At 42.4% G+C, this 72,089-nt stretch overlaps 1 protein-coding gene and 1 pseudogene across 1 annotated transcript; one reads left to right on the plus strand and one right to left on the minus strand.

The window, feature by feature from the left end:
• Positions 1 to 39,124: 39,124 nt before the first annotated feature.
• LOC149011268 (uncharacterized) lies at positions 39,125 to 43,541 on the minus strand (annotated as a pseudogene).
• LOC149011269 (cytochrome P450 78A5-like) lies at positions 43,526 to 45,904 on the plus strand. Its single transcript, XM_089162903.1, has 2 exons — positions 43,526 to 44,592; positions 44,722 to 45,904. Exons 1-2 carry the CDS (start codon positions 43,615 to 43,617, stop codon positions 45,319 to 45,321), a joined length of 1,578 nt encoding a protein of 525 aa, XP_089019029.1. The 5' UTR covers positions 43,526 to 43,614; the 3' UTR covers positions 45,322 to 45,904.
• The last annotated feature ends 26,185 nt before the right edge of the window (positions 45,905 to 72,089 follow it).

Genomic DNA, 72,089 nt, shown 5'->3' on the forward strand with positions numbered 1-72,089 from the left:
ACGTAAGGTTGCTTTGAAGAACAACCTCACTAGCTCCGGGTATACCGGCGGATCCTCGGTGAAGAGATGAGTCCTTTGCAATGTGTCGAATCTCTGCCGAATCCTAAAGGCTACGAGCTGGCGTAAGTGAAGTAGACGTCCCATCTCGATATTGCGATGGCGAAGTAGGCCTCGTACGGGAACTCGGCATCGAGGTGTGTCAAACATGTCTGGTCTCCTAACCTCCTGTCTAGGCTCTGAAGGAACTTGACCTCTGCCCCTAAGAGCACCTACAATGCGACCACGACCTCTACCTCGTCCTCGCCCTCCCCTCTGCATAGTGGATATCTGTGAAAGAGACAAGAGACAATTCCAGTTAGTGCTACCATAAGATTTGGGCCAAAAGGGTATTTTCGTAATTTTTCGGAAAATTTCAAATTTGGGGGAAATTTGATTTGAACATACTAGCATGTGCGCTATACTTGGAATTTCATGTTTATGAAGTTCGTTTGATGAAAATCGATCGAAAACTTGGATTAAAGCGAAAAATTCAGCAAGAAGGAAATTTGGGGATTTTGCAATTTAGGTCAAAATTGGATTTTTGAAAAGTTGAAATTGGTTAAATCAAATTGTATGGACCTATCTACATTGTCATCTTGAGCATGTAGCATTTGATCTCGTGCGAAAATTTCAAGCGGTTTGAGAGAAAACAAGATTTTTCTAAAGATATCGATTTCGGTATAAAAACATTGCGAGATGAACACCAATATGTTAAAACTTGTTGTCTATGCATGGCATTGTGTTTAAAACCTAGGGAATATGTTTCTAGGCATTCCTAAGCATGATTTATAGCATTGGATACAAGTAAAGCATGGTTTTAATTGAAATGCAAGCATGAGAAGATGAAAATGGAAGAAAGAATGAGAGATTTACCTTGTTTGTGAAGATTGTGTGTTGTGGTGTTGTTGTTGAAGCACCAAATCACCTCAAGAACACTTGTGAGAACTCTTGGAGACTTTCCCTAGAGCTCTCTCACCTTTGGAAGAAGTTAGAATGAGGTTGGAATGTGAAAATGAGGCTTATAATGCGAATTTTCGCATTCATTGGTCGACTCATTGGTCGATTTGGGTCGATCGACCAATCACTCGACCAATGGTCACGAGACCTCATTTGCTGTTGAATTTTTGGAAAATGTGATTTTTGCCTTATGGATTATTGTTTGATGACTATATGGATATATTTAAGCATGATTTAAGTTTTCAAATCATTTGGACTTGTGGTTTTATGTTGAAACTTGAAATTCGGTATTTTGATGTTCTCGGTTTTGCGAGAATGGTTACTCTGAGAAGTGGGCGTGGTGAATCCAGTGGTCAAGGAGGTGGTGAAATACCTCAGGGAGGTGGTGAAATACCTCAGGGAGGTGGTGAAATACCTCATGGAGGTGGTGAGATACCAAATGTTGATCAGGGTACTCATGAGATACCTGGTGCCCCGAATGTTGAAAGTTTCCGAGATATTGCCAATATTATGGGCAATATGATGCGGCGACAAGCGGCTCGGTTCAACCGAGATGTTGGTGGGTTTCATGACTCTGCATAATGAGACCCGGGCTGGTGCTAATGTGAATCCTCATGCCGCGATCCTGAATGCGGGAGGTTTAGTTGGAACTCCTCATACTACTTTGATGGAGAGTTTTACGAAGATGCAAGTACCCACTTTCACTTTGGAGTTACCAAGGACCCCTTGTTCCCTAACAAGTGGCTTCGTGAGTTGGAGAAGGCTTTCCGACATCTGCAATGCTCGGAAGCTCGGAAGATTCTGTTTGTTCTTTGAGCGAAGAAGTTGCAACAAGAAGGCGATGCATGGTGGATCTCCACACGGCTGTTTTGGAAGGTTTGCATGCGGGAGTTGTAACTTGGGAGTTGTTTAAAGAGGCTTTTTGTATGAACTACTTTCCCGAGGCGGTGAAAGATGCGAAGGAAGCTGAGTTCATGATTCTTACTCAAGGAACTGTATCGTGTTGGAGTACCAACGAAGTTCGAGGAGCTTCATTTCTTTGATCCAGATTCTCCGAAGGATGACCTCGCCAAAGCAAAGAAGTTCTTCAAAGGACTGCGCCCTGCCATTAAAGCTTACCTCACGATCCAGCCTATAGTGAGCTATGCTCAAGTGGTGCGAGAACTCGAAGAAGTTGGAAGAAACGAGAGAAGGAAAGTGCTCGTGTGCAAAAGCCACAGCGATCAAGGAATTCTGGTTTGGTGGATCGTAATGACCGTCGTTTTGTGAGACCTACACCCTACCCCACTCCTACCTTTCGGGCTAAGAGTGTAGGTCGGAACACGGGTTTTCAGCAGCCCGGCCAATTTAGACGGTATGGCGGAAACCGACCACCAGGCAAGTGCAAGTGCAAGTGCAAGTGGAAGGCCTTTTGTTCGGGAAGCCCTCTATTGCAGCCACCCTGTTGGATCCAGCAATCCTGTTTGCTTCTCTTGCAAGCAAGCTGGTCATTTCGCTCGTGCTGTCCGAAGCGGCACCCTTGACTCTTTGCCCGGTGGTGAAGAGTGCTCCTGCTCCTCCCTCTGGTAGAGTTTTTAGTATTTCCGGTCTTGAGTAGGATCCAAGCCATGAAGTGATTACAGGTACATTGTTAGTTGCTTCTATTTCTACATTTGTCTTATTTGATACGGGTGCATCTCATTCGTTCATGTCATCTGCATTCATCAAGAAGACTAACCTAATCCACGAGAAGTTGTCTAGTTGTTTATTGATTAGTACACCTACTGGTCTGTTGTGAAACTAGATAAGGGGTTATCTAAATGTCCTGTGTTGATTGGTGAGAAGAACTTGGAAGCCAATTTTGTAATTCTTGACATGAAGGATTTCGATATTATTTTGGGAATCGATTGGTTGACAGCCCACAAAGTTGTGTTCCTTTGTTCCTCAAAGAAGATTCAGTTCCATATTTGTGGAAGTTCGGTCTTAGAATTTCGGGGTGAAAAGAGAAGGGTTTGTAAGAAGGTCTTTATGCCCTTGCGATGCAAGTCTATGCCCTAGTGGATGATGCTTCATCCGAAGGCAAGGGTAAAGTGGAGAAAAGAGTCGATGAAGTCGAGTTGTCTGCGACTTTGTTGATGTCTTCCACGATGATCTATCGGGAGTGCCTCCAGAGACGGGGATGTCGAGTTTTCTATTGATCTCGTCCCTGGTGCCGCTCCGGTATCTAAAGCTCCGTATAGGATGGCTCCTACTGAGTTGAAAGAGTTGCAAAATCAGTTGAATGAGCTCATTGATAGAGGTTTCGTACAGCCTAGTGTGTCACCTTGGGGAGCTCCGGTCTTGTTTGTCAAGAAGAAAGATGGTAGTATGCGCTTGTGCATCGACTACCGTGAGTTGAATAAGTTGACTATCAAGAATAGATACCCGCTGCCCAGAATTGATGATCTCTTCGATCAGTTGAAGGGTGCAGTTGTGTTCTCAAAGATTGACTTAAGGTCCGGATATCACCAATTGAAAGTAAAGTCTAGTGATATCTTCAAGACAGCTTTCCGAACGCGGTATGGTCACTATGAGTTTAGAGTCATGCCCTTCGGATTGACCAGTGCTCCTGCGGTGTTCATGGACCTCATGAACCGAGTATTTCATGATGTGCTTGATAAGTTTGTGATTGTTTTCATTGATGACATCTTGATCTATTCGAAGAGCGAAGAAGAGCATGCGAGTCATCTAAGTTTCACTTTGCAAAGGTTGCGAGAAAAGAAGTTGTTCGCTAAGTTTAGCAAGTGTGATTTCTGGCTTAAGAGAGTGGTATTCCTTGGTCATGTAGTTTCAGCCGAAGGTATTCGTGTCGATCCTGAAAAGGTCCAAGCTGTGGCTGATTGGGAAAGACCGAAGTCGGTAACGGAAATAAGAAGTTTTCTTGGATTGGCGGGTTACTACCGAAGGTTTATTGAGAACTTTTCTCGGTTGGCTGCTCCTATGACTAAGTTGACCAGGAAAGAAGAAAGTTTGTTTGGTCTGACGCTTGTGAGAAGAATTTCCAAGAGTTAAAAGATAGATTGACAAGTGCCCGGTTTTGACTATACGATAGTTCCGGTGGTATGACAGTTTATACCAATGCGTCAAAGATTGGTTTGGGTTGTGTACTGATGCAACATGGCAAGGTCGTAGCCTATGCTTCTCGGCAATTGAAGGATTATGAGCGGAATTACCCCACTCATGATCTAGAACTTGCCGCCGTTGTCTTTGCTTTGAAGATTTGGAGACATTACCTTTACGGTGAGAAGATTGCCATTTTCACGGATCATAAGAGTTTGAAATACTTCTTTACCCAAAAGGAGTTGAACATGAGACAAAGGAGATGGTTGGAACTAGTCTCCGATTATGATTGTGATATTCAGTATCACCACTGGGAAAGCAAACGTTGTTGCTTGATGCTCTTAGTAGGAAGAACCAGAAGAAGACTTTGGATTTGAATGCTTTGAGTTTACCATTGTGGTCTTCTATTGAGAGTTTTGATTTGGAAATCATCCACGAGAATTCTGATTTTATTCTTTACGCCATGACGGCAAGATCTGGTCTTAGAGATAAGATTGTTGCTCTGCAGAGTTCTGATCAAGAGCTTTTGATCAAAGTTGAGAAGATTTCTTCGAATCCTGAGTCGGACCCCGACTTTGGTATATCCATGGATGGTGCTTTGTTGTTTAGAGGAAGACTGTGTGTGCCTGCAAATGAAGAAGTTAAGAAAGAAATATTGAAGGAAGCACACCGGTCGGTCTTTACTATACACCGGGAAGCACCAAGATGTACAAGGACTTGAAGGAACATTTTTGGTGGATTGGTGCGAAGGCGGATGTTGATGATTTTGTTGCCAAGTGTGAGACTTGCCAACGTGTGAAAGTCGTTCGACAACCTCCATCTGGATTACTTCAGCCTCTTCCTATTCCTAGTTGGAAGTGGGAGGATATCTCCATGGACTTTGTGACTAGCTTGCCTGGGACAAGTAAAGGCAATGACACTTGTGTGGGTGATTGTTGATAGGTTGACCAAATCAGCCCACTTCATTCCTATGAAGATCACTCATACTCTGGATAAGCTAGCAAGGCTTTATGTGGATAATGTGGTTCGTCTGCATGGTGTGCCATTGAGTATTGTTTCGAATCGTGATCCTAGGTTCACCTCAAGGTTTTGGAATAGTTTGCAGAAGGCCTTGGGAACCCAATTGAACTTGAGTACAGATCATCATCCACAGTCTGATGGACAATTTGAGCGGACAATTCAGACATTGGAAGACATGCTCGAGATCTTGTGTGGTGGATATGGGTGGTAATTGGGATGAACACCTAGCTTTGGTTGAGTTTGCCTATAACAACGGTTATCAAGCAACAATAGGCATGGCTCCATTCAAGGCTTTGTATGGCAGTACTTGTAGGACACCTTTGTCTTTGGTGAGGCAGGTGAAAGAAAAGTCTTAGGTCCTGAAATGATTGAAGCTACGAGTGCTATGGTAGATATGATAAGAGAAAGGATTAAGTCTGCCCGATCCAAGACAGAAATCTTATCTTTGATAAGAGAAGGACCGATTTGGAATTTCAAGTTGGAGAGAAAGTATTCTACGAAGGTTTCACCAATGAAGGGTGTGATGAGATTCAATGTTAAGGGAAAGCTTAGCCCTCGTTACATTGGACCTTTCGAGATTTTGGAAAAGGTTGGACCTGTTGTGTATCGATTAGCATTACCTCCGCCTCTTGCTGGTGTTCACAATGTGTTTCATATTTCGATGCTCCGAAAATACATAGAGAATCCGGAACACATTTTGCAGCAAGCACCTGAAGGACTTAGTGCTGATTTGACCTACGATGAAGAACCGGCCGAAATCTTGGATAGGAAGGACAAGCAGCTGCGGAATCACACCATCCCTTTGATGAAGATTCGGTGGAAGAACCATACCCCTGAAGAAGCTTCTTGGGAAAAGGAAGAAGACATGAAGGAGAAGTTTCCTTACCTCTTTGGAAGCACAGGTACGCTTTCAATTTCGAGCACGAAATTTCTTTAAGGGGGGGAGAATGTAAAACCCAGCCCTAACCTTGACCCGGAAACCTTGTTATTTGTAGGTCCGATGACCCGGAGTAAAGTAAGAAGTAAGCTTTGGGCCATCCCAGTGGAGGACTTGGTGTCTGGCTTTGAATCCATGAGAGTTGATGATGAAGTTCTATTTATGGAAACTGAATCTTGATGAAGATCGGATTAGTTGATGGACTTGGAGTGCTCTCTATCTTGGTTTGAAGGCATTTCTACCTATTAGGTAAGTCACTTGACTTGTGTGCAAAACCCCTTTAGGATTGGATTTGATCGGGCCTTCAATTCCCTGTTTTGGACTTCTTTGTCGGCATTGGTCGACTGATTGGTCGACTGGGCCAGTCGACCAATCCAGTCGACCAATGAGTGTTGTCTTTGGCAATTAGGTTTTTCTTGCTCTATTTAAGTCCAATCTCGAGTCCACTTCGTATTTTCTGCCTCCAAACTCTATGGAACGAACCAAAGACCTCTGCAAGTCATCTCCCTTGCATCCTTGGTGTTTTCTTGACGGATCTTCGTCGAAACTCTTCCTTTTGCATCAAAAGGTATGTCTACTCTCTCTTCTTCTCCTCCATCTTTGTATTTTCTTTCCTTTTTGAGTTGAGACAGTCGAGGAGATGCTGCATCCTCTGTTGCAAACATCTCTGGACTTGTTCTCATGATCATTGCAAGCTTTTGAAGGAATCATGATCAAACCATGATCAAACCATGATCTAATCTTGTTAAACTTCTGATTTGAATTCTGATCTCCTTGGATCTTCTATTTTGATCATGTTGGTAGTTAATTACTGTGTTTTCTTTTCATAATCCATGATCTATCAATCTATTGTTGTTCTCTTCTACCATGCTATGTGTTCTTCATGAATCATGGTAGTTACATATATGGTAGGTTTTATTTCCTTATTTAGATTTATGCTTCTAAGCCTATTTCCTTGAAGATCTAAGTATGTTTTCATGATACCTTTACCTGAAGCAATGATCCATCCTCCTATTGTTCTTGTCTTTGATTTCTATTTCGAATTCATCAAGATCCATGGTTGATCTAATTATGGTAACTTTTTGTTTCCTAATTTGGATCTTGATGTCTTGATTTGATTAGTGTTTTGAGGTCCCCTATATGTTAGAATACTACTGATGTAGTTTACCCCTTGATTAGTACCCTTTTGAACCACCAAATTCGGATTTCATATCTTAAAACTCTGTTTTTTTAGGCTATCGTATCGCATTGGTCGATTGATTGGTCGATTGGACCCGATCGACCAATCCACTCGACCAATGAGTTCAGCAACTCCAGAATTGGTCTGTGTTGGATGTTTTGGTATCTTTTCTGTTAGGGATCTTTCCTAATATGTTGTATATACTTGTTTAGGACCTTCTTCTCAAGTTTGCCGAGATTTTACTTGACTTCTTAGGATTCCTTTGCGAGTTATAAAAGGTAAGGATGGTTATTTCCTTAATTACATAGAGAGCATGAATCTAGTTTCTATATTTGAATATCATTGACATGTTTCCTAAATTAGATTCTTACAATGATATACTACTGTTGCATAACTTTGATTATAGTAGCATTACTTATTCATATTAAATTGATTCATGTATGATTTACTTACCAATTATATACAAGTGATTGTAATTATTGATTTCTTTCCATATATGAAGTTACCATATATGTGATGATATGAATTGATGCATGTGTATGCTTAAGTATGGTTTGGAAAGGAGAGGTGTCCTTTTGACACTTCTGTCCTTGGACTACTACGGGAATATTATGGGATGTTTCCGGAGATGCCCTCTGGACACCTTCCTAAACTGTTGGATGACATATCTAGGATTGTCTAGTAGTGTTTGGCTAGGATGTCCTATTATGTCAGACCCTAATCGGAGGGGTATTGAGACCGAACGACCCGTGGTAGCAATGGTGATTCATGGGCGCTCAAGACCGGTAACCAACTCGTGAGAGGACAGGAATCACATTGTGGGGGCCATTTATTGGTAGGGTTGCATATGGTTAGACTTGGGCACACGGGCGCTTAAGACCGGTAACCAACCCGTGAGAGGACGTGAGAGCTTCCCGTTTACCATATGTGGATGATCAATAGGGTTGATGAGTCCGTAGTCAGGGACTATGAGGACTCTAGTGTGAAGGATACCGGAAAGGATCGTCGGGGACGAGGAATGGACGTATCTGGATCTGACTTGATGTAACTAAGTAGAAGACTTGCATTTGGCTAGGTTTTACCCTGACATGCGCCAGTACTTATACCAAATGGTTGTGAGAGAGTGTGTTGACTTAACCCCCTGCCATGGTTTGTCCTGAGGGATGAAGGACCCATTACCAATCGGCTGCTCAAGACCGGTGAAATGATCCGTGAGAGAATCCAAGATATCTTAAATGGTTGAGGATGTGAGCGGACCTTCCTAAAGAAGTACGGTGCTATGACTTAAAGCGTGTCTGCCAATAGAGACCAGCATACATAGAGTTAGATTCATTCATTCATTCTTGTCTCATATCATATTGCATTTATGTTTGTTCGGAATCCTGCCATTTATGTTATTATGGATTTTAAGCGCTTCTTACCGAGTTTCTTTGAAACTCATTCCTTTATTGTACAATGTTTGTTAGACTATCCTCCAGTCTTGAATACTATGACGGTCCCTATGAAGAAGCGCAAGGCGAGGAGGCATATCTCCGGGGAAGGTGATTGCGGTTACCACAATTACACTTGAAGATCCCGCGAGTGGTTATGCTCCGTACGATGCTTAGTCCGACCATTGAGTGGAAGCGTCCTTGTGCTATTTATGAGATTTACACTTATAAGGATGTTGTCTATAAAGTGGAGAACAATTTAGTTACCCATTGTACTTGCTACTGGGATTAGATTTTGTCTAGTTTATTCTCTTTAGAGCTACTTTTCCGCTGGTTGTAGAGTGGGATTTTTGCCTCACTTTACTTATCTATTTGACACTCTGATTATATCTATCATTCTGATTTATTTATGATTCATTCTTTCCTTATTGGATCTATGGTTTATCTTCCGCACTTTTATTATGATTGTTCATGATTATGTTATTGTTTATGTGGGAGGTTGATCACTCGATACCTGATCTTCGGGCTGTGGATCACACTCTCAGGTATGCCAGATAGGGTACCGGCTGGGAGGACGTGACACAGCCCCCAAGTTATCTTAAAACCGGCTGAAATCACTGTCTTGTCAGATCTTTTCTGAATTTTCAAATATAACTTTTTAACTTCCTTAACGTTACCGCTGCTTGATCACTGATTTCGTCTTTTTTCCATGCATTACCATCATATTGTTCCCTTGCCCTTTCACACATCATCTTCATTCTTTTCAACTGTTGTTTTTCATACGTTAGCCGATTGATCCCACGCGTCGGTTACGAAAGGTAATGACCATTGATTTTGGACCATCGTGTATTTCCCCCTCCTTTCAAGAAATCCTCTCTCATTCTTTATATATATCTGTCAACTGTCGCCTTTTCCTTTCCGTACTCTGTTCTTCTTCGCGAACATCAAACATACCTATCTGCTATCTCCTTTATTACTTCTTTTCAGATTTTACCTTTCCAGTTTTCTTCTTCTTCCTTTCTTGTCTCCGCCATGGATCCTGCTTCCAATCCTTCAGTACCCAGTACCTCTTCCCAACCTGATATACCTCCAAGCAGCGAGCAAATGAAAAACGTGTCTGGTGCTTCTTCCTCCTCTCGGCATAATCCTTCAGACTGGAAACCGGTCCCGTATGCTCATGATGAAGCCATCCTTCTTTATACTCCTGTCAACATGTCCAGAGAAAAAATGGACCCAAAGCATGCTGGTCCTGAGTGGTATCCCATTAAAATAAAGAAATCCCACTTGGATTCTTATTTGGAAAGTTACCATTTTCCTTCTGATGCTAGAGTATGGGTTCCTGACTCCTCCGACCGTCCTTACTCAGTTGATGCTGGTGTTATCACCATCTACCTTGATCACCTTGATTCAGGTTTTAGAATCCCCCTGATTCCCGTAGTTCAATCTTTATTGGACTATTATCATGTCTGTCCTTCTCAACTTACTCCAAATAGTTGGAGACTGGTTTACTGTTTTTTTGCGTTTATTCTCCAGATGAATCGTGTCCCGTCTGTTGACCTCTTCAGAAATTATTACACCTTGAAAGTATCCCGCGAACGCGGATACCTTCACTTTGCCAGAAGAACCTGCATTTTGGGTGAACTGGGAAGAGAATCCAAAATTTTCATTGACTCTTCCATTCCCCATGACAACAAGCAATGGCGGGAAAAATACTTCTTCTGCGACATTCCAAATCCAAACTTCCGGTCTCGATGGTGTCTTCATTCCTTGGAATCCTTATCTCCTCTAAAAGTACGTCATGTGCTTACTGAATATGACCGAATAACCTGGAGTATGATTCCGACTGGAACTCCCATAGATGCGGCCAAGTTGAAGACAGATGCAGGTCTCATTAGTCACGGCCTTTTTCCAGGTAAAGATAATAACTGTTGTATACCTTTCTATCTTTTTGTAATCCTTACTCATTATCATATATTTTTGCCATCAGAAGTAATTGCTCGTCCCATCCTTAATGTTGCTGATCTACGGAGAAGTGTTTCAAAGGAAAAGAAATCTGATTCTAGGGTTATTAAACCCTCCAAGAAAAGAAAACACATTGCCCGTCATCCTTCAAAAAGAAAAACTGCTAAGAGAGATTCCCCTGATCAAGAGAAAACTACCCCGGCTCCAGAAAGTGCCATCAAAGAAGATGCTGATGTGCAAATTGTGAAAACAGTTGCAAGTGAAACCCCTGGTCCCAAGATGAGGACCTCCAGAACCTCCAATACATTGAGATGTAGACTTAGGTCTACAGGTCCAGTTTCTGACCAGGGCCCGTCTGGCTCAAAGAAGAAGAAGAAAAGAAGAAAAGAAATTCATACTGCCCCCACAGAAGTTCCCACTGTTGAAAATAGTCCACGTGAAGAAATTCCTCATGATACTTCCGTCTTCCCAGAAAAAATGGTTGAGGACGAAGGTCAAGGTAAGGATTTATTTGACTATTCTTCTGACCATCTGAAGAAAATTGCTGAAGACATATTAACACATGCTGCAAGTGGTATTATTGAAGAAATAGCTGATCAATTATGTGATGAAAATGTTGATGTTCCTGTCTCTCCCTTGGATGTTGTTGCCGAGGATCGTGTGAATGAAATTTCCGTTTTACCTTTATCCATCCCTGTGTTGGATGTTGCTGTCCCAGATACTGATGTTGTTGCTGCCCCAGATATTGATGTTGTTGCTGCCCCAGATACTGATGTTCCCCCTCCTGAGAAAAGTGATCAAGATGTTCCTCCTTTGGAGGAAAATAACCAAAATGTTTCCCATGAAATTCATGAAGTAGCTCTCCCAGAGAATAATCTTGTCCCACCTAAAGCTCTCATGGTAATTGACCCTTATGACGGTCATGAAAACCAAGAAAATATCATCATGCAAACTGGTTCAAATGATGCTGCAGTAAATGTTAATCCTGAGAATATTCTTGAGATAGCCGATCTCCAACCACACCCGACCAGGTTGATGATACCATGATCAATGCTGATTCCGGGAATCCTTTCCACCCTGAGTGGTTTTTAAAAGAAAATCATACGGCCAGCCGTAATTGGGAGGCTGCTAGAGAATGGGGTACAAAAGGCAGAATCCCTCGTGACAAGAGGAATACTGCACGGATGTCTGATTCTGACCTTTATTCTCATGGGTGGGGGTAAGAATTAGACCTTTTTCCCTTTCTTTTATTTAGAATTAATTTACTATTGATCTGATTACTTATATTATCTTTAATATATATATATATATATATATATATATATATATATATATATATATATATATATATATTGATTGATCAACAGATGTTTTGGGGCTGCCTTCAATGCATTTTCTGAAGTATTGGAGAGAGAAAAAACTTTGTCTCAGGAAAATGATGAACTGATCAAAAAGAACTTCGAATTGGTTAATGAGGTACAAGATCTTCGAAGAAAATTGGGATCTCCAGAGAGAAAATTAATAGCAGCTGAGTTCAGAGAAATAGATTTGATGAATGATCTTGATAGTTTGCATACTGATTATGAAATTTGCTCTGACCATTGTGCTGAATTGCGCGGAAGAAGTTTCTATGTTGAGAGAAGCCGTTTTGAATCATAGGAATGAGCTTTTTCAACTTAAAATGTTAAAGGATGATGCCCTTGACAGGGCCAAAATTGCCACAGGTGAAAGAGAAGATTTTAAAGGAAAGCTAACCAGAGCATTGGTCTGGTCACAAAGTATTGAGAAGGAAAAGAATGAACTCCAGGAAAAGTTTAATGAGATTGAAAAGCTAAATACACCTTTAGAGTTGGCTCAAGAATATCATGTGAAAGCTTTCAGTTCAATTCTGCTGGAGAAGTCTGCTTTGGAGGATAAGAGTAATGGTTTGGAGTTAAGACTCGATGAGATAACAGCAGAAAAGGATAATCTCGATGCTTCCTTTAATTTGGTTTCTAAAGAGAAAGAAAACCTTCATGCTCTCCTGGATGAAACTTTAAAATTCAAAACTTTGCTGCATGAAGACTTAGAGGCAGAGAGGAAACAGTTTGAAATTGAAAAGAGAAGAATACAAAGTGAAAACCAGATAGTTTTAAATTCGGTTACCTCCTCAATGAAGGAAGTTGGAGATAATCCAACTTTCCTAGGGTTTTGCAAGAATATGGTAAAGGATTGCTCTGACCAAATTTTTTCAGAGATCCTTAAGACTCATCCTGGTTTAGATTTCAAGTTGTTATCCCCAGAATTTCTCCCTTCTAGAACCTTTTTTGATCTTAGGAATTTGAAGCATCCCAGTTCTAATTGCTCATCAGAAGATGATTCTGATAATGATATGAGTGATTCCTCCAGCTCTGGCCCAGATCATTCTGCCAGTAGGAGATGAAGATATTGCTGCTAATGATGCTGTTGATGTTGATCCATCTGGTAATGCTACAGATGTTGATCCATCTACAAAATCACACATATGAAGAAAACACTCTTTTTGCTTTATGAACTTACCTTTTTCTTTCTTGCCTACCTCTTTTGCATATGAGGTTTTTTAACTTGTTCAACTTTTATATGAATGAAATTTTCTTCCTTCCTTCTATTGTTATTATTTTTATATTATATATATATTTTTTTAGTTTCGACATAATAGTATCTTTCGTAATGTTAACTATCATCTTTTAACCAATTCATAATTGATTAGATGTATATATCTTTATCAAACTTTAATTGGCTTGATCAAACTTTGTAAATTGACCCTGAAATACTTCGATGAAAAAGTATTTGAAAGGAACTTTAATACCTGATCAGATACCTTGGGATGTTGATTTAATACCTGATCTGATCTTTGAACTTCAATTAATAGTCCTCGGTGTAACCTGATCCTTGAGATATTTTACTGATTAATTCCGTCGTACTCGATCCGAATGCTGCCTTAGAAAGATGGCTACTGGAGCCTGACTTCGGAAAGTCGGGATCATTCCTCGGAAGGAACAATCCGGGATCATCCTCGCGAAAGGAATGATCCGTGATCAGCTTCGGAAAGCATGACCAGGCCTCGGAAGGCTGTCTACTTGAGCCTGACTTCGGAAAGTCGGGATCATTCCTCGGAAGGAACAATTCGGGATCACCCTCGCGAAAGGAATGATCTGTGATTAGCTTAGCATGACCTGGCTACCTGAGCCTGACTTACGTAAAGTCGGGATCATCCTCGGTACGGAATGATCCGTGATCAGCTTCGGAAAGCATGACCAGGCCTCGGAAGGTCGGGCTACTTGAGCCTAACTCACGAAGAGTCGAGATCACCCTCGGTACGGAATGATCCGTGATCAGCTTCGGAAAGCATGACCAGACCTCGGAAGGCTGGCTACTTGAGCCTAACTCACGAAGAGTCGGGATCACCCTCAGAAGGAATGATCCGGATCAGCTAGCATAATCACGCCTCGGAAGGCTGGCTACTTGAGCCTAACTCACGAAGAGTCGGGACCACCCTCGGCACGGGAATGATCCGTGATCGGCTCGGAAAGCATGACCAAGCCTCGGAAGGCTGACCACTTGGGCCTGACTTCGGAAAGTCGGGATCATCCTCAAAAAGAATGACCCTGGATCAGCATTGAAATGGCTTGATCAGAAGAAACTGGTTCGCATAAATGTCCTTTGGATTAATAATGAAGAAGAAACTTTGGATGACCACGTTTAATAAAATGCATTCTCCAAGAATACCAGAAAATTCTTTCTACTGATAATATTTCTTAAGGTGAACTACATTCCACGGTCGTTTCAAACAACTTCCATGAGAGTCCTTCAGCCAATATGTGTTTTTGCTCATAGTTTTTGTTACCACATATGGCCCTTCCCAGTTTGCATAAAGCTTTCCATAGTTCCTTGGATCTGATGCTGATTTTTTCCTCAAAACCAAATCTCCTACTCTGAAAGATTTATGTTTGATTCGAGCATTATAATACGCTGCTGTTCTCCTCTGATATTCCATATTACGGTATAACGCCTTTTCTCTGACTTCATCTAAAAATTCGAGGTTTGCCCGCAGTCCCTCTTCATTAGTTATTAGATCAAATCCCTCATATCTGTTTGATCCCACCATAACCTCCACTGGAGCCAATGCTTCTGACCCATACGCCAGTCTGAAAGGTGTTTCACCTGTTGGGGTCCTGACCGTAGTCCTATACGCCCATAGTACCTGAGGTAGTTCATCAATCCACAAACTATGCGCTTCATCCAGCCTCTTTTTTATCCCCTGCAAAAGTGTTCTGTTTGTTATCTCAATTTGGCCATTGCATTGAGGATATGCTACGGATGAGTGTTTGCACTCAATATGATAATCTGCACAGAATTCCTTGAATCTTTAACTGTCAAATTGCGGTCCATGATCAGTCAGTAGAATCTTTGGTAGGCCATATCTGAATATGACATGATTTCTGAAGAATTTTTCAATTTGACTCGTGGTAGTTGTTGCCAAGGCTTCTGCTTCTACCCATTTCGTAAAATAATCGATTGCAGCCACTACAAACTTTTTCCCTCCAGCTGCAACAGGAAAAGGTCCCAACAAATCCATACCCCACATAGCAAATGGGAGAGGATTAAGAATTGATGTTAATCGCTCGCTGGCTGGCTCTCGAATTGGTGCATGAATCGGCATTGATGACACCTTCTTACATACTCAATTGCCTCGATTGCATTCGTGGCCAATAAAATCCTTGTCTTAAAATTTTATACGCCAAAGCTTTCCCACCTAAGTGGTTTCCACAAATTCCTTCGTGAACCTCGGATAAGGCATAAAGAGCATCAGAGGGTCCCAAACATTTCAAAAGTGGCCCGTAAACTGTTCTTTTATATAATAACTCATTTTTTAGAATAAACCGGCAGCTCTTCTTTTCACAGTTTCGCCTTTTCCCTATCTTCGAGGAAGAATACCATCCTTCGGATATCGTATAATAGGATCCATCCAAGATATCTCTCGTCAATTTCCATTATCTCTCGGCTCCGAATATGCCGGAATATCTAGCTCCTCATAATATACAGCTTTGTGGAATAGAAATAGACTTTGCGGATGCCAATTTTGCCAGAGAATCTGCTTCATTATTTTGATTTCGAGATATCCTTGTGACTGAGAATTGTGCGAACCACTCCTTACATTGTGATAATTTTTCAAAATAGCTGACCATTCGATCATCTTTTGCTCCATACGCTCCCGTGACTTGACTGACCACCAGCTCAGAATCACTTTTTACTTCGATGCTTTGAACACAGAGAGATCTGGCTAGTCGTAACCCTGCAATAAGAGCTTCATACTCTGCTTCATTGTTCGAAGCATGAAAATTAAACTGTAGTGCATTTTGAATTACAAATCCAAATGGACTTTGTAAAATCACTCCCGCTCCTAATCCCTGCGAATGACTTGACCCATCTACATGTAAGGTCCACACAGAAGACACCTTACTAGAATCTTTTTCCTCCTCTGGTGATGAAATACTTTCAGCAATAAAATAGGCCAAAACTTGTGCCTTTATCGCAGTTCTAGGTTTATAATCTATATCATGTTCTACTGCCCATGATACCATTCTCCCCGCAAGATCAGGTTTATGCAGTATTTTCTTTAAAGGCCAGTTAGTAAGAACAATAATTGGATGAGCCTAAAAATAGGGTCGGAGCTTCCTGGCTGCTACTATTAAGGCGAAAGCATGTTTCTCAAATTCCAGATATCTAGATTCTGCATCTAACAATGTATGGCTTACAAAGTAGATAGGATTTTGAACAGTACCTTCCTCCCGGATTAACACCGCGCTTACCGCCGCCTTTGAAGAAGATAGATATATATGCAAGCTCTCTCCGGGCTTTGGTCGAGATAAAACTGGTGGACTGGTCAACCTCCTCTTCAGCTCTTCAAATGAATTCCCGAGTCCTCCTCTGACCATTTGAATTCATTGAGTGCATTTAGATTCTTCAAAGCCTTGAAGAATGGTGCACACTTATCTCCTGATCTGGATATAAATCTACTTAATGCTGCAACTCTTCCTGTTAAGCTTGGAATTTCTTTCATACTGCTGGGAGCCGTCATATTTAAGATAGCCCTAATTTTTTCTGGATTTGCTTCAATGCCCCTCTGTGTGACCATGAAACCTAGGAATTTACCAGATGAAACTCCACATGCACACTTCTCAGGATTGAGTCTCATTCCATTTCTCCTCAATACATCAAAGCACTCTCTTAAATCGACGAGATGATCAGATTTAAATTGACTTTTTACAAGAAGATCATCTACATAAACCTCCATATTTCTTCCAATCTGATTAGCGAACAGCTTGTTCATTGCCCTTTGGTATGTTGCACCAGCATTTTTTAACCCAAAAGGCATAACTTTATAACAATAGCTTTCCCGATTGGTCATGAATTCCATGTGAGGTTGATCCTCCTTCTTCATAAGAATTTGATTATAACCAGAATAAGCATCCATAAAACTCAACATTTGCTGACCTGATGTAGCATCGATTAGCTGATCAATTTGCGGCAAAGGATAGCAATCCTTGGGACATGCCTTGTTCAAATCAGTGTAATCTACACACATTCGCCATTTTCCATTATGCTTTTTCACCATTACCACATTTGCTAGCCACCTTGGACACTCGATTCGCTCAATGAACTCAGATCTTCTAAGTTTGTCCGCTTCAACCTTAATTGCATCATGTTTTCTGACAAGAAATTCCTTCGTCTCTGTTTCACTGGTTTGATAGATTTATCTATCCATAAACAATGCTCCGCCACCTCTCTGATTAAACCTGGCTTGTCTTGTGCCGACTGTGCAAAGACATCTGCGTTTTGTCAAGAAATTCTTTCAATTGTTCCTTGTCCCGACTGTTTCGATCAGCTCCTATCATGGTCCCTTTTTCTCGGATTCTCCAAACCAAAACAAATTTTTTCCAGCTTTTCTACCGGTTCACCTCTTTGAATTTTTTCCTCATCCCTGTTATCCGTAACTTCAACAGTAAAGGCGAGTGCCTTACCTTGTGCTTTCGAATCCTTCAAAAAAGTTGTATAGCTTTGCCTTGAAGTCTTCTGATCTGATTTGCATTCTCCAATGCCTCCTTCTGTTGGGAACTTGACCTTCAAATGTCTTGTCGAAATTATTGCACCAATAGTATTCAACGTTGGTCTCCCGAGAATTATATTGTATGCTGATAGACTTTTTATTAACAAAAATTTAGTAACTGTAGTTACCGTTTGTGGATGTGTTCCAAGTGTTATCGTTAGCTCCCAGGTCCCTCTACCGAAGTAGACTCTCCGAGAAAATCCAAATAGTCTTGTGCTGCAAGGTTTTATCTTGACCGTATCCAACTTCAATCGCTGAAAAGCTTCGTAAGACATGATGTCTACAGATGATCCTGTGTCTACCAGAACTCTATGATTCTATGTTTGCCACCTCGATGACCACCACAATGGCGTCATCGTGTGGTTCTTGAATTCCTTCCATTTCTTCCTCCGTGAAGACTATTTCCTTCATCATTTTAATTCTTCTAGGAATAACATGAGATTCGATAGTATTCACATACCTAGCATGCGCCTTAGATTTTGAAATTGAATTTAAGTCCAAACTTCCTAGGATGGTCATGACGGGGGACTGCTTCTGTTGAATCTGCCGATTTTCCTGCTGTTTAGTATTTTCCTCTGGAGAGTTGTACTGAAAATCTCCCTTGGCTTGTTCTTCTCTAGCTGGTGTTCAATTGTTCCACCTTCTCGGCTGATCAGCGGCATTTCTTCTGTTGCCCCCATTTCTCTTTTGAACATATTGGTCCAATCTTCCTTGATTGATTAGTCGTTCAATTTCATTTTTCAGAATTCTGCAGTCATCAGTATCATGACCATGATCTTTGTGATATCTACAGAACCTATTCGGATTCCTCTCATCCGCCTTTTCTATCATAGGTAATGGCCATTTCATAAATCCCTGATGTTGAATTCGCATCAGAATTTCCGATCTTCTTGCGTTAAGAGGAGTGTAGTTTTCTTGGAATGGTTTTGGGATGTCCCTTCTGTATTGACGATCAGGAATATTTCTTGAAGAGCTCCTGCTATTCCTTCGCTCTCTCTGATCTCTCTGATCAGATTTCACAACTCCATCATCTTTCCTTTTAACTCCCATCGCTATCGTTTCTTTTCTTGCTTGGAGAATGTCCTTCATATTTGCATACCGATTACAACGAGTCGTCAATTCTCGCTATATTCGTTGGCTTGTTCATGATCGGGAATTCCGGAAGATGCTCATCTCGTTAGGCCTCCGAACATAGCGTCATATGCCACCGCCTCATTCAAATTTTTAATTTGAATTGACTCCTGATTGAATCTCTTCATATAATTTCGAACTGATTCTCCCGATTTTTTACGGATTGCAGCTAAGTTATCAACAGTTTTGCTGCTTTTTATGCTACTTTGGAATCTTGACAAGAATACTTTCGTCAAATCCTTAAAATCCTTAACGGAATCTGGTAATAAGTCAAGAACCAGGTTGTTGCAGATCCTTTCAAGGAAGATGGAAATGAGCGACACTTTAAAATATCGAGTTACCTCGCTAGCATCATAACAGAGTTGAACCGAGCCGATGTTCCATTGGATCTGTGCTTCCATCATACATCGTGAATGTCGGAAGTTTAAAATTGCGCGGCAATGGTGCTGACATAATGTCTTTAGCAAATGGATTCTAGTTCATTATTTCCTCAGCTTTTTCTCCGCCATCTTTGTTCACCAGTCGCTGAATCTGATCATCGAGGACGCGAAATCTTTTACTGATTTCCGATCCATAGACTTCAGATCTGCAATCTCCTGATTTTCCTGTTTCTCTCTTATCTCTCCAATCCCCAATGCTTCTACTCTTTTTGCTCTAGATATGACTCAATTGATCATCTCTGGACGATTCTCGATCTTCAGTCTCTAGTGGAATATAGTTTGGATCCGCACTTTCTCCCGATCCTTCCTTCAGAAATGATCTCCTTCGGCTTCCTCCTGACTTTTGAATTTGAGAATTTGGGACAGAGGTCGCTTTTGCTTGAGAAAGAGTTCGAGATTTTCCAGCTAACAAGACCGGAATTCTTTCCTCAGGATGTACTCAGATCTGCTTGATGAAAGTCCTCATTAGATTTTGTGTTTCCAGTATTTGATGCTGCATGCTCTCAAACCGCTCAGCGATCAGATTTGGATCTAACTCTGGATGAGATGTCGCCAATGTATCTGCTAATTGTTTCTCTTGCCTTTCAAACTGATCAGTTGGACGAGGTGGAGAATGATCTTCCAAAGATTCTCCGCCTCGTCGAGTTTGCATCACTGGAATTTGCGGCATTGGAACCACTTCTCTCGTTCTTCTTTTTGGATTTACTCCCCTTGGCTCCCTCTGGCTTGTTTCCGCCATTTCTATCGGTAATTCCTCCTCTCGCTCAGGTGATTGAGCCATAGCTTCTGCTCTAGACTGATTTCCCACAGACGGCGCCAAATGTTGGTGCTATTTCTACCGATCGCCTTGAACCGTAATTTCTCGCACCGAACTCCTCAGATCTGATTCGATCTGGTTCGCTCTTCGATCAATCAACCTCTCACTCCTAAAAGAAACAGAATTACAGTATGAAACGGAGCCGATCGTCTTGATCGGCGTCTCGTCTCCGACGGTCTAGTCAGTATGGTGTCGATGGTGTTTACAGAGCTCTCTGGAGCTTCTAAAATGCTAGTAATGGAGTTCAATCAGAGTGAGCTTAGAGTTTTGGCTGATTCTGGAGACTTATCTTCTTACGGATCTTCCCTTGCTTTTATACTGGCTTTCCCGCTTATAATACTCTTTCAATCATGACCATCAGATCATCGCTCGTTTTTGGACGTCTTTGATCATCTTGCCTTTATCTCTCAATTGAACCCGGCTGAGGTTGGTTTGATCGGTATAAACCGATAATGGATATATTAGTTACAACAGTCCCGGCTTTCGGAAAGGGGGGGCAAGGAGCGCGCCGCGGGGGGCAGAGCCGTGCTCGGCGGAAGCGAGACCACTCCTCCGTGGGGGGGGGGGGGGCGGTGTCCGGGGCCGGCTCAAGTAGCCAGCCTTTCGAGGCACGGTCATGCTAGCTAATCAAGGATCATTCCTTCCGAGGGTAGTCCCGACTTTTCGTAAGTCAAGCTCAAGTAGCCAGCCTTCCGAGGCAGCCTTTCGATCATAGTCGCAGGAGCTGATCAAGGGGACTTCTCACAAGAAAGATTATATTGAAGATTCTAATCAAAGTTGCTAAGACTCTCTTCAACTATTATCTAAGGACATAAAGTTTCTGATCAGCTATTGAGGCTCTCATAAGCCATTTTCTCCTGAAGGCATCGATCAGCTATTAAGGCTTTTGTCAGTTGTTTTCTCAAAAAGCTTCATCAGCCACTCTTTCCTAAGAATACTTCATCAGCAACTTTTGCATGAAATTCCTAATCAGCTGATTAGCAAAGAAAAGGTTATGTAATTATACAATTTCTTCAAGGTCAATATCAACAGCAAGCATATGAACGGAAGATGATTGCATCAAAAGTTGTATCTTAAGGGAAAAAAGAAGTAGTTGATCAAAGGTACATCAACTAATCAAAGATACAGCAAGTGATCAGAAGTATAGTATGTGGTCATATGTGCAACAAGTTAATGATTGCTGCCCCCTCTATGTTCCTTTCATCCTCAAGATTCTCTACCGTCGCCCATTTTTTCTTTTCTAAAATGATTTGGGGGCTGAACATTTTCCAAATGCAAGAGAAGATCAAGATTGGATGAAAAAGCAATTTTCTCAACTGAAGGATGAATCCAGCGTTAGCGTTCAAATAATCCCTCATAACTGGAGATGAGCTCAAGTACTGAAGAATTCTCACAGCCAATACAAGATATGGAATAATTCAAAGTCATCTATCAGAAAAATTCAAACCTCTTGACCAGAGTCTCATACAAGTTTGACCTGATCAACAGGCTTGGGGGCTCATGTTGTGACTAAAATATCCACTACCGGTTTATACCAGTCTAACCAGGTTCAACCAGATTCAGCTGATGAGATGAATGAATTTAAGGGTCCACCCGAAGGGCTTAATCATAGCCATCCGATCTATACTTTCCATCTGACAGTCATCAGTGATAAGAGACAACGTATTAAAGTCTATAAATAGGGCCAATATGCTCATGAGAGGGAGGTCATTCGAATATTCACTCTCTTCTCGCTTATTTTCCATTAAAGCTCTCTGAGAGCTCTAAAAACCCTACCTCTAGTCAACTACTGACTAAATCGTCGGAGACGCGACACCGATCAAGATGATCGGCTCCGTTTCTGATCAGTTCATTGTTTCGCAGGAAGTGAGAGCTTGATTCAATCCAGTGAAGATCCATATCGGTTCAGATCTGCTTGATTTGGTGATAGATCCTCGGTCCAGAGATCCGGCAAAATATGCACCAACAGCGCCCAAGCGTTGATAGCCCAGTCAATTGATGCATCTGTGTCCAAGAGAATCGGGTCCAAAAGCTTCACTTTCCATTTTGGGACATAAATTTCCCCCTCAATTTTGTTTCTTTTAGAAGTAGCATCATCGGTCACCTCTCATCTCCTCTTGATGAGAGTAGCATCATCATGGGTGGACTCCTTGACTTCCACCATCTCTTTTCCTTTGGCAACATGATCCTGCTTGGTCCTCAGAAGCCCTTCAGGGAAGGAGTTACCCCCTTCGGGGCAGCAAATGATGAAGCCCCCTTCTGGGAACGAGTTACCCCCTTCGGGGCAGCAACAGATGAAGCCCCCTTTGGAGAAGGGGCACTCTCGAGAGCGTCCCTATTTTTCCCTTTCGGGGAACTCTCTCCTCAGCAGCGGCAAACTTTTGCTGAGCCAACGATCTAAGAGCATTATGATTAAACTTAGGAGGCACTGCAAGATCAGCAGGAGGTCAAAATTATCATAAGTACGATAAAGAAATACGGAACAAAGAAGATAAAAGCTTTGGGCGCTCACCATGGCTCATGCCCCAGTAGCGGAGAATCACTTCATACTCCATGGCATACCCATGTATTTCCAAACGCCAAGGGATGACTTTGATGGCCCAAACCGCTTCTTTCTCACGGTCGAAAGGAAAAGAAAGACGATTGGTCTGAGTGAAGGAGTCTGGGGTGCTCCATCCCATCGGGAATTTCAGATTTTGTCACATCCCGCCCTAATCCACCCAGGGGGTACCCTATCTGGATTACTTGGGGAATTGATTTACGGTCCCGCCGATCAAGTTTAGGAACGATCATATCCACTTAGCACAATAATATAATCAAAAGCAAGAACAAATCTTTGTATTCAAATAATTTAATAATAAAAGTTGAGAAAGGATCTCAGAAGGATCACAAAGAACATTAGAGTGCGGAAATGATACAAATAGGATAAATAGTAAAGTGTGAAAAGAAGGGGAAAACCCATCCTATAATAATAGCGGAAGGTAAATCGACTAAAAATAAGGGTTACAACCGGTTCCCAAAGTGGCAAGGGAACAAACTAAACTACGGTCTCAATGAATCAAATAAAAGGTTAAAAAGAGAATGAGACGATATCCCATCCCTAGCACACAAGTGCAAAATTAAACTGGTCCAGATGAGTCTCAACCTCAGACTATTAGTCTTCATCAACGTGTTCACCATAACCAGTGTTGTATGAGTCACCAACTTGGTCTTCAAAGTGTTGACCATTATTGTCAATAGTAGTAGTACCTGCAAATAAGTCTAACAAAAGATGTTGCAAAAAGGAGTGAGTTCAAAAGAACTCAGTAAGGCAGTTATTCCATAATAACACAGATACATGATACAAAGCATAGCATGATGCAATTATGATTCTAACTCTATGTATGCTGGTCTCTATGTAGACATGCTTTAAGTCATAGTGTTTGTGAAATTTTAAAAGTAACCGCAAGCGCACAGTATCGTGTAGCTAACGGGTCGATCTCAAGGAGATATGCCACTTATAATTCAACTTCTTAATAGTAATGCGAGAGTGGAATGATTCAATTTTTTTTGTTAACTAATTAACTAAACTAAATGATCCTAATCTATACGTCTAATGCAATCGAATTGAAATGAAAAATAAATTAAACACAATATATGCATAAATAAAAGACAAGAAAAAAAATGTGAACAATAAAAATAAAAAGGAAAAAAAATAAATAAAACCAGTTAGTATGTTAAAGCAGTCAGTAAAATTTAGTTCATAGCTAAAATGCAGATGCTGTAAAACCCAGCCCTAACCTTGACCCGGAAACCTTGTTATTTGTAGGTCCGATGACCCGAAGTAAAGTAAGAAGTCAGCTTTGGGCCATCCCAGTGGAGGACTTGGTGTCTGGCTTTGAATCCATGAAAGTTGATGATGAGGTTCTATTTTTGGAAACTGAATCCTGATGAAGATTTGATTAGTTGATGGACTTGGAGTGCTCTCTATCTTGGTTTGAAGGCATTTCTACCTATTAGGTAAGTCACTTGACTTGTGTGCAAAACCCCTTTAGGATTGGATTTGATCTGGACCTTCAATTCCCCTGTTTTGGTCTTCTTTGTCGGCATTGGTCGTTGATTGGTCGTTGGGCCAGTCGACCAATCCACTCGACCAATGAGTGCTGTCTTTGGCAATTAGGTTGTTCTTGCTCTATTTAAGTCCAATCTCGAGTCCACTTCGTATTTGCTGCCTCCAAACTCTCTGGAACAGAACAAAGACCTCTGCAAGTCATCTCTCTTGCATCCTTGGTGTTTTCTTGACGGATCTTCGTCGAAACTCTTCTTTTTGCATCAAAAGGTATGTCTACTCTCTCTCTTCTTCTCCTCCATCTTTGTTTTTCTTTCCTTTTTGAGTTGAGACAGTAGAAGAGATGCTGCATTCTCTGTTGCAAACATCTCTGAACATGTTCTCATGATCATCCTAAGGATTTGAGGCTAGAACAATGATCTTAACCATGATCATTGCAAGCTTTTGAAGGAATCATGATCAAACCATGATCTAATCTTTGTTAAACTTCTAATCTGAATTCCGATCTCTTTGGATCTTCTATGTTGATCATGTTAGTAGTTAATTACTGTGTTTTCCTTCCATGATCCATAATCTATAGATCTCTAGTGTTCTCTTCTACCTTACTATGTGTTCTTCATGATGCATGGTAGTTACATATATGGTAGGTTTTATTTCCTTATTTAGATTTATGCTTCTAAGCCTTGTTCCTTGAAGATCTAAGTATGTTTTCATGATACCTTTACCTGAAGCAATGATCCATCCTCCTATTGTTCTTGTCTTTGTTTTCTATTTCAAATTCATCAAGATCCATGGTTGATTTAATTATGGTAACTTTTTGTTTCCTAATTTGGATCTTGATATCTTGATTTGATTGGTGTTTTGAGGTCCCCTATATGTTAGAATACTACTGATGTAGTCTACCCCTTGATTAGTACCCTTTTGAACCACCAAATTCGGATTTCATATCTTAAAACTCTGATTTTATAGGCTACTGTCTGCATTGGTCGACTGGACCAGTCGACCAATCCACTCGACCAATGAGTACAGCAACTCCAGAATTGGTCTATGTTGGATGTTTTGGTATCTTTTCTGTTAGGGATCTTTCCTAATATGTTGTATATACTTGTTTAGGACCTTCTTCTCAAGTTTGCCGAGATCTTACTTGACTTCTTCGGATTCCTTTGCGAGTTATAAAAGGTAAGGATGGTTATTTCCTTAATTACATAGATAGCATGAATCTAGTTTCTATATTTGAATATCATAGATATGATTCCTAAATTAGATTCTTACAATGATATACTACTGTTGCATAACTTTGATTACAGTAGCATTACTTATTCATATTAAATTGATTCATGTATGATTTACTTACCAATGTTATAAAAGTGATTGTAATTATTGATTTCTCTCCATATATGAAGTTACCATATATGTGATGATATGAATTGATGCATTTGTATGCTTAAGTATGGTTTGGAAAGGAGAGGTGTCCATTTGACACTTCTGTTCTTGGACTACTATGGGAATATTATGGGATGTTTCCGGAGATGCCCTCTGGACACCTTCCTAAACTGTTGGATGACATATCTAGGATTGTCTAGTAGTGTTTGGCTAGGATGTCCTGTTATGTCAGACCCTAATCGGAGGGGTATTGAGACCGAACGACCCGTGGTAGCAATGGGGATTCATGGGCGCTCAAGACCGGTAACCAACCCGTGAGAGGACAGGAATCACATTGTGGGGGCCATTTATTGGTAGGGTTGCATATGGTTAGACTTGGGCTCACGGGCGCTTAAGACCGGTAACCAACCCGTGAGAGGACGTGAGAGCTTCCCGTTTACCATATGTGGATGATCAATAGGGTTGATGAGTCCGTAGTCAGGGACTATGAGGACTCTAGTGTGAAGGATACCGGAAAGGATCGTCGGGGACGAGGAATGGAAGTATCTCGGATCGACTTGATGTAACTAAGTAGAAGACTTGCATTTGGCTAGGTTTTACCCCGACATGCGCCAGGTACTTATACCAAATGGTTGTGAGAGAGTGTGTTGACTTAACCCCCTGCCATGGTTTGTCCTGAGGGATGAAGGACCCATTACCAATCGGCTGCTCAAGACCGGTGAAATGATCCGTGAGAGAATCCAAGATATCTTAAATGGTTGAGGATGTGAGTGGACCTTCCTAAAGAAGTACGGTGCTATGACTTAAAGCATGTCTGCCAATAGAGACCAGCATACATAGAGTTAGATTCATTCATTCATTGCTTGTCTCATATCATATTGCATTTATGTTTGTTCTGGAATCCTGCCATTTATGTTATTATGGATTTTTAATCGCCTTTACCGAGTTTCTTTGAAACTCATTCCTTTATTGTACAATGTTGTTAGACTATCCTGCAGTACTTGAGTACTATGACGGTCCCTATGAAGAAGCGCAAGGCGAAGAGGCATATCTCCAGGAAGGTGATTGCGGTTACCACAATTACTCTGAAGATCCCGCGAGTGGTTATGCTCCGTACGATGCTTAGTCCGACCATTGAGTGGAAGCGTCCTTGTGCCATTTATGAGATTTACACTTACAAGGATGTTGTCTATAAAGTGGAGAACAATTTAGTTACCCAATGTACTAGCTACTGGGATTAGATTTTATTTAGTTTATTCTCTTTAGAGCTACTTTTCCGCTGGTTGTAAAGTGGGATTTTTGCCTCACTTTACTTACCTGTTTGATACTCTGATTATATCTATTATTCTGATTCATTTATGATTCATTCTTTCTTTATTGGATCTATGATTTATCTTCCGCACTTTTATTATGATTGTTCATGATTATGTTATTGTTTATGTGGGAGGTTGATCACTCGATACCTGATCTTCGGGCTGTGGATCACACTCTCGGGTATGCCAGATAGGGTACCGGCTGGGAGGGCGTGACAGATGCAACACCACCCGTCACCAGAAGCAGAGGCACGACTGTAGGCTTGCTCCGATTATGTGGTCCAAGATGATGAATGAATAAGCAGAAAGTAAATGACAGAAAGTAAATAACAAAGTAATAAACAAAGCAATAAAAGGAAAAGGAAGCCTTAACCAAAGAGAGGCACGACTGTAGGCATCTCTGATCAAGGATCCAGGGGAAGGGAGAACACTAAATAATGCTGAAAGTAAATCCTAAATTAAGAATATGGAGGGGTAGATAGAAGCGAGAATGGAGGGAGGAGAGAAGATTAATAAAGAAGGTTACTTACTTGCAAATTGAACAAACGATTCGAATCTCAACCAACCCTAACAACCAGATCTAGATCTAGAATGATCTAAATCTGCAATTGCTAGACCCAGAGAAAAATGAATCTAAAAAAATTGAAACTTGAACTTGAATTGCATTAAATTAAAAGATTAAACCTAAACATTGAATCTAGAAATTTAAATCTCACAAATGCAAGCAAAGAAAACTAGAGAAAGCCTAAATAAACTGAAGAGAGAAGAAAGAATGCTTCTACTAAGCTCTAGAACATATTCTCCTTTGATGGAGTATCCTCTCCTTTTATAGAGTTTACATGAGATATGAAGCACCGCTGAATCTGAATAAAACTCAGGGGTTTCTATCGACTCAGCCAATTAGGGTTTTGACGTAGTAATCGCGCCAACTTAGAGAGATCAGATACATAATTCCACCGTTGGATTTGAGGTTTAAGTAGTCATGAAGCTCTCCTCCAAAACTCAGCATGATCGGACATCAAATGACCATTTGATGAAGGGTTTGATCGAAACTGGACAGAGGCATTCAAAAACGGGATTTTATCTCTTTTTCTTTCTGAATATAATTCTTTTTCCTCTTTTTCTTTCTTTAATTAAATCCAAGATAGGAGATAAGATATTGAGGTATGCAAGGACTCTTTTGCATTTGGACTCTCTCAATAATATCTCTGTAGATTTGATTTAAAATCGCAGCCGTAGATCAAATTTGCCTTCTTTATCTCTTCAATATTTCGGAGTTGGCCAATAATCACACATCTCTAGCCCATCATGCTCCAGATCAGGCCCATTTTTGCATTTGAGAATTTGAATGGACTTCTTGACGTGTAAAATAGCATGATTCAAGCCCAAAACTCCAAATATTTGCTTAAATCTTGAAAAGTCCTAAAATATGCAAAAACAACATAAAACCCAAGGTAACTCCACTCGAAGTGTATAAAATGCATGCTTTATGCCCTAAGATTTCACACATAAATGTGCTCATCACATAGCACCATACTTCTTTGGGTAGGTCCTCTCACACCCTCAACCATTTAAGATATCTTGGGTTCCCTCAAGCATTTAAGATATCTTGGGCAGCCGGTTGGTAATGGGTCCTGCATCCCTCTCGGACATTCCGTGGCTGGGGATTTGGTCACCACTCTCTCACATCACCATTTGGTATAAGTATTGGCGCATGTCACGGTGAAGCCTAGCCCAATGCAAGTCATCTTGTCACATCCACCCAGCCGGTACACTATCTGGCATACCCGGGATGTGATCCACAGCCCCGAACATCAATAGTTCAGGGACCACATCATCCACATCGACGAAAACACAATCATGAACAATCAATATTAAACTAACAATTGATAATCATAGAATTCAGAAATGAAATACCAAGAATAATCAGAGTACGGAAGTAAATATCATATCAGATAAATTAAGAAGGCAGTGGGCGGAATCCACTCCTTCAAATAAGCGGAAGTGAGGTCAAAAATAAATAAGTACAAGTCTCAAGTTATGAAATTTAATTTAAGGTTATTACAATTCCTCTGAGTTTAACTGTCACAAAAAGGGGGGTAGCTATACATAAGTCTCCTCCACAATAAATATCTTCTCTTTGATAGTGAAGACCTCAGAGACCCAATATGGCTGCTCCCATACTATCCCAGGGCTAACCCTAATACGCCGGAGGATCTGCTTGAGTACCGTCACCGAAGTCTTCATTGTAGCTAGCCTCCGGATAGTAGTATGAGGCATCCGGGTCCACCTTAGGGAACGTACCATCAGAGTAATCACCTGCAGAGTAGCCTAGCAAAATATTGCAACGAAAAAGGAATGAGTTCAAAAGAACTCAGCAAGGAAGTTATTCCACAATACATGAGCCACAAGATAATCATAAAATAATGCAGATGATATGAGACATATAATGCAATATGATTCTACTCTAAGTATGCTGGTCATCTATGGTAGACATGCTTTAAGTCATAGCACCATACTTCTTTAGGTAGTCTCAGTCACTCATCACCGGGGGGAATTGGGTCCTGCATCCCTCTCGGACAAATCCATGGTTGGGGGTTTCGGTCACCACTCTCTCACATCACCATTTGGTACAAGTAGTGGCGCATGTCAAGGTAAAGCCTAGCCCAATTCAAGTCATCTACTTAATCATATCATGTCAGTTCTAGATACGTCCATTCGTCCCCTCTCGGAATCCTTTCCGGTATCCTTCACACTAGAGTCGCGGATATTGCTCACCGGACTCATCAACCCTATTGGTCATCCACAAATGGTAGACGGGAAGCTCTCACGTCCCCCTCACGGATCATTTCACCGGTCTTGAGTGCCCGTGAGCCCAAGTCTAGCCATTTACAACCCTACCAATAAATGGCCCCTTTCGGGTAACCGTAATGCAATTTATGTCCTCTCACGGGGTGGTTATCGGTCTTGAGCGCCCACAAATCCACACTACTACCACGGGTCATTCAGTCTCAATGCCCTTCCGAATTGAGTCTGATATGATAGGGACATCCTAGCCATACATCTAGACAAGTCCTATGTATGTCATCCAATAACCCGGGAAAGCGTCGATGGACACCTTCGGAGAACATCCCATACTATTCCCTCCGATGTCCAAGGACAGAAGCACCAGTAGGGTACTCCTCAATCCCAAGTTATACTTAAGCAATCACATGCCCAAGTTCATCATATCAATTCACAAAATACAACATCATAATAAACATTTGATTCATGACATTGACATAAGTCATCATATATTGAAATTGATAAACATGATAAGACATTGAAATAAAATAATGTAAACACAAAGCTACTGTTGAAAGACATATGTAGCAAGTCTAACATGATAGGAATATGAAATAGAAACTATGCTCACTAGGTTAGGAACACCAAGTCAAAATTCCATGTCCTATGTAATTTTATCGATAACTATCCTTACCTTGAATTGGAGAAGAGAATGGTCCAAGATCACAAGCAAGTGGCCCAAATAGTCTTAAAACCCTAAACAATCATATATGAAAGGTTAGAGAAGAAATCAAAACAATCGGAGATCGAACGAATCAAAATTAGGCAAAAGTTGCTGACAGCAACTCGTTGGTCGATACATTTGGTCGATAGTATCGACCAACAAGCATCGACCAAGAAGATTTCGGACACCAAGCTGACTTTTTGGGTTTTGGCCCAGATTTGGTCTTCCGGGTCTTGGATCAATACGAAACTTGGGGGATAGTCTAACCACAACATAGGGACACTAATTATCAAGAATGTAACATAATCCAATGGTCCATTTAGAAATCCCCAAATTGATTCATCAAGGTCAAGAGTTGTTAAACATGGCATTAGCTATATCTTAATGCAAATTGGGGGAAAACATATGGGATATATAGGGAATCACTTAGAAGCAACATTGAACTCATATGCAAGGTGTAGATTAGGTTAATCATAGGCTTCATCTCAGTTTTGGTAAATAAAGCAAGTTGGTGAGCAATAAATCATGGAAATGTGTAGTTAATGATCATGAGGTGAATAAATCATAGTCATATCAGTGAAAACATCAATATATGAGGTATAGAAGGTTCATGGCAAGGTGTTTGCAAGGTTGCAGCACCTTGGCCATGGTCCCAACAGTAAAATAGAGAAAAGATGAGTGAGAAAGTGATTAGGAGAGAGAGTCATACCTTGAGAGTGGAACAAGAAAGTGGAAATGAGTGGTTGGCAATGATTAATGGAGTAGATGCTTCACCATTACCAAGAAGAAGTTCTTGAGAGGCTCTCCCACGTTCTCAGATGTTGAAAACGCTAGAATAGGGCTCCAGTCTCAAGGAATAAATAAATAGAAAAGAATATTCCAGAGAATCTTTAAACCTGGGTTCAGCAAACCTGTTGGTCGATCGACCAAAACATGTTTATGCAGAATTTAACAGAAAGTTCAGCAACTTTAGGTGTGGACTTGGAGGGCTATACAAGGTCAAATTGCATGGGGTTTTCTCCTACAATTCACTCAAGAGGTCTAGTTTTAGGGAGTACCGTCGGATTATGCACAGGAGTCCGTTTGATATCTCAACTGTCTCACTCTTCATCAGTGCGCAGATTCTAACTTAACACTGACAATGTGCTCAAGGAAGGAGCAGCATCATCAATGTCCATATACTGGAGTTCCAACACCACGTCATCAACCAGCAGGGCCCATAAGTCCCTTCTACCACCACTTCGGGTCTTCGGACCTACAAACACAACAATGACCGGGTCGGGTCAAGGATAGGTAAAAGCTGGATTTTACACATCTACTTAGTCGTATCAAGTCAGATCCGAATACTTCCATTTCTCCTCAACCATTTAAGATATCTTAGATCCTTTCTGGTATCCTTCACACTAGAGTTAGCGTATTCCCTTTCAGACTACGGACTCATCAACCCTATTGGTCATCCACAAATAGTAGACGGGAAGCTCTCACGTCCCCTCATGGATCATTTCACCGGTCTTGAGTTCCCGTGAGCCCAAGTTTAGCCATTTGCAACCCTACCAATAAATTGCTCCCACAATGTGATTCATGACCTCTCATGGATCATTTCACCGGTCTTGAGTACCCACAAATATCCACTGCTACCACGGGTCATTCAGTCTCAATACCCTTCCGATTCTGGTCTGACACGACAAGGACATCCTAGCCATACTACTGGACAATCCTATGTATGTCATCCAATAATCTGGGAAACTGTTGATGGGCACCTTTGGAGAACATCCCATACTATTGCCTCAGATGTCCAAGGACAGAAGCATCAATAGGACACTCCCAATCCCAATCCCAAATTATACCTATCCAAACACATTCTTCATATCATCTTATCATATCCAAATGTTGCATCATCATAGAGAAGTTGACTCATCACATCGCATAATCAAGTGTATAAATAAATAACAAGAATTAAAAGACATAATAAAGGGGAGTAAATAAACATGTTGCTACTATTACAAGATACCTACAGTAGTCATATGATGTCTAAATACAACCAATGAGTTAAGCCTATCAAGTTGTTAACATCAGTGTATAAATCACATAGTCTATGTCATAAGGATATAACCGTCCTTACCTTATGCTGTGATGATGATGATCCAAAAATCACACAAGGATGATCCAATGATGGTATTAAGACCCTAGAAAAACATAAATGAAAGATTAGAAAAGAAATCGGGAAAATCAGAGGTCGAACGGGTCAAAACGGTGAAGGGTACAGTTAACCAGCATGTTTGGTCAATGCTCTTGGTTGATGGGATTGACCAAGGAGGATCGACCAAGACAGTCTCGAGCTGCATATTGGATTTTGGGGATTTTGGTCTGAAATCGGTCTTCCAAGGCTCGGATCGATCCGAAACTTGGAGGGGATGCTAGGAATAGTAGCAGGAGACTACGTAGCAAGAATTAACATGATCCAATGGTCAAATTGAAAGCCCCCAATTGAAAACTCTAGGTTCTATATGCTAGAACCATAGTCTTTAATGAAAATCATTGCAACTTCAAGAGAACCTAGGAATTTAATCAATAGAATGATGAACAACAGAATATAGACAATTACTAACATATAATCAGACCAAATTGAAAGAGAAAATCAGATTAAGAGATGAATTCATGTTGTAAAGAAGAGAAAAATCAAAATAAGAAAGCAAGAACATCATGTATGAGAATCATAGCATGGAAAGGATGAAGAGAGGTTTAATCAAAGCAAAAGAGCCTGTAGAAGAGGTGGTTGCAAGGTTGTAGCACCTTCTTCATGAACTCAATAGCAAGAACAAGAAGAGGTAGAAGTAGATTAGAGAGAGAGTGAGAGATTACATACCTTGGAGAAGAGATTAGAGAAGAGAGACAATGATTCTTGTAGAAGATCATCACCCAAGCCAAGGAGGAGCCTAAGAGGAGCCTTCCCACGTTCTCAGGTGTTGAAATTAGTAAAATAGGGTTCTAGGTTTGAGGTTTCACTTAAAAAGAGGAAAGAATATCCAAAAAGCATCTTTTTTCTCAAATCTAGGCTGCCTTGGTCGATGCTCCTTGGTTGATGGGATTGACCAAAGAGGATCTACCAAAGACAGTTCAGCAGAAAACTCAGCAATAGTTCAGCAACTTCGGACAAAGATTCAGAGGGCTATACAGGGTCAAATTGAGTGGGGTTTTCTCCTACAAGTCAATCAAGAAGTCTCGTTTTGGGAAATACCTTCAGATTAAGCACGGGAGTTCATTAGGTACTTCAACTAATTCACCCCTCTTCGATGCGCAGATTCTCACTAAACACCGACAATGTACTCAAGTAAGGGGTATCATCGTCAATGTCCATGGACTCGGACTCTGACACAAAATTATCAACCAATAGGATCCACAAGGACAAATTCCATCACTTCGGGACTTGGATCTACACTAAGGGAAAGGTCGGACATGACTTCCTAAGGCTTTCAAAGATAATAACACTGAAATTAAGGTCCAACTTCAAGGTCTAACCTCAAACAAGTCTTTCTTCACCCAAAACAAATAGGGTGTCTTGGCTAGGTTTGGGCTGGATTTCACAGATTTGATTCGGAAACCCTACAGAAAACAAATCTGTTTCACCATCCCTTATGATTGGAAGGGCAGGCACCTTCGGCGAGGATTTCCCCTTGCCACTTTAAGTCATTTTTCAAGCGCTTGCAAAAGAACACCCACCTGGGAGGATTCGATTTACTCAAATTATAGAAATGACAAAAAACACCCAAGGAGGGGGTTAACCCGAGTTCGTGACAGAGTCCCAAGTAACCAATGATATGCCTCCAGCTATTCAGGAGGAGCATACCGGGGCAAATATCATAGTGGTCGAGAATTTCGACGATAACAGAAGAATAGAAAGGAAGTTGAACCCCACTCTTTAAGGAATCGACGTAAATAGAGAACTCCCCTGGAGGATTGGAGTTCACTCTCTCATCCAAATCCAGGGCATGAAGGACATAGGAAGACGGAATTGAATAATCAGAATAAAGACCCTTGAAATCTGCTAGACGAACCTCAGATACATAGTCTGAGGGGCTAGTAGAAGGTCTCTTTGATGGTCGAGAACTCCCAACCGTCGGTTTCTTAGGAGCTGTCCTCTTCTTTGAGGAAGTCCTTTGAATTTCAGGGGCATTACCAGGAGGATCTCTAGGGCTAGTAGGGGCATATTGTAACCAGTGTTCGGTAACCCTATGGTCCCGATCACCAAAAAGTTCAACAGAAGCCATAGGAGTTCTCTGTTTGGCAGATTCCTCACCCTCAATCATATGGTCAATAGAATCCTCATCCGAAGTCCTACCACTACCCATTATCATAAAGGGAAAGTACAGAACAAGAGGGATTCAGAGCGAAAAAGGAAAAAAGACTAGCAAAAGCAAAGTAGATTGTTCGAATGCAAAAGAGAAAACATAAAAGAAGATGTAACAAAAGCAAGGAGAGTGAACTTACTTGTGATCTCAGGAAAACTAGAAGAACGAAGCTTGAATCGCGCAGGCCGAAACTGGAAACTTTTAAGAACACAAGCGAAAAGATTCCAGAGTGAAAGCGAAGACACGGAAAGTGAAAAGCAGAAATGAGGCATAAGGAGTCTTTTTATGGATTCAAAATTCAAATGAACACACAAGATTGAATTTAATCAACGAACGAGGTGGTGCGTCGATTAGAGTAGAGCGAATGAAAGATCCAGACCAAAGATCATCAACGGTCTTTAATTAAAGACGGTTCGAAATTCTTAGCAATAATGATAAAAGCCTGCGACACTTTGAACGACAAGACGCAATGTCCGCACCTGCCCGATTGCCACGTGGCGCATTGTGCACAAGGAGCGAGGAGTTAGAATGGCTCGACGGCACCTTGCTGGAGTAAGTGTTAGGAGCATTAAATTCGAAGGTATCCTAACATGAAAAGACTTCTCGTCTTCGCTCATGTTTTGTCACACCCCGTCCGCCGGGCCCGGTTAACCGCCCGACAACCCGCGGATGTTAACCGTCACAGGATCCATGGTTTTAGTCTATCAACAATAATAAATACAAATACAGATAATCAAGAGCAAGAAAAGAGCAATAATTAATAAAAAGGTTACAGGAGTCCAAATACTCCAATAAATATCCAAGAAATAGCCAAAGGAAAGAATCAAAAATCAAATGTAATATCGAGTTCAGCGGAAGCAAAATAAATAAACTAAATAATCTTCTCTTTGGTCTTCTTTTCTAAATCTAACAACTAGTTTTATAAATTAGCAAGTAAAGATGTCCTCCAATCTTTCTCCCCACGATCATCAAAATCCTGGGAATCTGCCTCCATTGGCCATCAATGGGTGCTAAAAGTGCACACAAGCATCTTCAGGAGGCTCCATGCTTTGCAAGTTCGTGTATCACTGTTTGTGCCACATCAGCTTCATACGAGGAGGCTCTTTCATATGAATCATCTCCAACTTCCGACATTGTGCAACCATCTGTACAACTCATACAATATATACAATGAAAGGAATGAGTTCTGACGAACTCAGTAAGGAACAGACAATTCTCATATCTATGTCAATACAATCCACGAATGCACATATGAAATGATATGGATGGTATGCAGAAATATGAATGCTACTAAGATCTAACTATGCAAGTCTCTAACAGCTGACATGCTTTAAGATATACACCAACCCTCCTCTGGGTAAGTCTCATCACTCTGATCCGGCAAGGACTGGTTACCTCTGTAGGGATCCTGGGCAAAGGGGGTGAGTCCACACCTGGCTCTCAAACCATGGTGGGGGTTAAGTCAACACTCTCTCACCACGACCATTGGCAATGAGTACTGGCGCATGTCGGGGTTTCTAATCCAATGCAAGTCATAATGGTAACATACTGTATGGAGTCCAGATACTTCCCCTATGGCACCAACCAACTCGGTTCAGTATCCTTCGCAACCTAGGAGTGAGAACCCTCACAGACTGGCTACCGCTGTTGGACTCCACTCCTTAACCCTATGGTCATCCACATATTATTGGGGCGGATGCTCTTATGACTCCTCACGACACCCGGTCCGTTCCTTGGACGTCCATGAGCCCAACCCTAACATATGCAACCCTACCATTACATGACCAACAGTGGACCACTGAGTCTCCGCACGGACTGGTTACCGTTGTAGGATGAAACATAGTCACGTCACCATTGTCACGGGTCACCCGGCTTGAATTCCCCTGCCGAAAGGGTAATAGCATGTGGGGTACCTAGCCATGCAATTCTAGACTCTCCTAAATATGTCATCCAGTAATCATGATAGTGCTGGAGACATCAGCAGGCATGTGTCCCATTCCACAGCCTTCTGATATCCCAAGCTAAGATATCCCAATGGAATACCCCTTCCATCACAACTACACTACATCACTCTCTATCATATCATGAACAGTTGTGCAATATCATAAAAGATGAAGTACATTAAGGAACACCACAAGCAGCAAGTGTACAATAAGATTCACATGCCTTATACAATTACAGCAAGTTACATGATCAACGCATAGTAAATAGAACAACAGAATCATCATGTATATGTAATTGCATATAAATAAGAATGCATGTCCTTACCTGTAATTTAGTAGAAGTCCTCTAACTTGCAATCCAAAAACTATTATAATACTTTTATTTGAAACAGAGAACACCTAGGCATAGGGTTACAAGAATGTATAAGAGTCAAGAGTCAAAACAATTCAAAAATCAAACCTACACAGTTACTGGAAACCAGCCGGTTGCTTAAGTTAAGCGACCTCCACAAGCGACCGCCCCTGTTTCAGACAGTTTCCAACTCCGAAAATCAAACTTTTTATCATCCAATTTCAATCCGTTTTGGGATGATCTTAGTCCGAATTTCAAGCTTAATAGGTCTAGAACAAGGGGGTAACAAGAAACCCTAAAATTAACAAAGATTTATTACCCAAATCATTCCCCTTGATGGGATCCATCCATTAAACAAATGCGGGGATTCGTTTCAGGACAGGATCTCATCAAGAACATTGAAAAGGGAGATACAACAAATCAATTGGGTAACCACTAACAAAATGGGGATGGGTTCATATCAATCAGAGGTTAAAAAGAAGAGAATAGAAGATGGAGATACATTACCTTAATCAGAATCACCAAGAATAGAAGGAAAAAGGTTCCAGATCATTAACAGCACTTCGCCCACCTTTTAGCATGTTTCCACTACCGCCTAATCGCCAAAAATAGCAATCCCGAACATAATAATGCGTTAATAGGGCGAGGAATGCTATTTATAACGAATAAGGGGCAAAATAGGGCATTTTCCCCCAAGCAGAACCGGGCGGTCGCTTAAGGCGGTCGCTTGGTTTAATCAACCGCCACTAGCAACCGCCCCCAAGTATATTGCTATACAAGGGTGCTTTGCTCAAGGGGTTGAAACCCAAACACAACCTAGCCCTAAACAACACATGGGGGATGTCTTACCTTCATTCCGAACATCTCCAAACACCACTTGCCTTCTACCAAAGATCCAACTTACCAGTAAGGCAGATTCTTCAACAAGAGAATCCAGATCCATGGGTTCTGGATATGGATCATGGACTCCTATCTGGACACTCCACAAAATTAATCCGACTAGACCTTCGGGTTCTAGGACCTACAATATGGATTCCGGGTTAGAAAAACGGGGGTTGTTACATGTTCAGTACAAACGCAAAACCAGACCAAGCATTTCACAGTGTTGTTCGAATGCTCGGTCTGCGGGGAAAATGATACGAAGAAAATTGCACCGAACCCATCGGTCCAATTTCGAACCTTCTGTTTTGGTTAGACCACTATCGGGACCCACCTTAACCTAATCTAAACGATCATGAGGGCGCCACACGTTTGCTACTAGTCACGAACAACCTCTTGAATCTTGTGTTAGGTGAATCTAACTTGTACGAAGCAACTATCGTCAAGGCGTTGAGGGAATCGTGCTAAGATCGGTAACTGCCTACACCCCTGAATATCTAGAGCAAAACCCTATGATCGGACGGTCATCTAAAGAGATCGAGAATTCACTTAACGGTCAAGAATCAGAGGTAAAGTCTATATAAACAGGTAATCTACTCACCCTAGAGGTATCTGAATCGTTTCCCAACTATTAGTATTCATATTCAGACTCTGCATTCAGCCAGAGCATTTTGATCAGTTCAACAGCTAACTTAAGCTTCGGAGGTGGCCTCCCGACCCAAGCTGTCGGGCCACATCTAACCCTGTTTTGCAAATCATCTTCATAGATCCGAAGGCTTACCAATTTCTGGACGCATCAGTCAGTTATCTATATTACCGAAAAATAATAAATAATCAAGGGATAGAAATGCAGTTACTTGGCATATGGACCACCAGAAAAATTCCTTAGCATGGACGCTTGAGATGCTACACGGAAGCAGCAATTCACGGTAGTGTTACTCCTGAAAATGGAATAATAATTGGAAGAATCATAGAGTTTTTATAGATAGCAAAATCATAAGTTGATAAATCGGAACTCTGGGGAAAGGAAGACAATTTCCAAAATCAAAGACGATACGCACAGTTGATTATAGATTCAACATCACCCGGATTTGAAGGGATTTTGCTTAGGAGCAGTGCATTAAATGCACTGCTCCAAGCAGTGAAAGGTGGGATTTCATTTTCGAGCTTGCATTAAATCGCTACCATCAATTATTAGCATGTGCAACAAAAGTAATTTTAAGTTAGCTTTAAGCATTTAACTCGAACCGTAGATGCGGTTCGTTTTGAGCCGAACGAACCATACAGTAAACCTGCGACTTAAAATTACTTTTGTTCTTCCAAGTGTTCAATTCCTCAACCAGGCATCTTCCATACAGCCAATAAGATTCGTGCCTCAAGCCCAAATTGAATCTCACTCTAAAAGTTCCCCTTATATTATATCAAATTTGATTACTCTGCAACTACTTTCTGAGCTCTATTGCCAGATTTGGAGGCAAATAAGCTTCGCTTGTTAACATATGAACCGAATCCAACCTCACCTCTCTGTGTCTCAAAGAGAAAGCTTGAAGGGCTTGAGTTCCAATAAGCCTGTCGAACAAGTAGAGTTCGAATTCCAAGTAGTCAAACCTCACGTCAATCTTGCGATTAGGGTTGGAGAAGTTAGCGAGAAAGATGAAATCACCGTTTACATAGTCTGGGGTATCAAAAACAACACTATTGAGGGTTGTAGAAGTGTTTTCGAGTAATAGGTACCTGGGTTTGTAGACGAGGAAGGTGATATGGTAAATATTCCGGAAATGATGAGAAGAAGGCTGAAGATGAGAAAAATGACAGCGCAATACCAGATGAAGGGGTTAGTCCAGCAAGGCTTCCGGAGTAGAGAGGCATTTCTTGGTTTGCCGGCGGTGGAGCTCGTCACCTGAGGCATTTGATTCGAGTTCAAGGATTGCTTTGATAAGACAATTTGGTTGAGAGGCGAGGGATTACATCGCCTCTGAGGTGGTGGCGGAAGTGTCGGCTGTCACATCCACCCAACCGGTATCCTATCTGGCATACCCGGGATGTGATCCACAGCCCGAAGATCTAGATCGAGCGGCCATGCCTCCCACATACACGATAACATAATCATGAACAAAATAATCAATGTATACAGAAACAATAGATGGATCAAAAGAATAAGACAAGATAGATAATCAGAGTGCGGAAACATTTAAATATCAACTTCAAAGTGATAACATCTCAAAGAGAAGGAGTGATCAGAAGTCACTCCTTCACAAATAGCGGAAGCAGTAGTAAATCAAGTTTAGTTACAGACAGTATCATAAATAAATCCATAAAAACTGGAGAGAGAAGATCCCAATGATTACAGTCATCCAGGGAAATGGGGCCTACACATAGGTTTCTTCTATCCTAATGAAGACTTCCTCGTAGGTATGGATGAAGTGAACCCAACGTGGCCGCTCCCTCACAAGAGTGGGGCTAACCCGGGAACGAACTATAATCCTCCTCGGCACCGCAATCCTGACTCTCATAGTAGCCATCACCCGCAGGGTAGTATGCGGGATCATAGCTCTAGTCGTAGGACACGCCATCAAGATTGTCAGTACCTGCAGGAAAATCTAACAAATTGCACAAAAAGGAATGAGTTCAAAAGAACTCAGCAAGGCAAGTCGTTTCATAATACACAGTCCATTCGATATAATTCACATACGATGAAATATGATATGAGGCAAAATGAAATATGATTCTATATTAAGTATGTTGGTCTCTAAGGTAGACATGCTTTAAGCCATAGCACCATACTCCTTTGGGTTGTCAATCACTCCCCCTCAATCATAAGATATCTTGGGTCTGCCCGGGGAAGTTCGGTAAGGTCATCTCATAAACCATGGTTGGGGAATCAGTCACCGCTCTCTCACATCACCATTTGGTATAAGTACAGGTGCATGTCACGGTAAAGCCTAGCCCAATGCAAGTCATCTACTCAGTCATATCATGTCAGATCCAGATACGTCCATTCCTCGCCCCCGGCGATCCTTTCCGGTATCCTTCACACTAGAGTCACGGATATTACTCACCGGACTCACCAACCCTATTGGTCGTCCACATATAGTAAACGGGAAGCTCTCATGTCCTCTCACGGATTGGTTACCAGTCTTGAGCGCTCGTGAGCCCAGGTCTATCCATATGCAACCCTACCACTGAGTATAGTTCAAGCCCTCTCACGGAGTGGATACCGGTCTTGAGTACTCTCGCTCATATTCTACCACGGGTCGTTCGGTCTCAATACCCTTCCGATTCGGGTCTGATACGACAAAGAAAAATATCCTAACCATACACCTAGACAACCCTATATATGTCACCCAATGACCCGGGAAAGTGTCGATAGGCACCATCGGAGAACATCCCATACTATTCCCTCCGATGCCCAAGGACAGAAGTGTCAAAAGGACACCTCCCAATCCCAAGTCATACGTAATCAATCACAAGCTCAATCTCATCATATCATACTCGAATCAATAATTCATCATATAAACAATGTATATCATAACATGATTGATCATATTTAAATTCATAAAGCATAATTGAACATGATGTTCTAAATAATATATGACATTGTATTACTGATAAGAAACATTTAACAGTCATGTATGGTAAAGGAAATACTCGTATTAACATAATCATTAACTTCCCATAATGTAAGCATGTTGATGTAATTAACATACTTAAATTAACGACTGTCCTTACCTTAATCAAGTTGTAATTAAATTCAAGGATCACCAAGAATGGTTCCAAAGTCAGTGTTGACACCCTAGATAACATACAAGCAACATCAGAGAAGAAAACATTCAAATCGGGGTTCAAACGGATCAATTCGGCTGAAAACAGGGCTTTAACAACTCTTGGTTGACTGGCTTGGTCGACTGTCGACCAAGCAGTGGACCAAGACTTGTTAACTTCTGGGCAGCAAGGGAAATGTGATCAGAAGCTGCCCTTCCACTGTTCCGATTGACATGAAATTTGGAGGGCATGTTTATAACAGTACGAGGATATTGCACACCAATTTTCATGAAGATCCAACGGTTCAATCGAAAATGCTCAATTCGAAATATTAGGTTCTATATGGTAATCCTCAAGAATCAAAATGGAATTTATAGAAATTGTAAAGGATGGTAGGAATCAATCAAATAAAGGATAAGAATTGAGTTAGAGTCTTAATTTCAATATAGTCTAAGCTTATCATGCAATTACATATCAGATTTGAATCAATTAGGCTAGATTGAATAGAATCAAAGTGATGAAGTGAAATTAATCTTAATTGAATCATAGCATATCATGAGTGAAGATGTTTAAGGAATTGGAGAGGGGAAACTCATGGTTGAGTGTTTGCAAGATTGCAGCACTTCAGCCATGGTCTCAAGATTATCAATGATAGGGAAATGAATAGATTAGAAGATGATAGAAAGAATCATACCTTGGATTGATGATTAACACATACACTAATGATTATAGTCAAGATCTTCCCAAACTTCAAAGAATAGCCCAAGAGAGTGTCCAACCTTGAGCTCTGAAGTGCCAATGATTAGGTTAGGTCCTCATTCACGAGTTCCAAGAAGGTAGGGGCAAAATGGGAAGAGATTTCATGAATTTTCGGATTTCATGACTCTTGGTCGACTGTCAGTCGACCAGGCACTCGACCAAGCTGTGACAGCAACTTCAGGAGTGGATTTGGAAGGCTATACAGTGTCAAATCGAGTGGGATTTTCTCCTACAAGTGAATCAACAAGTCTAGTTTCAGAAAATACCTTCGGATTGATCATGGGATTCCGGGAAGGTCTTCAACTAATCCAATCTTCGTCGATGCGCAGATTTTTACTGCAAACTGACAATGTGCTCAAGTAAGGGGCATCATCGTCAATGTCCATAGGCTCCGCTTCTCGCATCGAATCATCAACTAAGAGGGCCCACAGGTCTCTTCTACCACCACTTCAGGTCTTCGGACCTGCAACAGTATAAAATCTGGGCCGGGTCAGGGTTAGGATAAGGCCGGATTTTACATCAGCGATGGTGGTGGTGGTGGCGGCGTTGGCTGTGGCGGAAGAAGCAGTGCTGAATGTTTTGGGGAAAGCATATTTGGGTTAGTAGAGGTTTTTGGTTTTCAAAAGAAATCGTTGAAACCCAGAGAAGATAATGGAGGATTTGTGATTGAACAAGCTAAAGCTGAGGATGCAGGAGGATTCCATTTCTTAAAATAAAACGAGATTATTAAAGAACCAATTACCATATGGTTCGTTTGGCTTGAAACGAACCGATTCCACGGTTCGAGTTAAAGCTAACTTAAATTACTTTTGTTGCAGATGCTGATAATCCACGATAGAAACTTAATGCAAACACGAAAATGAAATCCGACTGTTCACGGATCGGAGTAGTGCATTTAGAGGGTTTTTCATTTATTTGTTCTCGTACATTGAATGAATCTCATAACTCAATTTAGTTTTTCGTGCTTCTTCAATTATATCCTACCTCAGGAAAAATATATTATAGTCTCAGCCTCTCGGGGGTAGTCGAGGCAATCTCAAACCAAAGCACTCCATTATTTAACCCGCCCTTCCACACTCGAATTTTATGTCATACGTGCTGCAGTTCTCTCTGTTCTCTCTCCATCTCAGGCTCTCATATACGCAGAAAGCTTCTGAGACAAACTAATCTCTCATCTGATAACTTCCACACATTAAGAATGTCGTCCAGTACTTACCAGCTTCTGTTCTTCCCTTCGGCTGCTAGTTATTCACCTTCTCTAATCATCGAAGTGGTTTCTTGTGTTATTTTTCTGCTTGTAGTCTTTGGTTTTTGGCTTGTACCGGGTGGGCTCGCCTGGGCGCTGTCGAAAACTCAAACTCAAGCTCGAATGGTAATTCCAGGTCCATATGGGTTACCTCTCCTTGGCTCAATATTTGCCTTTACTGGATTCGCTGCCCACCGGGTTCTGGCCAACCTCTCCCAGCGTTTTAATGCTGTTCAACTGATGGCCTTCTCTGTGGGTTTTAGTCGTTTCATCATCTCAAGTCACCCCAACACCGCTAAAGAGATACTCAGTAGTTCGGCCTTCGCAGATAGACCTGTCAAGGAATCTGCTTACGAGCTTCTTTTCCACCGAGCCATGGGTTTTGCGCCCTTTGGAGATTATTGGAGGAACTTAAGGAGAATCTCAGCCACCCACTTGTTTAGCCCCAAGAGGATTTCTGGTTTCGGTGCTTTCAGGTGTGAAATCGGTTTAAAGATGGTGGAGGAGATCAAAACATCCATGGTGTTGAAAGGAGAGGTAGAAGTGAAGAAGGTACTGCATTTTGGGTCTTTAAACAATGTTATGATGAGTGTTTTCGGGATGAGTTATGATTTCAAGGAAAGCAGAGAAGGGTATGAACTAGAACAGCTTGTAAGTGAAGGGTATGAGTTGCTTGGGACTTTTAACTGGAGCGATCATTTCCCTTTTCTGGGATGGTTAGATTTGCAAGGAGTGAGAAAGAGAGGCCGAAAGCTGGTCTCCAGGGTGAATGTTTTTGTTGGCGAAATCGTTGAAAAGCACAGGAGAAGAAGAACACTTAATGGAGTCTTCGGTGATAAGACAGTTGGAGAATTCGTTGACGTTTTGCTAGACTTAGAAGAGGAGGAGGACAGCAGACTCAGTGATTCGGATCTAGTTGCTGTTCTTTGGGTTAGTCTCTTTATCTTTTGACATTTTAATCCTATTTCTTCTCCAGTTGCTTACATTTTAATCATTCTTTTTATTTACTTTTTTGGCGGTGTCTTAAATACTATTTTCTGCAATTGTCTTAATCTACAGGAGATGATTTTCAGAGGAACTGATACAGTGGCTATTCTACTGGAGTGGATTCTGGCAAGAATGGTGGTTAACCCAGAGGTCCAATTTAAAGCCCAGTCAGAAATTGATTTAATTGTGGGAACCACCCGTGGCGTATCAGATTTTGATCTTCAAAAACTTCCATACCTTCAAGCAATTATAAAGGAATCGCTTAGAATGAACCCACCAGGTCCCCTACTTTCCTGGGCCCGTCTTGCCGTCCATGACGTTCATGTTGGGAACCACTTCGTCCCTGCAGGTACCACAGCTATGGTGAATATGTGGGCAATAACACATGATGAAGCTATCTGGTCAGAGCCCAACGTGTTCAAGCCAGAACGATTCTTGGAAGAAGATGTGAGCATTATGGGTTCGGATCTGAGGTTAGCACCTTTTGGATCTGGGAGAAGGGTATGCCCTGGTAAGACCCTGGGTCTTGCTACTGTTCAGTTATGGTTGGCTCAGTTGCTTCAGAACTTCAAATGGTTTCCTTCTAATAATGGTGTCGACATGTCTGAATGCCTCAAGCTCTCTCTTGAGATGAAGAACCCGTTGGTTTGTGCTGTTGTTCCAAGGAATTAATGCCTGATGCTGGGTTGTGTTGTTCTCTTTAATTTTCTTGGGATTAGCGGCCGGGATAGATGAAGTTATTATTGCTCTCTTTTGATACTAGATGACAGATAGTTTAGGATAAGAACTAGTTAGGTTAGTGATCAAAAGAAGAAAAAAGAAAAAGGAAGCCCGCTAGCCTGCTTAGTTTGGTTTTTCTTGACGTTTTTTACTTTTCCCTTGTAGTTCTAATTCAGTTGGTCGAGCTTTATTCGTATCTCCTTCCACTCTCCTTTGTTGTGGGGCTGTGCCTCATGAATAAACTGTTGCTGCCTGCTGATGTGGTGCGTTTGTCCATGACTTCTTGACTGCTATGCATCTCAAGCCCTTAAACGGTTTGATGGCATGAACTTCATGAATTGCAACTCTATCATTGTTGTTTTGGGAAAGCTGGTGGTGTTGGGTCATCCTATTCTCGTGTGTTCCATATTTCAGAAAATGCTTCTGAGTCATTTATTGTAAATGGTAACTTACATGAACAACAATGAAGTGGAAACCTAGTGGGGAAGGAAATAGAAAAATTATCTTGCCCTATGGGTTTATAAATATCCTCTAGGTTTTGATATATATATATATATATATACATATATATATATATATAGGGTGAAATTGATATATTCTAAATTTCCCATTAATTAGTATCCAATTTTCTTGACTGCCAACCTTGTCGAATGAACATATGTAATGATGTGGATTTACAATATAACAGTTATTTTGTAGAGTGGTAGTATGATATCAAATAAATTTACACCACACCTTTACCATATTAAATACCAAACAGTGCAAGCATGTCATACAATTACCAACCATATTTATTCTATACAAAGCGGTTATAATATTCGGGATAGTATCAATATGGTATGGTTCATTTGCATTATTAATTCATATCAATACCGTTCCATATTTATTCGCGAGGATATGATACCATACATGCGGCAAGGTTTTTGTTTTTTTATTGTGATGACTTTGTGTACCAAAATGTTATTGGGTGGGCCCACACTGATGGTTCTTATCAGACCTATCATGTTTCCTCTCTTGTAAAAATTTCCGGATATCTGCCAGGTTAACCATCAATCCATGTAGCTTCACTTATTGGGTATCTGCACAGTATGGGAAAGGTTATCCATGATACCTATATCGATCCAAGGGAAAAATTAGGATGCAGAAGTAGAAAAATATGGTTTTCCAAAATAGATGACAAGTCGGATGATTTAACCATCTTTTGATGCCGCAACTGTGGAGTTCAAGCCAGCATTGAGTTCAATAATGGTTTAGGGGTTACGTCTGCAACTCTCATTTGGTTATCCAAATTCTGGAAGGGAACATTAATGCTCCATAAGAAGCAGATTCTTATTCTATCATTTATGCCCTTCTACGTGGTTCTACTGTAGCTTCCTTTAACTTTCTCTTCTTGTGATTAAAATGCCTGGTGAGTGCGAATTGTGCTAGGTAATTGCTAGGTGTTCTCTACTTCTCTTGGCTTGCCGCACTGGTTGACAATTGACTATGACAGTAATCTTCTGCCAAACCCAAATGTCGCTTCAACCCCTTTACTGCTTGCCTGCCACCTTTTAATGATATCCCCATATGCTCTGAACCAATTTCTATATCTGGTTATATATTCCACCTGATGTTACATGATGGGTGCATGCTTGCTCCTATAAGTAAAACTGAAAGAAACCCAAATAAAGTTATGGCGATGGGAGCCATGGTTAGGTGCTAGTACATTTGTTGGTGTTGAATCTTCCGAGATAGCAGATCGTTCCAAGCTGAATTGCTCTGGTATGAACTAGTTGAATCTTCGCTAACCTCAAGTGGTCTCTGCATTTGTCTCTTTTCTATTTATAAGTTTTACCTTCTGTCTAGATCTCATCTTGACCATCAGATGCTTGCCTCCAAAGTGATGACCATGATTAGCTTTCAATGTAATACACGATTCAACCTCGCATTGTACTTAGACCACTGGCCTACCTGGTACGAACCGTTAATGGGTGATTTATCCATAACATGAGTCCCCAAGCTTGTTGACCCAGTTAACACTTGTTTAGATTCTGGTTAGGAAGCTTAGATTACATCCTTGATTTAGCATGACGAATCTTCACTAGATTAATTTAAATTTATTTTAAGTTCATCTCTAGTTAAGAGATTTCATAAGAATTCATTTTGAGGTGAGTTACTCGATTAAATCACTTTTGGGGATTACGCGGTTGTTTCTTAGCCTTTGACGCTTGACATTTGTTGAGAACCAATCATTAGTCGCGTTTTTATCTTACTTTGGGATTATTCAGATTCAAATCTTTTTGCATTGAGAACATGCTTAGCCCCTTGATCATTTTCAGCTGTAAGGTTTTCTTTGTCAGTTTCTTGGCATGTTCCTCATAAATGTTGGGTTTTGATTATCCAATATAACAAGTACTTCAAAGCAAGTGTTGCGTCTAGAACTTCTTCGAGAGCCGGATATTGAGATGACCACCTTAAGAGCTCTCCAACCAAGTTGGAATAACTGAGATGCCTGCACACACAAAGAAAGCAAGAACGGTCCGGCCTAGTTTTGGCCGGGGAACCGCCTCCGACGCTCATGTCAACCTAGGCAACAATAAGAGTTCTTGAGAGAGTTCTCAAGAACGTAATGAGTGATTATTCAGATGAAAGTTCTCGTACCTATCTCCATGTATGAGGTGGGTTTATATAGAGGTTACCTGGAGGCGGTGATTCCTTAAGTTCCGGATCGATAGTTGAGAAGTGAGTGGAGTAGTGGAATAATGGCTCCTTCTTTGTCGCACCTGATAGTGCCGTTATGCTGACTCACCTCCCCAATTCTCGGAATAGATATGCTGAGTGTTTATGCGTAACTAACTCTTCTTGACTTGGTCAAGAGAGTCTTCTGAGAAATACTAGAGTTGGATATAGATATATATTTTTCCCAAGTGTGGCACTCGGGACCCTTCTCCAACGAAGAAATGAGCCTGCCCAAGAGGGAGGTATCTATCCCGAATGAGGCCCTCGGGACCTTCTTCGAGGATGAGGTGAGCCATCCCAAGAGGGAGGTTTCTCACCCGAATGAGGCCCTCGGGACCTTCTTCAAGGATGAGGTGAGCCATCCCAAGAGGGAGGTTTCTCTCCTGAATGAGGCCCTCGGGACCTTCTAAGAGGGAAGGGATGCACCCGCCCAAGGGGGTGCCTCTCTCTCCTAAGATGGGGACTCGGGACTTTAGCTCCCCACAACAGAGCCCCCCATTCCGTGCGATTGACTTCTCGAACGTATGGAATGTTACTCCCAGACTTCTTAAAAAAATTCCTTTTTTCTTGGAGAAACTTTAAGACGTCGTCTTGAATAATAGCCATTATTCGAGGCCTTTGTAACTCCCAACCATTGTGATAATTAACATTTATTGCAGCTCCTGATATGCCAATGGTCACGTTATCTCAACCGCTGAGATACTCGATCAACGGCCGTTTGATTGAGATCTTGAGTCCCTCAATCTCAACCGTTGTGTCTGTTCATTGTTGGTCGTTGGATCGCGACCTTTCATGTGCCAGATCTCAACCGTCACCTTGCTTGATTCACAGCCGTTGGATGTGTCTCTTCATCTTCCTCCTCCTCACTATAAATAGAGGTTCAATCCTCATTTTCAATTTTTTGCTTGCAAACTCCCTCTGAAGTCCCCTGACTGCGTTGCTTGCTTTCTCCAACTCGCTATTCCAATCTTCAAACCAGTAAGTTTTCTCTAACTTTTCTTCATTGCTTTCCTTTTTCATTTCTGCATTATGGATAATTTAAGAAAAGGCAAGGAAATAGCCTGAGCCCCCTCCCGACTGGAGGTCCCGACTGCCGAGATCTCCAGTCCCGAGTTGTCTTCCCGAACCCAATCCATGCATTATTCCAGTGAAGATGCTTTCTCAGGTTCTTCTGACTCTCGTATTGTGAGAGCAACTGCTGACTTAGCCAGGGACGACCCTCTTGACCAAGAACCTCTATGCTCCGATTTAGGAACGGACTTAGTCAACCTTGGTCTTTCTGTGGATTCTTCGGATGAGCAGGAGGTTGATAGTATTAATCAATCTCCTGGTAAACTCCGAGTGAGTCAGAGACATTATCCGCCTCGCCCACCCCTTTCTCGTCCTCTGGATTGCCGCAATCATTGGCCACCTTTTATTCTTTCTGAGTTGCTTTCCGAAGAGGCAGCTCTCGAAGAAAGGAACAAACCCAAGACGCCCTCTCACATTGACTATGATCTCAAGTCTTCGGGTCCCGAATTCTATCTCGGAGATCTTAACCCAAATCATCTCCAGCGTCTAAGGGATTTCTGCGAAATTCCAAAGAATTATGTCTTCCAGCTCCCGGCTTCCTCTAGTCGGGTTGGAGAGCCCCCGAACGGGGCCTTCACCCTGTATTATGATGCTTTCTTAGGAGGTCTTCGTCTTCCAGTTCAGAAAATTATGGAAGACCTTCTAGTTCATTACGGAATTTCTCCCTCCAACCTTATTCCAAATAGTTGGAGAAATGTTTCTTGCTTTGTTGGTTTCTATCATAATGTTGGAGTCAAACCAACATTCCCCCTTCTTCAGCGTTTCTTTGAAGTTAAGAGTCAATCAAAAGGGGGTTGGCTCTCTCGTCTTCGTCGGGCAACCGACGCTGTGGATTGGTCGGGCAACATCATTTTGCCGGGGTCTATGCCTACCTCCACCAAGGGGTGGAGACATCACTTTTTCTTTTGCCAGCCCCCAGTTCCGCCGCCATTCCCAACTACTTTTGTGAAGAAATCTAAGTCTGATCTTAAAGAACTCAATAATCTCATTGAGTTATCCGCCGCTGAAGAAGCGGCTTTAGAAAAGATCATCCAAGTTGGCGGAGATTCAGCCGCAGTTCACGGATATTTATCTGAGTATCCGTTTGCTCTTCAGTTGTGGGGCTTTTCTCCAGGTGAGCCCCTTCTTCATTGATATTCTTCAATTTTGTATATTTTTCTTATCTTCGCACTTTCTGACTTTCTTCGTTTGTTGTCGCAGTGTCTAGCAAATTGGACATCGACGCTCTTCGGGCACTTACCACCGGGAATATCAAAGAGGCTTTCGCCGAAAGCCGGTGAAGAAAGGTAGTGCTACGAAACCGGTCCCGCCGTCCAGGCTCTCGGCGCTCCTGGCTCGTCCAAGCCTTCGGGCAAGAAGACTGCTAGGAAGAGATCCTCTCTGGGAGGAGGGCCTCCCGAGATAAGTGTTCCCCAAGCGTCTCCATCTAGCCGCTCAGGCAGGCCTTTGAGGAGGCCTCGGGAGAGTGAGAAGGCTGCAGAGGAGGACTCCCGAAAGTCCCCTGTTTTCGTTTCCGGATGGGATCTGACCTCATCCGACACAGTGCTGGGGGACTCAAATGCTGCCAGGTCTTGGCTTCTTGAGGGGATGATCCCTTCGGACCGAAAGCATCTGAAGGATCTTCCAGATGACAAATTCTATGCCAATGCCTACAGGTAATTCTCCGTCCTTAGTCCTTTATAGTTCTCCAAGTGATTTCTGTAACATGGTATTCCGTATTTTCTTCAGGTTCTTCTCTGGAGGGGCGCATTACATGGGCGAGTGCATGATTCGTTCTGAGCATTTGAAGGATCAGCTTCAAGAGCTGAAGCAGATCAGGAACGAAGTGTCGCTGACCTCTCTGAGTCTATCAAGACTATTGGGTCTCTGAAAAACGGGACGAAGAGAGGAGCTTGAAACTGAAGGAGATGTCCAGAAGCAAGGCAGCTCTTAAGGAGGAACTTTTTGAGGCCAAGGAAAATTTGGAAGAGGCCCTTCAAGAAATGGAGAAGTTGAAGCGCGAGAAAGCTGAGATGGAGACTATTGCCATGCAGCTTCGTGAAGAAGTCCGAGCTGGTAAACTTCCCGTCAGTGCCGATGAGGTGCCCGATGTAACATCCAGCCCAAACCTAGTCCGGACACCCTTTTTATTTTGGGATAAAGAAAGACTTGTTTGATATTAGACCTTAAAAGTTAGACTTTAATTTCAATATTATTATCTTTGAAAACCTTAGGAAGCCATGTCAGACCTTTCCCTTAGGGTAGATTTGTAATGTTTGGCCTTATCCTACCTTGGCCCGGCCCGGGACCTATTATGTTTGTAGGTCCGAAAACCCAAAGTGGGGGAAATGAGACTTGTGGACCCTTTCGGTTGATGATTTGGTGTCGGAACCCAAGCCCGTGAACATTGACGATGATGCCCCTCACTTGAGGGCATTGTCAGTGTTAGTTTTGAATCTGCGCACCAAAGAGGGGTGAATTAGTTGAAATACCAAATGAACTCCTGTGCTCAATCCGAATATATTTCCTGAAACTAGACTTCTTGATGGATTTGTAGGAGAAAACCCCACTCCATTTGACCCCATATAGCCCTCCAAATCCCTGTCCGAAGTTGCTGAACTGTGTCTGGCAAATCCTGCTTGCGCATCGAAGAAGGTGAGCTTAGTTGGTGGACCTAATGACCTCACATGCTTGATCCAAAGGTATTTCTGGAAACTAGACTTCTTGATTGACTTGTAGGAGAAAACCTCACTCAATTTAACCTTGTATAGCCTTTCAAATCCCTACTTGAAGTTGCTGTTCTAAACCTGAGTTTTCTGCTGAAATCATTTTGGTCGATCATTTTGGTCGATACCATCGACCAAAAGCATCGACCAAAATGTCCCAGTCTGCCAAGTTAATGATTCCATGGAATATTCCTTTTCTATTTAATATGACCTCGAGTCTTGAGCCTTTTGCAATCATTTTCTCACCTGGGAACGTGGGGAGAGCTTCCCAAAGCAGCTCCTTGGTTAGTGTGAAGGGTATCTCATCAAAGACACTTAGTTTATCATTGATTCTTGCTTTCATCTTCTACACTAAGGTAAGACTCTTCATTCCACTCTCTACCCTACCATTTTCTACTCCTTTCTATTGTCATCTTGCTGATGGGACATTTGGAATGGTGCTGCAACCTTGCAACCACCACTCCAAGTGCCTACTCATGCTCAATCCATGATTCCCTTAGCCATTCATTGATGCTAATGCTTATATCTCATGCCTAGCATATGTATTCCATGCTTTACCTATTAACATCATACCATTTGATATCAAACTGAGCTATAAAGTGTATTATGTTCATGTTTAACATTGCCATATGATTCCAATCGAATTCCTATTAGTTCCTCTAGCTATTGCATGCTATTCTTCATCAATGCAATCAATTCCAACTCATGCCATGATGTTTATCACTTGAACTTGATAGCTCAAATTGGGGCTTTTTAATTAGACCATTGGATTGGGTTAATTCCTTGATTTATAGTGTCCTACTACTGTTGTTAAGTATGCCTCCAAGTTCCAGATTGATCCGAACACCGGAAGACTCATTTCGGACCAAAATCCCCAAAATCCACTATTCTGCCCGAGGACTATTTTGGTCGATCATTTTGGTCGATACCATCGACCAAGACCATCGACCAAAGTTGTTGCTGACAGCAACCTTGGCCAGTTTTGATCCAATTGACATCCAATCTTCCTGATGCGTCCAAAATCTGCTCAGCCCTTGGATCTCCACGTAGTGTCTTGCAAAACAAAAGCGTCAGATGTGGCCCGACCGCTGGGGTCGGGAGTCCACCTCCGAAGGCTAAGTCAGTTGATGAACTTAATCACAAACGGCTCTGCTAGAAGCACAGAGCTAATGAATGAAGAAACGGGAAAGGTGATCTAGATAGCAGGACGCTGATAGTTGAGGTCTATCAGTACGTATCTGAACCTGAGTCTCAGATAATATTCTCCTTGATCAATTGATCCGTCCCTCACCTTGTATAGTAGTGAGGTTTATATAGAGTGTACCTTTGAATCTCCTTCGTTGGATGCACTCGAGCCTTCTTCGGGTAGTCGTTGCATCTCATTAGTAAGATCCGTTGAACGATAGACTTCTACTAGTTTGGGCTAGTAGAGGACTCCTGAGATAACCGTTAGGTTATGCGATAGTTATCCCTTTGATGATGATTATCCGCAGCCGTCAGTTTGAGTCTGCTGTCATCAGGGTGATTACCCTAATCCATAAGTAAGATTAGGGCACGCTTGCAGAAGAATAATCTTTCTTCTTCAGCAAGCCATCTTCTGGATCCGGTTCGCTCGGGAGCGATTCGGTTTTCTCCGTCTCGACCGGGGTCGAGGGTCGGACCAGGTGTGAACCCGGTCTGATCATAAACTCTCCATATCACGAGCCCCCCAGACCAAGCGTTAGGTTGATCCCGAGGGTTTGCGTCTCACTGAATCAGTAAGTTTACTGATCTTTTCTTTTTGTAGTTTACTGAAACGAGTAATGGCGGACGATAGGGCCTCTTTAGTACCCCATGTTGGTGATAGCAGTGATGCTTTTGCTTCTCCCTGCCCCCGAACAGTCGGATAGTGATAACAAAACGCTAACCGTCCTCTGGCAGGAGTTCGCTGAAGTTTCTCAAAAAGGTTTTGAAAGAAAAACCGAAACTTCTCCTGTCCTTGTCGAGTCTGGATCTTCCAAGATCGTTGATTCCTCTAGGAAACCTCAAACCTCCGGGTCCAATAGTGGACCTGGCTCTGTTCCCTCCATTTATAATGGAGAAACTCTTCTTTCCGCTGTCCAAGATTTTGACCTTCCTTCCTCATATCAGGTTAGGGCTCCCCACCCTGATGAGAGGGTTGATTCATCCCTTCCGGGTGAATTTTCTCTGTACATAGATACACTGGAAAGCGGGGTTCGCTTTCCCTTTTTTAATCCTTTATTTTCCGCAGTTTTGAATCACTAGAACATTTGTCCCGGAATGCTCCTCCCCAATAGCTGGCGTCTCATCGTCGGCTTCTTGGGTTTGTGTTTTGAGCTTGGCATCACGCCATCTCTTTCTCTTTTTGTACATTTTCATGTTTTTTCTATCTCCCATCCTCCCGGATGGGTCTTTCTTTCCAAACGCAATAGGGTTGAACTTGATTGGAGGGGCAGCATCCTCACCAAAGGAACTTTCCCTTCTAACCACAAAAGATGGCGTGAACGATATTTTTTCTGTCGAGCGCCTCCATCAGATCTTAACTTCCCGACCACCTGGAGGAGGTTTACTTCTTCGTCCGAAAGTAACCGGGGCCTTCCCTTATCCAAAGAAGACGAGGCGGCCATCAGGAAGATCAAATCCATTCTGTGGTATCAAGAGATACATGGTTATGAAATGGAGTATAACTCCATCCTTCAGTACTGGGGCTTGGCTTATTGTGAGCTTCTAACCATCATCCTTTGATTTGACTGAAGTGAAATGTCTTGAATTCTGATTCTTGTCCTTCTTCTTTGCAGGTGCCTCCGTAACGAACCCTGAAAGCCTGCGGGTGAAGGCCGTTAGAGCCGTTGTGACAGCCGAACAACGATCGCCCAGGGTCTTGACTGCAGATCAAGAGGCTTCTCTTCCCTCTCCCGATCCCTCTTATAGGGGTATCAGGAATATCAGGCCTGTAGTTGATGCTTCGGGTAAAGGGAAGAAACCAATGGTGGAGAGGGCTACCGTCTCCTCTTCCGTCCGAACCAAGAGGAGGCATGACATAATTGATGCTCCCTCCAACAAAAAATCCAAAGCTTCGACGGATGGTGAGGAAGTCTTCCTCCCCCAGTGGACCCTGAAGATGACCGACGGGGTCACTCGGGATCCTGAGAAAGCTGCAGAGTGGAGCTCTCTCAGTCTTGCTCCTTCTAATCGCCAGGAGTTTGAAGCCCTGGATGACACCTCCCTTGTGAGTCAATCTACAAGGTAACGGTCTTCTTGCTTATTTATGTTTTCATAATCTCTTATGACTTCTTCTGATATCTTCTGTCTTCCCAGGAATGCTGTGTTGAGCTTTTATCAACACATGGAAGCTTTGAGCCGTGTTGGTCGCACCAGCTCCTTGCTGCAAACTTGTGAAGAGAAATTGGCCAAGGCCAATTCTGAAATAGACCAGCTGACTACAGCTACTGTAGAGCTGCAGAAAAAGCATGAGGAAGAAGTGACCTCCCTCAAGGAAGCCCTTGAAGCTTCAAGAATTCGTGTCTCTGCTGCCGAGCGCGAGGCCAGGAAGCAAAAGGCAGCTGCCACGTTGTTTGGTGACAGCCTTGAAAATAAGAGTAGGGATCTTGAAGAACATCTGAAGTTGGCAATCCCTAGCAAGCCTGAACATATCAAGCCAAACCTTCGGAAGGAGTGCATCCGGAAATACCTGGACAGCGTACCTTTCTCCGAATTGCTAGGTTTCTACAACATTCAGGCTTATCGCATGGGGCAGAACGACGTTTGGGAGCAGATCCTTGGAACGATCCCTGACTTCGACACTGCTCCTTTTCGTGAGGTTTGCCACCCAGAGGTCTTCGGGAAAGTTGTTATGGATCTCCCGGACTGGGCCCAGGGAGTAGATGATCCTTTTCCAGCTGACCCTCAATATGAGGCATATCTAGATGACGAGCCGGCACTTCCAGAGGAGAAATCACAAGCCGAGTCTCAAGTTGTTGCTGTAGAGGATTCAGCCGATGACATTCTTGAGGAAGGCTCTTCTCAGGATCTTGAGAAAAGTCATCCCGACCAGGGTCCCTCGGGCAACAATGAAGAAAAGGCTTAGGGTGTTGTTCCTTTGTAAAGATGTACCCTCATTTTAATGAATAGACATTTCTTTACTGATGCTGGTCTCAAAATTTCCCCATCTCTTACCGAAGTATTGCCTTGAATATAAAAGTATTAATGATAAAACTTATCACTTAACTCTTCATTCCTCGCCGAATAATGATCTTGTAGAAATATTGTGAAGATGCGTTTCGGGAAGATGCGTTAATCTTCCCCACTACTTCATTTATTGCAAAGTCCGCACGTTTCCCTTCTGCGAAGTTCAAACTTTTTCCTGCTTTTGTGTACCATTCACTGTTTCCAATCAATCGGAAATACCTCCATTATTTTAATGGCAGTGCGACGATTGGAGGTTTCTCTGCACCAGGTGCTCGCTTCCACATGTTCCCGTGTGGCATCCCTTCGACCGTTGATCTTGCTTTTTGCGGATTTCGAAGCGTCGTTTCAATCTGGGTCGTCGGTTGTCCTTAGCCTTCAACCGTCGTCTTATACCTGAGGCTATTTAAAGCCTTCGTGGGTACCCTCCATCTATCCTGACTTCTGCAAGATAGATTTGCTAAAGTGCCAAAGCAACCTTTCGTCCTTCGGCCCGCCTCCGTATTCCTCGTACTTCGACGACAGCTCTATCCATTTCTGAACAAGTGAGTTTTAGATTTCTCATCTCCTTCCCCTTTTCCCCCCAATAGTAAACTGCACAGTAGTTATACTTGGGGTTTAGTTTTTTGGTCAGTCAGATGCTTTAGAAAACTAGGGTTTCCCCATTGTTGCTGTCGTTTTATTTCTGTACTGATACGGCTATTTGTTTTTTGTATAGTGGCTCCCAAGATCAACCCAGACTTTATTAGAGCAAAATCTCATAAGAATAGCGTTCCGTCGGTGGTGATTGGGGCCAGTGTGGTGGTTTCAGCTAGTGAATCCTCCAAGCGTAAGGCAACTGCTGGCGGTGAATCTTCAAGTCAGATTCCTGCAGCTTCTGTTGATGCCGTCCCTGTGCCTCCTTTGCCCGAAGTGACCGCTCGTCTTTCCCAGGAAGATCTTGATCACTCCGTTGCCGATGGACCCGGCGGCAATCCTGCTGCTGAGCCTGTTGGTGAGCCTGTCGGTGCACCCCCGAAGGAGACTCTTCGGGCATCTGAGGCAACTATGTTGGCGTCTGATGAGGGTGTGGCCCCAGCAGGTGCTGCTCCTATTTCTAACTCCAGTGCTTGTTTGGCATCCTCCTCCTCTCCTTCTGAGTTGGAGGATTTTGCTACCAGGAAGCGTCGTCGGACGATAAGTGATGAAGCTCATCCTTCTCTTGGTGTAGTTCGTCCTTCTCTTGATGTAGCTCATCCTTCTCATCCTTCGCCTGAATTAGTGTCAAACGAGTTTGACAAAGCGTTGGAATGGTGTACTACTGCTCGAATGACTTTTGAGAGCGCAGTTCTTTCCAAACTTCCAGATGAAGTCTTTACGAAGTCACTGGTGATGTAAGTCTTCCTTCATTTTCCTCTGATTTTGAAAAATTACTTTTCTGCTCCTTGCTAACTCGAAAGTTGTTTGCAGGAGTCTTCTTTGTAACTTCCACAACCAAGTGGAAGCAAGTTACTAGACTCGGTAGGTTGAGCAATGAAGTTTCTAGGCTTCGGGGAATCTCTCGAAGCTAAAGATGTTGAGATTGCTCGCCTTCGGAATCTAGCTTGGGAGGTGAAAAGAATTCGATGATTGGTCGTCTTCGGTCAGATTTGGATGATGCCGGGGAGAAGATCCGGCGACCGGGAACGGACAGTTGGAAAGTCGGGAGCTAAAGGATCCGAAACATTACCCGAAAGGCAAGCCGTCGTTCCTTTGCCCGAATCCCTTCCAACTGATGTTCGCAGAGCCTGTGTCTTCAAGTATTTACACAGTAAGCCTTTTGTTGATATGTTGAATGCTTACAACTTGCAGGCGTACCGGGATGGTGAGAACGAAGTATGGGAATCAATACTAAGGAAAGATCCTCATTTTGATACGACTCCCAAAGTCTTGTTTGCCATCCCGAAGTATTTACCAACCCGGGTATTCCTCCTCCCGATCGGACCAAGGATAAGATTGATCCTCCACCTTCCGATCCAGATATTATGCAATATCTGGAAGATTCTCCTGTTTATTCTCCGCTGGAAGAAGTCAATTATGACGAGCTTGTGCCGAATGCGAGTTTGGTCGAGGACCATTCTTCTCCTGGACAAGCTGGGCAAAGAGTATGAAATTGCAGAGGATTTTCTGAGTATTGGAATATTTTTGTAATCCTCCTTTCTTCTCTTCTTTTCTTTGACTCCTCTCAATGGCTGACTCATATGTTTGTTCTAGCAAAGTCGCATCGATCTTGTATAACTTGTTAACAGTCACCTGTAATGACCTTCTTCTTTGATCAGAGATTGTATCCAGCTCTTGTAATTGTTTTGATACTGGCCTCTTTGGATCTTCTGAAGAAATAAGAAATTACTTTATCTTGAACTTTGCTAGCCACTTGAATCGTCATTGTATTAGGTCTTAGTTGTCTGAAACAATGCCTATACTTAAGGATTTCCGGAGAAATACAATAAGTCTGAGAAGGAACTCACTCGGGTTTTAAATCGATGCCTTATACTTAAGGATTTCCGGAGAAATACAATAAGTCTGAGAAGGAACTCACTCGGGTTTTAAACCGATGCCTTATACTTAAGGATAATTCAAAAATTCAATAAGTCTCGAAGGAACTTACTCGGGTATCAAACCGACGCCTTGCAAAAGGAACTCACTCGGATTTTCATCCGATGCCCCGACTTAAGAAAGTTCGAAAGATTTTCCATAAGTGTTGAAGGACCCACACGAATTTTCATCCGATGCCTTATAGTTGGATCTTGTTCTTGAATGTGGTGTATGATGCCCCCCAATCAAAAGGTAGTTTGTTGAAAACCAAAAATTGCATTGATTGAGTTGAAAATGATTACATCGCGAACAAAATTGAAATCATCTTCAAGGATAAAACTTTTTGAGATGCCTAGCATTCCACGAACGATCCAATTCTTTCTGGGAATCAATGTTCTTCAGCTTGTAAGCTCCTGAACCGACCGGTTTCACAACCATATAAGGTCCTTCCCAAGAAGGGTCCAACTTTCTTTGGTGACGCGGGTCGGAAGCTAGGGTGTTTCTCAACACCAAATCTCCGGCTAAGTACCGACGATTCTTCACTCGAGTATTATAATGAGACGCTATCCTTCTTTGATAATGTTGAGTTCGTGCTATTGCCTTTGCCCGAACTTCATCCAACAAATCAAGACTATCAAGCAGTCCTTGTTCATTTGCTTTTTCCTCGAACTCACGATCCCTTAACGTCCCTCGCCATTATCTCCACCGGTGCCAATGCTTCGGATCCATATGCCAACCTGAATGGAGTTTCTCCCGTAGGTGTTCGAACCGTAGTTCTATAAGCCCACAAGACATTATATAGTTCTTCGACCCAAGAAGCTTTGTCGCCTTCGAGTCTTCTCTTTATTCCTTCCAAGAGCGTTCGGTTAGTAACCTCTACCTGGCCATTGCTTTGGGGGTATGCCACCGAGGACATACGATGCTCGATTATATATGTTCCACAGTAATTGCTCAAATTGTGGACAATCGAACTAAGTACCATGGTCAGTGACAATTATCTTTGGAATCCCAAAGCGATATATGATTGATTCAAGCACAAATTTCTCCACTTTTTCTCAAGAATTGTCGCCAGGTGCACCGGCTTCTACCCATTTTGTGAAGTAATCAATTGCTACTATCGGATATTCTCGTCCGCCCGATGCCTTGGTGAATTTGCCCATGATATCAATTCCCCACATTGCAAAGGGAATGGGATTTAGAATTGAAGTCATAATCTCCGCCGGGCGCTTCGACATCTGTAGCATGAATTTGACAAGTTACTACATCGACGAACGTAATCCATAGCAGCTTCTTGGATCTTAGGCCAATATAACCCCAATCTTATAATTTTGTGGGCCAGGGCTCTGCCACCCATGTGAGCGCCACAAATTCCTTCATGAACCTCAGCCAAAGCTGAGTTTGCTCCTTTGGGGCCTATACATCTCATAAGGGGTCCAGCATAAGATCTTTTATATAGTCTCCCATTCTCGAATGACAAATCTAGCTGATTGAATCTTGATCAACCTTGCTTCTACTGGATCCTCGGGTAACTTGTCATCTCTTAGATATTCAATTATTGGATCCATCCAAAGAACGTTCGCTTCAATATAAGAAATTTCTTTCTCATGATAACTTGGAAAAGTTACCTCTTCAATATAGACCGAAGGGTCTAGATTCTTTTCCTTGGCATTGGCTAGTCGGGATAGCTCATCTACCACTGAATTTTCATTCCTCGAAATCTGAGATATCTTCAAATTCCGAAATTGGTTCTCAAATGCCCGCACTATCTCCCGATATTTTGCAAGCGTGGTTCTTTAATGCCATACTCCCCCGGACTTGGTTGACTATAAGCCGAGAGTCACTATAAATAGTAACATCTGCAATAGCTAATGCCTTTGACAACCGAAGTCCCGCTATTAGGGCCTCATACTCCGCTTCGTTATTACTCGCATCAAATGCGAATCTCAAAGCATATCGAATAATGAATCCCGCCGGACTTTTTAATAGAATTCCAGCGCCTGCTCCATCTTTATTACTCGAACCATCGACATATACCTCCCAAGTGGTTGGTATAACGGGATCTTCAATGGTGGGTTCCATTGGTGCAGTAGTTTCTACTACAAAGTCGGCTAATGCTTGAGCCTTGATTGCAGTCCCGGGCTTAAAGCTCACTTGGAACTCACTTAGCTCAACCGACCCAGATACCATCCTTCCGCACAAATCAGGTTTGTTAAGAACTTTACTAAGAGGAAAAGTTTTAAATACCTCAATTGGATGAGCCTGAAAATATGGCCTTAGCTTCCCGGCGGCCATCATGAGAGCAGAGCTCGCTTCTCAATCTGCGAATATCTCGTCTCCGCATCCAAAGCAACACGTGGCTTACATAGTAAATTGGCCACCGTTTCTTATCTTTCTCCCGAACAAGTACCGCACCGACCGCGGAAAGGGATGTCGCTAGATATAGCTGTAATATTTCCCCCTTCTCGGCCTGGATAGGATCGGTGGTTGTCCAAGTGCATCTTTTAATTTTTCAAAAGCTTTCGGCACTCTTCAGTCCACTTTGCTTCCTTATCGCCCTTCAGGTCTTTAAGTGCCTTGAAGAAAGGCAAACATTTTTCTCCGGACTTGGAGATAAATCGATTTAAGGCAAGCAACTCTCCCTCGTCAAACATTGTACATCCCGAACGGTTTTGGGAGCCTCCATATCAATCGAGCTTGTATTTTGGCAGGATTTGCCTCAATTCCCCTCTCGTGATACCATGAAACCCAAGAATTTGCTCGAGGAGACTCCAAAGGCACATTTTTTTCGGGGTTCAACTTCATTTGATGTTTCCTTAGCACCGAGAAAACCTCGGTCAAATCTGCAATGTGATTTGCTTTTGTAAAGCTTTTCACCAAGCATGTCGTCAACATATGCTTCAACGTTCTTTCCTATCAGCTCTTTGAAAATCTTGTTGACGGCCCTCTGATATGTTGCTCCTGCATTTTTCAGGCCAAAAGGCATGACCTTGTAATAATATTTCTCATCCTCCTTATTCATAAGGATCTGATTATACCCTGAGTAGGCATCCATGAAACTTAAAGTTTCATACCCGCAATAGCATCTATCAAGAGGTCAATCCGAGGCAACGGGTAACAATCTTTTGGGCAAGCTTTGTTTAGATCCGTGTAGTTTGTACACATCCTCCACTTCCCATTCGCCTTTTTCACCATCACCACGTTGGCCAACCAAGTTGGGCACTCGATTGGTTCTATGAAACCAGAATTCTTAAGTTTTTCAACTTCATTCCGAACGGCTTCATACTTTTCAATAGAGAAATTTCTTCTTTTCTGTATCACTGGTTTCGCCTTAGGGTCTATCCGGAGTTTGTGCTCTGCAATGGCCCGATCGATCCCAGGCATGTCCTCAGCAGACCACACGAATACATCTTTATTCCGTTGAAGAAATAACTTCAATTCATCTTTAAACTCTTCCAGCTGTTCAGACCCGACATAAGTAATCTTTTTTGCATCCTCGGTACACAGCTGGATTTCCTCTAGTTTCTCCACTGGTTCGGGCCTTTGCATCTCTGTCTCTTCCCGATCATCTCGAACTTCTATGGGGAGGGCAGTAACCTTCTTCGGACCCTCCTTCTCTTTTAAATAGGCAACATAACACTGCCGAGAGATCTTCTGGTCAGAGAAGACTTGACCGATTCCCATATCAGTCGGGAATTTTATCTTCAGGTGCTTTGTCGAAACAATAGCACCTATCTTGGATAAAGATGGTCGCCCAAGAATCATATTATAGGCTGGTAGTTCTCGAACCACCAGAAAGTTGATTCGGACAGTTGTTTCTTTGGGAAAACTTCCAATGGAAAGATCCAACTGAACCGATCCTTCCGCCACTGCAGATGACCCTGCAAAGCCATATAGGTGTGTTGATGAAGGTTTCATTAAATCTTGATCCACCTTCAATTTTTGATACACTTCGTAAGAAATTAGGTCACCTGCAGACCTCGTATCAATCAATACTCTATGCACTTCCCGCCGTGCAATCTCTACCTTGATGACTATAGCATCATCGTGAGGTAAACAAACATCTCTCTCGTCTTCTTCGCTAAAGGTGATAGAATCTTCACCATTCAGCTTCTTCCGCTTCTGCGCCTCTCCGGCTCCAACAAATTTGGATTTGGTTTTTAAACTCCGGAATGATTCGGGCTCTGGACCCCCGAAGATGGTAAGGATCGGTGACCGAGTAGCAGCTTCAATCACCTCCTTGCCTTTTCTGGACTTCGGGGCCTCCCTTGATCGTTCGAACCGACCGAACGATTCCTTTTAGGGGCAGCCGCACGTGGCCCGCGTGGCTCCTCCCTTCTTCTCGCTAACAAACCGGACAGATGTCCCCGAGATATCAATCTCTCAATATCCGCCTTCGGATGACGACAGTCATTAGTGTAATGACCATAGTCCTTGTGGAATCGGCAATACTTTTCCCGATCCCGCTACTCTCCGGGTTTCAAAAGAATTTTAGGCGGCCACTTCAAAATATTTTTCTTTTGAGGATATTCGGAATATCGGCCCGAGGAGCATTCAATGGAGTGTACTCACTTCGCCGGGGGATCTTTGGCGCCAAGGTTGGGATCTTCCAACCCGATCATGAACATTCTTCCTTGGCTTCGCTTCGCTCAGGAGCCTTTTGTTCCTTATTGGAGACTTTATTATCTCCTTGGCGCGCATCTAGAATCTCCATGACTTCAGCCTCGCTTCGGGCATCTCTCGTACCAACTCAAGCATAAGTCGTGGGTATATCATGTAGTAATAACTCCAGGAGTTTCCGATTTGTGAGTCCCGTGAATAGAGCGGTTCTGCCACTGTTCATCCAAGTTTTCTATCTCCATCGTCACCTTGTTGAATCTTTTCGGAAACTCTCCGATCGATTCGTTCTTTCCCCGTCCGACAAGAAACAAGGTTTCTTCCGTTTTCTTGACTCGTATCCCACTCTGGAATCGCCCTATGAATTGGCATGCCAATTCGTCAAAGTTTACGATCCTTCCGGAGGGGAGGTTAGAAAACCACTTTTGTGCCGCTCCGGTTAGAGATGATCCGAAAACCCCGCATAAAATTTCATCGTAATTACCCGAAACTCGCCATGGTCTCGTTGGTAATAGCCAATGTGAGCTATTGGATCTCCGGAGCCATCGAATGTTGAGAAGGTAGGCAAACGGAAGTTATGGGGAAACCGATATCCCGCAATGGGCTCAGCAAAAGGAGTCTTCCGAATGACTGAGTATATATCCTCAGTTATTCTTCCCTTAGCCAATTGCCCTAACTTCTCATTGATGTTGGCCAATTCTTGACCAATCTGGGTCGGGTGATCTTCAGCAATACGATCACGACCCCGATTAACACGATCATCACGTGCTACTCGATCATCACGAACAGCTCGTCCTTCACGAACGTTTCTCTCGTCACGAACTGCTCGATCATCACGAACGGTTCTTCTGACAATGGGTGAGTGAGTTCTTACCCTAGAATCCAACCTTGTGTTTGAATCGGTTGTACTCTCTTGCGGTCTATCGAACCGATCACCTCGCCTTAGTTGATCATCAATCCTCCGAAGTCCTCGATCTCCTTCACGAAAATTCTGATCAACATTCCGGTCTTCAGCCATTCTTTGGTCACGTGGCAATGCACGTCTCCCCGAATCGTGTTGATCAGGTTCTTGTGGCAAAACCACTCGTCTGGTGAGCAAGCGGAGTGCTTGGCTTACCTCCAAGAGTTGAATCTTTACCTGATCCAATTGATCTTGGATTGTATCAGGAGGATTACGTCCTCCCTGGCCCTTATCCACTTCGATAGGATTTTGGCTTTCCTGGGGAATATCTGGATTATTCACCCCAGGTATCTGAACACCGGAATTGCGTTGTGCAGCGGCTGCTGCGGCTACTGATCTAGTCACCATGGCTTTTTCAAGTCTTTCCCACAGACGGCGCCAAATGATGCGTCCAAAATCTGCTCAGCCCTTGGATCTCCACGTAGTGTCCTGCAAAACAAAAGCGTCAGATGTGGCCCGACCGCTGGGGTCGGGAGTCCACCTCCAAAGGCTAAGTTAGTTGATGAACTTAATCACAAACGGCTCTGCTAGAAGCACAGAGCTAATGAATGAAGAAACGGGAAAGGTGATCTAGATAGCAGGACGCTGATAGTTGAGGTCTATCAGTACGTATCCGAACCTGAGTCTCAGATAATATTCTCCTTGATCAATTGATCCATCCCTCACCTTGTATAGTAGTGAAGTTTATATAGAGTGTACCTTTGAATCTCCTTCGTTGGATGCACTCGAGCCTTCTTCGGGAATTCTTTGGATCTCATTAGTAAGATTCGTTGAACGATAGACTTCTACTAGTTTGGGCTAGTAGAGGACTCCTGAGATAACCGTTAGGTTATGCGATAGTTATCCCTTTGATGATGATTATCCGCAACCGTCAGTTTGAGTCTGCTGTTGTAAAACCCAGCCCTAACCTTGACCCGGAAACCTTGTTATTTGTAGGTCCAGTGACCCGAAGTAAAGTAAGAAGTTAGCTTTGGGCCATCCCAGTGGAGGACTTGGTGTCTGGCTTTGAATCCATGAAAGTTGATGATGAAGTTCTATTTATGGAAACTGAATCCTGATGAAGATCTGATTAGTTGATGGACTTGGAGTGCTCTCTATCTTGGTTTGAAGGCATTTCTACCTATTAGGTAAGTCACTTGACTTGTGTGCAAAACCCCTTTAGGATTGGATTTGATCTGGGCCTTCAATTCCCTGTTTTGGACTTGCTGTCAGCATTGGTCGACTGATTGGTCGATCGGGGCCGATCGACCAATCCACTCGACCAATGAGTGCTGTCTTTGGCAATTAGGTTTTTCTTGCTCTATTTAAGTCCAATCTTGAGTCCACTTCGTATTTGCTGCCTCCAAACTCTTTGGAACGAACCAAAGACCTCTGCAAGTCATCTCCCTTGCATCCTTGGTGATTTTCTTGACGGATCTTCGTCGAAACTCTTCCTTTTGCATCAAAAAGTATGTCTACTCTCTCTTCTTCTCCTCCATCTTTGTTTTTCTTTTTTTTTTTGAGTTGAGACAGTAGAAGAGATGCTGCATTCTCTGTTGCAAACATCTCTGAACATGTTCTCATGATCATCCTAAGGATTTGAGGCTAGAACAATGATCTTAACCATGATCATTGCAAGCTTTTGAAGGAATCATGATCAAACCATGATCTAATCTTGTTAAACTTCTGATTTGAATTCTGATCTCTTTGGATCTTCGATATTGATCATGTTAGTAGTTTATTACTGTGTTTTCTTTCCATGATCCATAATCTATCAATTTCTAGTTGTTCTCTTCTACCATACTATGTGTTCTTCATGAAGCATGGTAGTTACATATATGGTAGGTTTTATTTCCTTATTTAGATTTAGAGCAAATTGCACTGGCACCCCAAAATAGAGGCTTTAAAACACTGACACCCCACTTTATGTTTAAAAAGCACTGACACCCCCATTCATTAAACACAGTAGTCCATTCGGTTAGTAAAACCGTTAACTCACTGTTAATTTTTTTTTATTCCAAAAATGCCCTTATCAAAATCTGAAGAGAAAAAAACAAAACCATTAGATTGTTGACATGTATTCTATTCTTTTTTCTCATCGGCTCACCTCTGCTTCACCCTCTCCACCTACAGGGCAGTAGTTGCAGGACCATCAAGGATGGCCAAAACTGCCTCGAGCATAGTCACCCAGACAATTAGGACTATTTGTTTTGGAGGTGGAAACGTAAGCAATGCAGGTTGCCCAGGTTCGAACCTTCCATCTTCCTCTCCCTTGTTCGGAACAAACACGTTGCCTTCGGTGACTCCATGGCCAGGAATCAGTTGGAGTCTCTCATGTGCCTCGTCTCTTCGGCTTTCTCCCCGGATCTCGTGTATGGCAGCGGCGACGACAACAAGTTCCGGCTTCAACATCTCAGTCTATTGGTCTCCGTTCCTCAAGGGATCGAAAAATATGAGAATGGCTTTGATCACAACAAGCTTTACTTGGACACAGTGGAAGAATGATGGCTGTTGTCGGTGGGTCACTGGTTCCTCCACCGAGTTGTGTACTATTGGTCTCCGTTCCTCAGGGGATCGAGAAATCTGTGAAGGAGCTGTAGAAGCGCAAGGCCAAAAAAAAATAAAATTCAGAAATGGAGAAACGCGCCGCCGACGCTCCCACAGCTGTTACAAGTGCGGCCCGTCCGTGCCACCGGGCTAGAGAATGCACTCTCTCTCGCAACGGATCCAAAATCAAACACCGATTCTCTCTCCAATTCAAACCCTAAAACTAATTTTTCCCGTCCATATTCCAAGACCGGTAATTTCCTACCCAGACCACAAGAGACAGCTTTTGAAAAACCCAAGAAACTTCCAAGGACGAGACCCAAGAGGAAGCCCGTATGTCACATCCTAAATACCCTCCCTCCATCTACAAACAAAAAAAAAAAAAAAAAAAAAAAAAAAAAGCAAAAATGAAATAACAATATCCATAACAAAATAGTTGCAGAAACCTAACTGGAACACGTAAAGTTTCATACGCTCGATTCTCCTTCACTTCAATTTCATCACTGATCTGAAAAACACAAGAAAGGAGAAAAAGAATAAATTAGGGGTAATTAAATAAAGCAAAAACTATTAGAAAGGGAAGAAACAACTGATCTGAAAAACACAAGAAAGGAGAAAAAGAATAAATTAGGGGTAATTAAATAAAGCAAAAACTATTAGAAAGGGAAGAAACAAGAGAAGTCTTACAGATGCTTGATGATGGTGATCGAAGGAGGTAGCATTATTGACCGGAGCAGGAGCGAGAACCCAAAGGATGGTAAGGAGGAGAAGAAGTGCGGCGGGGACGGCCGAGATAATCTGAGTCAGGCAGCGGATGCGTGGGTAACTCGAGCCGAAGGTGGAGAGGGTGAATGATAGGAGAGAATATAACACATGTCAATCATCTAATGTTCATTTTTTTTTTCTCTTTAGATTTTGATAAGGGTATTTTTGGAATAAAAAAAATAAACAGTAAGTTAATGATTTTACTAACAGAATGGACTACTGTGTTTAATGAATGGGGGTGTCAGTGCTTTTTAAACATAAAGTGGGGTGTCAGTGCTTTAAAACCTGTATTTTGGGGTGCCAGTGCAATTTGCTCTTAGATTTATGCTTCTAAACCTTTTTCCTTAAAGATCTAAGTATGTTTTCATGAAACCTTTACTAACAGAATGGACTACTGTGTTTAATGAATGGGGGTGTCAGTGCTTTTTAAACATAAAGTGGGGTGTCAGTGCTTTAAAACCTGTATTTTGGGGTGCCAGTGCAATTTGCTCTTAGATTTATGCTTCTAAACCTTTTTCCTTAAAGATCTAAGTATGTTTTCATGAAACCTTTACTTGAAGCAATGATCCATCCTTCTATTGTTCTTGTCTTTGATTTCTATTTCGAATTCATCAAGATCCATGGTTGATCTAATTATGGTAACTTTTTGTTTCCTAATTTGGATCTTGATATCTTGATTTGATTGGTGTTTTGAGGTTCCCTATATGTTAGAATACTACTGATGTAGTTTACCCCTTGATTAGTACCCTTTTGAACCACCAAATTCGGATTTCATATCTTAAAACTCTGTTTTTTTTGGTTATCGTCGCATTGGTCGATTGATTGGTCGATTGGACCAATCGACCAATCCACTCGACCAATGAGTACAAAGCAACTCCAGAATTGGTCTGTGTTGGATGTTTTGGTATCTTTTCTGTTAGGGATCTTTCCTAATATGTTGTATATACTTGTTTAGGACCTTCTTCTCAAGTTTGCCAAGATCTTACTTGATTTCTTAGGATTCCTTTGCGAGTTATAAAAGGTAAGGATGGTTATTTCCTTAATTACATAGATAGCATGAATCTAGTTTCTATATTTGAATATCATTGATATGATTCCTAAATTAGATTCTTACAATGATATACTACTGTTGCATAACTTTGATTACAGTAGCATTACTTATTCATATTAAATTGATTCATGTATGATTTACTTACCAATGTTATACAAGTGATTGTAGTTATTGATTTCTTTCCATATATGAAGTTACCATATATGTGATGATATGAATTGATGTATGTGTATGCTTAAGTATGGTTTGGAAAGGAGAGGTGTCCTTTTGACACTTCTGTCCTTGGACTACTACGGGAATATTATGGGATGTTTCCGGAGATGCCCTCTGGACACCTTCCTAAACTGTTGGATGACATATCTAGGATTGTCTAGTAGTGTTTGGCTAGGATGTCCTGTTATGTCAGACCCTAATCGGGGGGGTATTGAGACCGAACGACCCGTGGTAGCAATGGGGATTCATGGGCGCTCAAGACCGGTAACCAACCCGTGAGAGGACAGGAATCACATTGTGGGGGCCATTTATTGGTAGGGTTGCATATGGTTAGACTTGGGCTCACGGGCGCTTAAGACCGGTAACCAACCCGTGAGAGGACGTGAGAGCTTCCCGTTTACCATATGTGGATAACCAATAGGGTTGATGAGTCCGTAGTCAAGGACTATGAGGACTCTAGTGTGAAGGATACCGGAAAGGATCGTCGGGGACGAGGAATGGAAGTATCCGGATCCGACTTGATGTAACTAAGTAGAAGACTTGCATTTGGCTAGGTTTTACCCCGACATGCGCCGCATTTATACCAAATGGTTGTGAGAGAGTGTGTTGACTTAACCCCCGCCATGGTTTGTCCCGAGGGATGAAGGACCCATTACCAATCGGCTGCTCAAGACCGGTGAAATGATCCGTGAGAGAATCCAAGATATCTTAAATGGTTGAGGATGTGAGTGGACTTTCCTAAAGAAGTACGGTGCTATGACTTAAAGCATGTCGGCCAATAGAGACCAAAGCATACAATAGAGTTAGATTCATTCATTCATTGCTTGTCTCATATCATATTGCATTTATGATTGTTCCGGAATCCTCGCCATTTATGTTATTATGGATTTTAATCGCCTTCTTACCGAGTTTCTTTGAAACTCATTCCTTTATTGTACAATGTTTGTTAGACTATCCCTGCAGTACCGAGTACTATGACGGTCCCTATGAAGAAGCGCAAGGCGAAGAGGCATATCTCCGGGAAGGTGATTGCGGTTACCACAATTACTCGGGAAGATCCCGCGAGTGGTTATGCTCCGTACGATGCTTAGTCCGACCATTGAGTGGAAGCGTCCTTGTGCCATTTATGAGATTTACACTTATAAGGATGTTGTCTATAAAGTGGAGAACAATTTAGTTACCCAATGTACTTGCTACTGGGATTAGGATTTGTCTAGTTTATTCTTTTAGAGCTACTTTTCCGCTGGTTGTAGAGTGGGATATTTGCCTCACTTTACTTATCTGTTTGACACTCTGATTATATTTATTATTCTGATTCAGTTATGATTCATTCTTTCTTTATTGGATCTATGGTTTATCTTCCGCACTTTTATTATGATTGTTCATGATTATGTTATTGTTTATGTGGGAGGTTGATCACTCGATACCTGATCTTCGGGCTGTGGATCACACTCTCGGGTATGCCGGATAGGGTACCGGCCGGGAGGGCGTGATGATTGGTATCGGAGCCCAAGGTTCGAGGAGATCCTAACTACAAAAGACAATAACCGAACATTCCTGAGTCATTGATCTGAAATGACTCTTCTACTCTTAGAAGTGAATAATAGAACACTGAATTAGAAACTTGACCTTTGAGGCATAACAGAACATTTCCGAATAACATACCATAATTATAGTTGAACAAATGTCACTAATGCAAGGAAAAGAAAGGTGCATAACATATAATAATTAAAGGGAAACAAAATGAACTTCATTAATTTCAAAAGTTTTTACAACGATTACATCTGAAATGCATAAATGGAAATCCTAAGGTACAGTCTATCTAGGTGATCTTCTCTCGATCTCTCGTATGCTCCGAACTCCTCCGCTAGCTGAGTCACCCGATGCTCTATCCTATCCCGTCGTGACTCCATCCTCTCGTACATCTGCTCCGTCCGACCTCCATCCTCTCTAGCATGGAAGTCATCGATCTCATCTCGTGCTCCAAGATCCGAAGTCTCCGGAACCGCATGTGAAGGGCCACCCGCCTCGAAGTGTGATGAAGGAAACTCGTGATGCACAAGGCTCAGCCTCGTGCATATCTCGCATCATCTCCGGCCCGATCATCACTATCAGGACCGATATCCTCTCCTCCATCCTCCGACCCCCGATCCTCATCCTCCGATTCATCATCATCCTCACCCTCCGGACCCGGAGATCTCTCCGATCGTCGTAGTCTCATCCGACGAATGGTCCGAGTCCCAATAGAGTATCCCCGTGAACCAGTGTCCACCGGTGTATCCTCGAAACTCACCCCGAAATGCCCGAAGATCAAAGTCCGTAGCCTCCCATAGCAAAGGTTCCGCATGCTAGGCCGCAGAACCAAGTCCAAGCATGACCCGCTGAATGATGTAGGAGAGATCGATCTCGAAGCCCATGTAGATGCGGTAGATGACTAAGGCCTCCATCACCGTGACCCGATGGTGATGTCCGGCTTTCGGCATAATGTTTCGGCCGACTATGCGACCGATAATCCGTGCAGAATCCGTCATCCGTCCGCTGGTCCACGGAGTGAAGCATCGACGGCTATCCCATAGCGTAGAGCATATCTCGCGTAGCTCGTACGACATCAATTGGCTGTCCAGATCTGCTCCGCAGGTATCCACACACACCGCTCGTGGATAGTAAGGAACCCGCAAGATCTCAGCCGGTGTCCGGGTAGAGAAGCGAATCCGAGTCCGGAAGACCCCGCTCCCGAGGACAAGTCTAAGTGGATGTCCTTGGCCTCGAGCCTCCTCGTGTAGGTAAGGTTGCTGAAGAACAACCTCACTAGTTCCGGGTATACTGGCAGATCCTCGGTGAAGAGATGAGTCCACTGCAACGTGTCGAACCTCTGCCGAATCCTAAAGACTCTGAGCTGGCGTAAGTGAAGTAGATGTCCCATCTCGATATTGCAAGAATCGAAGTAGGCCTCAGTACAGAACTCGGCCCGAGGTGTGTCAAACATGTCCGGTCTCCTAACCTCCCGTCTAGGCTCGGAAGGAACCCGACCTCCGCCCCTAAGAGCACCTACAATGCGACCCCCGACCTCTACCTCGTCCTCGCCCTCCCCTCTCGCATAGTGGGTATCTCGTGGAAAGAGACAAGAGACAATTCCAGCTTAGTGCTATTTTAAGATTTGAGCCAAAAGGGTATTTTCGTAATTTTTCGGAAAATTTCAAATTCGGGGGAAATTTGATTTGAACATACTAGCATGTGCGCAATACTTGGAATTTCATGTCTATGAAGTTTGTTTGATGAAAATCGATCGAAAACTTGGATTAAAGCGAAAAATTCAGCAAGAAGGAAAATTTGGGGATTTTGCAATTTAGGTCAAAAT

The sequence above is a fragment of the Hakea prostrata genome, chromosome 7 (assembly GCF_041222555.1).
Source record: "Hakea prostrata isolate BN-2017 chromosome 7, UWA_Hpros_2, whole genome shotgun sequence".
Taxonomy (NCBI): Eukaryota; Viridiplantae; Streptophyta; class Magnoliopsida; order Proteales; family Proteaceae; genus Hakea; species Hakea prostrata.

Excerpts from the sequence above, each read along its gene's own strand:
- LOC149011269 (XM_089162903.1), top strand. The coding sequence starts at position 43,615 with ATGTCGTCCAGTACTTACCAGCTTCTGTTCTTCCCTTCGGCTGCTAGT. Across the intron at positions 44,593-44,721 it reads ATCTAGTTGCTGTTCTTTGG|GAGATGATTTTCAGAGGAAC; the intron begins GTTAGTCTCTTT and ends CTTAATCTACAG.